Genomic DNA, 65,567 nt, shown 5'->3' on the forward strand with positions numbered 1-65,567 from the left:
GTTAAGGCCAGAACTTTGAGGGATCATTTATTGGGACAAACACACAAGCTACAAATTATTTTGAAATCTCTGGCTATGGCCAAATTGTACATTTGGACCTTTTTCCTGTTAAAATTGAAAACCATCATCACTCAAAACTGAATATGCAATCTTTTGTTTTCTGTGAACAGTTGATTCAACTTGTTGGGGACAACTTTTAGACTATTTGGAAAACTTTATATTGTGTGTGAGTGCTCAGTCATGTCTCGCTGTAACCCCGTGGACGTTGGCCCATCAGGCTCCTCTGTCCATTCAAGTCTCCAGGCGAAAACACTGGAGCAGGTTGCGATTTCCTATTCCCGGGGATCTTCCCAAACCAGGAACTGACTGGCAGGCAGATTCTTTACCATTGCGCCATCTGGGAAGGCCTATATTCTTCGGTGGCTAACAAATTTATGTATATTTCCATAACAAAAAACTGGACTTCCTCAACTAAAAATGTCATATATGCTTTCATGCTTGAAAATTCTAAATTGTTGAAGCCATCTAAGATCACTTCTAAACCCTCTCTTCTTTAAAAGAATGACAGTACTTGAGTTAGAATAATAATGGGTAAGCATCACTGTCAGAAAAAAATCCTCACATATAATATTTAGGCAACTACAACAGCATACTTGAGGGGAAGTTTGGCAGCATGTCCTTGTAAAAGGTTTCTAAAGACAAATAGAATCTGTGAAATTGGATCACGTACACAAAGGTTCAACAACATTCTAATTGGGCCTCTATTGAGGCAGATCTCACCCTGAAGTGATGTACGACTACTTAACTCACAACATCAAGATGTTCCTACACCAGTTTTATTTAAAACACAAATAAGTATTTATCTTTCTGTAATGGCAAACTGTTCAAATAATGGTAAACATGAATCACTAACACAAGGCTTTAAATATGAAACAAAATTGTTTTTTTAAAAAGCAAAAGAATAAAGGTTATATACAAAAGGGACATGGAATCTACAAGCCGATTCCAAAAATGAAATGAGTAGAAAATCTGTGGTGAAACCAGAACATTCCATCCCTGCTTTGGAGAAGGGCTATCAGACAACATTCAGTCAGCTGAAGATGGACTGGCAGATAGGTATCTATACATAAATGTCAAGTCATTTTTGCTTGTGTAGAATCATCCAGATCTTCCCAAGACTGAATTGGGCAGTCCTGTGGCTTTCTTCCTTTTCATATTCCCAACAAGGCTACATGAAGTTCAACTCTTGATGAGCCGCTTACAACAGCAGTTCCTTAGGAGCCAACATGACAGGTGGGTCAGATTTCCCTATGAGAAACAAAACTGGCCACCTACAGCGAAGTATCAAAATGGGCAGGTCCTTTCCTCTTCCTTTTGATTATGTACAATGTCTCCTTTCAAGACTATTATCCCCATCATACTTGTTCCTTCACAAGTCTAAACCTTGACGTGATATGAAGGAGATCAACATCAAGAAAAGAAAATTCAATTCAAAAATGAAGAAAACTGGAAGGCATACAATACACCCCCAGAGCATCTCGATAACTCCTGCTACAGTACAATTCCAGGTACTGCTGTAGTCCATGGATAAATAATGGCAGCTTGAATGAGCTCATTCTTCCCCCTCAGGTGGTTAAAGGGCACCAAATAAATACTGGGCAAGAGGAGTTTGCAAAGAGAATTAGAAATTAAAAAAATTAACCAATTTTTATCCCTGTGATAATACAACACTAGTAAGGAAGCAAGTACTGAAGAAGAGAAGGGACAACTTTCTTGCTAAAAAATAAATTCCTGTAATCATTATGTCACCATCTCTTTTTAAGAATCCAGGGAATCCCAGAAATAGAAAATTAGTTTCAGAGGACCCCTGAGGCACTTTAAAGCCTTAAAAAATTACAGTAATAATAAATTAGCTATTGCCCTTCAGAGGCTTACGGAGCAGAAGCATGAAAATCAGGTCCAAAAAGTTATGTCCAGATTACAGGTTTCCTGAGCCGCTCAGCTGTTTTGAAAAGCTTAGTTGAATTCTCCAAATACCTTTAAAAAGACATAAAATTTAACACAGACTGAGTGGATTTTTTTTTTTAGTGGCGGCATGAAATTTGGTCCTTAATGGTAGCAGCTGTCTTCACCCTTTTCGAACTCAGGTTAACAATAGGTACATTAAGACAATACATAAAAGAAATTATACAATAAAGGGAAAAAAGGTAAAAACTGACAAACACCTCAAGGAGTCACTAAATTTTCTTGTACCCTTTCACTTAGGTCTCCCGCTCAGTCTTTTTGTGGAGACAGGGGTAAGACAGAACTTTTTTCTCAAAGATGCTGAACAATGGCATCAAATGGGCAAAATGATTACCAAGGGATTTAAAAATCTGACCCCAAGGAATCCAGAACACATGTGGATAATTCAGAGGTACACTTCTGATTTGGGGCAAATTCTAGACTAAAGAAATCATTTTGGATAAATGTTGTAATAGATGAAACTAAGTCCAGTTTTTTGGTGAGTTTTTTTGTTTGTTTTGCTTTAAATGTTCTACTACCACCTTCAGCTATCAATCATTTCTGATAGCTCAAGCAGAAGGTCATCTTCATCCTTCCCAGGATCCAGGTCAATCTCAGCTTCTAATTTGCCTCCTGAAATCTCCCATATTAGTTTCTCAAAATCATCCTCCATAGAAAGTGGGGGCTTTCCTGTTGAGGCAGAGCTGAGTCGGCGAGTTTTTGTGGCCATCTGGGATGAGGAAGGACCAGATACTTCTGAGGGGGGAGGCTCTGAAGAGGACTGGGCTGGAGGCAGTACCAAACTGTAAGGGAAAAAACCCAAAAGGTTATTAGGTAACCCCTTTGTCAATGGCTGGCAGGTCGGATCACCTAGTCCCAGGTACACAAAGAATTTTAGTGAAGAATTGTTTTTGAGAAAACACATAACTGTTTTACTGGTCTGGGATAACCCAGTTTCATCCTTTACAGGAGAATTCAGATAGATGTTTAATTAAACATTTTTTTAATAATACACGCAAAATAAAACAATAGCATCAAAAGAGAACAGCAACCCTGAATATCAGGTTTTCTTGTAGTTAATTTGAAGTTTAACAGATTTAATTAGATGTAGCTAAATTGCAAATATTTCAAATTATCTAGCAGTGTTATTCTCTAGAAAGCAAAAACGGTATTAGTGGTCTAAAATTTGGTTAAAAAGAATTGCAAGGTATTACCTGTCTCTAGGTTTTTCTGTCTCAGGCACAGTGACTGATTCGTCCTCAGAGAGAAGTGGGACAACAGCCTACAAAAGTGAGAGTAAAGTAACTCAGTGGGAAGGTCAGACTTTTAAATTTGAGCAAATTCATTTTCTTTGCTGCCTTCTTAGAGTCATGGGGTTGCAAAGTGTCGGACACGACAGAGCGACTTTCAGTTTTTTTCACTAGAATCATGGCTACCATTCTTTAAGACTAGGAATCCAAGAATCAATAATCCAAAGATAGAATGTACAAATAAGCAAAATATTGTAATCAGGCTTAAAAAAAAAACAACCTTGCCTAAGCTATAAATATAAAATATAGTAACTACCTGAACAACTAAAAAACACACTTAGGAAGTGACAGAAAATATTACACATAATATATAGAGCTAAAAAAGACTCTTCCTTGCTTTCCTATCACACAGACTAAGGCGCCCCTGAGTCGATCTACTTCTTACCACAGCTGCTTTTTTGGCTGGGCTTTCCTGCAGGACACTGCTGGAGCTGAGTGGCTTCACAGCTGCAATGACAGCAGGGTGGACCTCCACCGCCTTACGTTTTGGGGCCAATTTGGGTGAGACAACTTTAACCACAGATGGCTTCACATTCACTTTAGGTTTAGCTACAAGACAGAAAATATTTGTTTATAAGCTAAAATAACTCCCCTTTTACATGGAGAATAAAATTTGGAATATCAAAATTCCTTCTCAGCAACAGTAATATCACAAATAATTTAAAAGCCAACCAAACAAGAAAACCAGATTAAAGATGACCCATCATTAAATATGACGCATACATATTTGTGTGTGTGTGTGTGTGTGTATATGTATATATACACACTCAAAACAATTCATTTCCGTGGCTTTTGAATTTGCTATTGCTCTTCATTTCCCCAGTGTTTCTCTCCTTCAAAACCAGAGGAAAAAAAATGCACCACAGAAAGTTTTAGATAAAGCTTTATAAAGATCAATTTTAAATTGTGAGAAAGGAACTCATCTAGTCTTTTTGTCTTTTAAAAACAGAATTATCAGAAATATCACTATCCACCTGTGTGAGCAGTAAACAAAGGCAAATGAAATTCAACCCAATTACTGCCAGGCGGCCACTGAAACTCGGTAATGTTGAAATTCTAAAGAAAGAGGCACTGGTAAAAATACTCACATTTACTTCGTTTTTCCAAGGGCTGTGTTGCACATTTCACATTCAATATTGAGTCTCCAATCCCTGAGGTTTCTACCTTTGCCTTCTGGGATGACTTTGAAGGAAGCCGTTTAGTCAGGTGCCGTGTGATGCCTAGCATGGTGGTAAGCACTGGTTTCTCTGCTAACTCGGTACTGTAAGAGAGTAAATCTCCCCGAAGGGTTGTCAAAATTGATTTTTCCTTCTGTGAGGATCCCTTCTCTGGCAGTTTCGGCACATACTTTTCTCTCATTGTCTTACATCTCTTGACTTGAATTTTAGTGATGCCAACTGTTGTGGTCTCATCTGAAGCCTATGGATAAATTTAAATGACAATTAAAAATCTAGTACCTCTAACAATCTGTATGATAATTATTATTTATAAGTTAACAGGCTAACATCTAAGTCAAGTAGTTTCTAGATATGATCCAGAATACAAGAGCTTTTGCTTTTTATTTTATATTAAACAGAAGTGAAAGTGAAAGTGCTAGCTGCTCAGTCACATCCCACTCTTTGCGACCCCATGGACCGTACTGTCCATGGAACTCTCCAGGCAAGAATACTGGAGTGGATAGTCATTTCCTTCTCTAGGGGATCTTCCTGACCCAGGGACTGCACCCAGGTCTCCCACACTGCAGGCAGATTTTTTACTGTCTGAGCCACCAGGGAAGCCCCCTATTAAACAGAATACTCAAGATAAAAGATCGAAGATATGTGGAACAATAAAAACCCAAATTCTATAGGTAGACAATCCTGACCATAGGTCTAATACAAAATGTTTCCTAATCAGACACTTGCACAAAGACTTCTGTACAAAGATGTTCACTGTCTTCATTGTGTAAAACAAACTCTAGTTCAGAAACAGACTATATTTGTGTAACAGGACACTAAACGACCAGTAAAAGCAATCATCTTAAAGAATTAATATGGTAGAGTTAAAGTAGGCTGCAGAATGGTACATTGTAGAGTTCTCAATTATGTTCTAAATATGAGTTAAACATTAAACACATTCACATACATAAATATCTAAAAAAAAGGCTTGAGGGACTTCCCTGGTTGTCCAATGGTTAAGAAGAATCTGCCTTCCAATGTGGGGGACGTGGGTTCATTCCCTGGTTGGGGAAGGAGTCCACATGTGGGGGTGGGGGGGCGCATTAAGCCCGAGCACCACAACTGCTGAAACCACTGAGCCCTGGTGCCCATGCGCCACAACCGAAAAGAAGCCCACTCACCACAGTGCAAAGCCTGCATGCCGAAACGAAGACCTCGCATGCCACAACTAACACCAGAGGCAGCACACAGATAAATATTTTTTTTAATAAAGGAAAAGCCTTGAAAGAAATGCATAAAAACACTGTGGTAACTAACATCTGGATTGTAGAATTATAGGGGTTATTCATTTTTTTAAAAAAATTCCCAAGTTTTACAAATGAGTAGCATTACTCTGAAAGGCAAGGAAAAAAACTTCCTTTAAAAAATATTAATGGCCAATTAAAAACAGTTTCCAGTATTCTTGCCTGGAAAATCCCATGGATGGGGGAGCCTGGTGGGCTACAGTCCATGGGGTTGCAGAGTGGGACATGACTGAGCAACTAACACTTTTCAAAAACAACTTAAAAGGGCATTAAATACTGATACACATAAAAGTATAGAAAACTCTGAAGGAAAATTAAAAGCACAGTGAAAGACTGTTTACCTGATATATCAGCGAAGTGTTAAATAGAAACTTGAACATTTACCATTCATCTAACCTTTACCTGCCATGGACAAACCTATAAAATCAATCTAAATAAACCCACCTTTTTAGCTTCTGTTCTAGAAACACTGCTCTGAGAAGCAACATCACTTTCTTCTTGAAGTTTCTTCTCTTCTTTTATACCTAGATTCACATTAAACACACCATTAATAATTTCATTCATGTTGCAACTTAATAACAGATGAAGTTAAATAAAACTTTTCAAAAAAGTAACGAGGGCTTCCCTGGTGTCCTCTTAAGGAGGCGGTTAAGAATTCACCTGCCAATGCAGGAGACATGGGTTCAATCCCTGATCTGGGGAAGATCCCACGTGCCTCGGAGCAACTAAGCTCTTGTGACAACTACTGAGCCTGAATGCCACAACTACTAAGCCTGAGTGCTGCAACTACTGAAGTCCGAGCGCCCTAGAGCCTGTGCTCTGCAACAAGAGAAGCCACCACAAGCAGCAGCCTGCACACCACAACTAGCGTAGCCCCTGCTAACCACAACTAAAGAAAGCCTGCATGCAGCAGTGAAGACCCAGCATAGCTAAAAATAAAAATCAATCAATAAAAAAAATTTTTTTTAAAGAATAAAGATAGGGTGCTAGGGGCTGGTGCACCAGGATGACCCAGAGGGATGGGATGGGGAGGGAGGTGGAAGGGGGGTTCTGGAAGGGGAAAACATGTACACCCATGGTGGATTCATGTCAATGTATGGCAAAACAAATACAATATTGTAAAGTTAAAAAATAGAAAATAAACTAATTTAAAAAAAGAAAGAATAAAGATAGGCCACCGGACTTCCCCAGTGGCTCAGAGAGTAAAGAATCTGCCTGCAGTGCAGGAGACCTCGGTTCAATTCCTTGGTCAGGAAGATCCCCTGGAGAAGGAAATGGCAACCCACTCCAGTATTCTTGCCTGAAAAATCCCATGGTCGGAGGAGCCTGGAGGGCTATAGTCCATGAGGTCACAAAGAGTCAGACATGACTGAGTGACTAACACATACAAAGATAAGCCAAATAAAATTGTAGACAAAATTTGTTCAGTCCTCATACAGATTCAAAATGCACATTAAGATATCAAAGCTCTATATAACACTGCTATAGAGAAACAGCTTCACTTTTTTGGGGGTGCTATGTGGCTTGCAGGATCTTACTTCCCCAACCAGGGATGGAACCCATGTCTCCTTACAGTGGAAGTACAGAGCCCTAACCACTGGACCAGTATAATTTCTTTTAATCCAGTAGTTTTCAAAGTTATCCAAGTAAAGAAAAAGTTCTCACAGAATTGCTATGGATATCATGTGGAACACTGCCATTTGAAATATTATCTGGGGAAGTGGTACTACAGATCAAGTTCTTTTGTTACCTGTTTTCTTAGTGATCCGGAGAAGCTGTTTTGCCACTGGTGTGGCCTCAGGCTGAGGCTGGGAGCTGGTGCTGCTCTCAGAGCTCTGCTGCACCCGGAGAGCCTTCTCCAGTTTAATTTCTTCCAACGTCTTGATATGCACTTCCTGCATAGACTTTGCTCTACCTGCAGGTTCCTCTGATTGTCCTCTGCTGGCTACAGTGGGTGGTAAAATCACTGTTTTTTTAATTTCATTGTCAGTCTTTAGCTTGACACAGCTCAAGTCCTTTTTGCCCTTTTGTCTCTCTGCTTCCTGCTGCCGATGCTTCTTTTCAGCCAAGACCTCGGAGAATGTTTTGATTCGGATGGTGGAGGAGGTTCTTGCTCCTGATGTAGAATCATCAACTTTTGAAGGTCCTTCTGTCTTGAGTTTAGTTTGCAATTCTCCACGTTTCTGATTGGCTCTTTCAAGAAGAATTTCTTCTAATGTCTTCACATGGATCTCACCAACTTTAGTAACTTTCTCTGTTTTCATGGGGGAAAAACAAATCACTGTATTTGGAGTTCATGTCTTAACGACTTATCTCGCTATTCTTGGAAAAGGACAGAGTCCAATAGAGTCGTATCATTTAGGCAAGAAATTAAAATGAACAAAAGCACATTAGTTTCAACCTCAATTTTTGATAGTGGTCCTCAAGGAAAACATGTAGGAGGCAAAAATGACTGATCTGGATTTCTATTCAGAAGTTTATTCTTGAGGATCCTGAAAGCCTTTTACTAGTTGGAGAAGGTTGTCATTATAAATCTTACTAAAAGGAATAAATTAGTTCTTCCATTCATGGATAAATACAAACATCCACCAGATACTATGCTAGAAATATAATGGTAAGCAAAACGCAAACTACCCACACATGTAGTCTGCAGTCTAACAAACCAATAATTAAGCAACAACAAAGTGTGCTATAATAACAGCTTTGATAAAAGAAGTACAGTTGACCCTTGAACAATGCAGGGATTGGGGTGGGATTATCTGGGCACCGAATCCTGTGCAGTCGAAAACCCCCAGGTAAAACTTTACAAGTGGGCTCTGCATCCATGGTTCTGCATCTGTGGATTCAACCAACCATCACAGATTGGGTAGTACTGTAGTAAGTACTTACTGGAAAAAAAAAAAACAACAAAACTGCATATAAGAGGACCCACACAGTTCAAACCCACGTTGTTGAAGGCAACTGTAGAAGTATACAGCAAGAACATCCAGAAAATGGTTAAGGGAAGCTTTTCAGAGTAAGTTAATATTTAAGTGATATTTAAAGAATGAAAAGGAGGTAAAACAGGTTAAGACAGAAGAAAAATGAAAAAGGCCCAGAGACTGGCATGCCACTGAAGAGTTATTTTTCACAATATATTAACCATTCTTTATGTGTTTAAACTAAAGAGCAAATTTCATATTTGGCAGGGGTTATAGAAACAAATAATGAAGTAATGTGAGAAAAATAAGAATATGGAAATTATACACACACACATATTTAATCATTAAATAACACCTTTTAATGAAACACCAAAAACAAAAAATATCTTTTACAACCTTAAACATACCACATTCTGTCTCGTCTTTTGAATCTTTGAAAATGCTGTCCCTTCTACATGGCACAGTCCCTAATGGTCACACTTCTCCTGCTACCTAGTTAAAGTGAGCTCAGCTTAGAGCCTGACATCCTCCAGTCTAGTTTGTTTCTCTGATCACAGTACTGATCACACAGTACATTAACTGCTTATATTTCCACTTCATGAAAACAGTGACCATATTTATTTTACTATAGAACCTATTACAGAGGAAGCACTCACTCACTGATATTTCTAAAGTGAAAGTGAAAGTGAAGTCGCTCAGTCATGTCTGACTCTTTGGGACCCCATGGACTGTAGCCCACCAGGCTTCTCTGTTCATGGGATTTTCCAGGTAAGAATATTGGAGTGGGTTGCCATTTCCTTCTCCAGGAGATCTTCCCGACCCAGGGATTCTTCCATTTCAAGATGGTAGTCTGATCTCAAAATTATCATTTTTAAAAAGTACATGAATGGTGACACAGAGACCCCATTTCCCTATACTGTAAAATTTCTTCAAAACAACAGAGAAGACATTAAAAGAAAAAACCCACAATAGCGATGGAAAACAAGGATGCATGCCAGTGGCAGAACATAAATCTTGAGAAATTTGAGACAGAAAGATGTCTGAAATTACAGAAACGGAAGAATAGATAAAAGTGTAGGAGTCTTTTTTCTCAAAGAGACAAAAAAAATCTGCCAAACTAGTATGAAAACTAACAGTGGTAGAAATAAAGGATGATTTACAGAGCAGTTGCGTCAGTGAAGACCTTCTCCTAAGAACTGCTCCCTAAAAAGAGAAGACTCTGTAGTGAAAGGAAGCACATTATAACGATATTGGGCAGAAGAGAAGTAAAACATGGAAATTTCAGGCTTTCCCAAATGCCAAGCAAAAAAAAGGAGAGATGAGGGAGAAAAGGAAAAAGCAAAGCTAGAAAACAGTTAGTTGCACTCTGAAAGTAAACAAAGGCTTTTTTACTGTAGCAATTACATGAGCCCTCAGCCTTCTAGCCTATAACTAACATATGACACCACTTGGTGTACCCTCTCTCACTTAGACAGATAGGTCTCCCAGCCAGGAAAAAGGACTACTAGAATCACAGAAGAATCACAGAAGAAACCTGGACCTAAACTATGAAAAAGCAACATTAAAAATGAACCAAAATGAAGACAAGCAATGAAGAAGACAAAATAACACATATACCCATTAAAAGAAAAGAGCAAAATTAGAAGCCCCAATCAATAAAACACGATAGCTCAGAAATAACTCCACATACCTATAGTCAACTAATCTTTGACAATGGAGGTAAGAATACACAACAGAGAAAATACAGTCTCTTCAGCAAGTGGTGCTGGGAAAGTTGGACAGCTGCTCGCAAATCAATGAAGTCAGAACACACTCACATACCACATACAAAGAAAAACTAAAAAAAAAAAAGAAAAACTCAAAATGGCTTAAAAACTTATTAATATAAGACATGACACCATAAAACGCTTAGAAAAGAACATTGGCAAAACATTCTCTGACATATAAATGGTACCAGTTTTCCTAGGTTGGTCTCCCAAAACAAAAGAAATAAAAGCAAACAAAAACAAGACAACCAAATGGGACCTAATCAAACTTACAAGCATTTGCATAGCAAAGGAAACCATAAGCAAAAAGACAACCTACAGCCTGAGAGAAAATATGTGCAAATGATGCAATCAGCAAGGGCTTAATTTCCAAAATATACAAACAGCTCGTACAACTCAACGCTAAAAAACAAACAACCCAATAGAAAAATGGTCAGAAGACTTAAATAGACATTTCTCCAAAGAAGATATACAGATAGCCGGCCAACAGGCACATGACAAGATGCTCAACATCAATAATTATCAGAGAAATGCAAATCAAAACTATGGTAAGGCACTGCACCTCACACTGGTCAGAATGGCCATCATCAAAAAGTCTACAAAAAAAAAAAAAGTCTACAAATAACAAACACTGGAGAGGGTGTGGAGAAAAGGGAACCCTCCTAACACTGTTGGTGGGAATGTAAACTAGTACAGCCACTACGGAAAACAGTATGGAGCTTCCTCAAAAAACTAAAAACAGAGTTGTCACATGATCCTGCAATCTCACTCCTGGGCATATATATGAAGAAAACTGAATTCAAAAACATTAAGGCAACTCAATATTCATTGCAGCACTACTTACAATAGCCAAGACATGGAAGCAACTTAAATGTCCACTGACAGAAGAATGGATAAATATGTGATACACAGCTACAATGACTACTACTCAGTCATCAAAACAGTCTTGTGGCTCTGCCAGGCCGGCGGGGGGAGTTGGGGGGGGGGCACGCAGGCGTGGGTAGAAGAGGCACGGATTGGGAGTTTGGGATTAGGAGATGCAAACTATTACACATAGAATGGATAAATAACAAAGTGCTTCCTACCATGTAGCACAGGGAACTATATTCAATATGCTGTGATAAACCACAATGGAAAAGAATATGAAAAAGGATATGTATATATGTGTAACTAAATCACTTTGCTGTATAGCAGAAATTAATGCATCATTGTAAATCGAGTATACTTCAACAAATTAAAAAAAGAAACACCTCAGAACTGCGAGATATCAAGCTATGGGAAAGGACAAATCAGAGAACTAAGAAAAGTTCTTGAAAAATAAAAATACAAGTGATGAAATAAATCTAACCAAAAAAAAAAAAAAGCCAGGCCAGTAGAAAATCAGCCATCTAGAATAGGGTCAGCAAACAAATCTGGTCATGATCTATATTTCATAAATAAAGCTTTACTGGAACACAGCCACACTCATTTATTTATATACTGCAAACGGCTGTTTTCACACTAGTGGAAGAGTAGTTGCAGCAAGAGACTGTGGACTTCAAGCCTAAAATATTTACCATCCACTCCTTCATAGAAAAAGTATGTCAATTCTTAATCCAGAAAATAGCCAAGCAAAAATAACAGAAAGTGAGGCAAAAAGCAAAGGAACGGAAAGCATGAAGGCAAGGTTAAGACGTGGAGTATATGTCTGAAAGTTCCCACATCTAGTAAGAATTTCATAAAGAGAAAACAAAAAGAAGGGTGGGGAGGACATACTCAGAGAGGATAGAGGAATATTTTCTACAATTAAGAAAATTAAGTCCTTAAAGATTCAAAACTCCCACTGAACACTAAGCATAATGAACAAAATGATCCATGTTTAGATCTATCATACCGAAGTCCCAGCATAACAGGAAGAAACAGAAAACCCTTAAAGGAGGACGAATCACAAGCTAGAATCAAGACTGCTGGGAGAAATATCAACAGCCTCAGATATGCAGATGATACCACTCTAATAGCAGACAGTGACAAGGAACTAAAGATGAGTGTGAAAGAGGAGAATGAAAAAGTTGGCTTAAAACTCAACATTCAAAAAACTAAGGTCATGACATCCAGTCCCATGACTTCATTGCAAATATAAGAGGAAAAACTGGAAATAGTGACATTTTATTTTCTTGGGCTCCAAAATCACTGTGGATGGTGACTGCAGCCATGAAATTAAAGATGACGCTTGCTCATTGGAAGGAAACCTATTACAAACCTAGACAATGTATTAGAAAGCAGAGACATCACTTGGCTGACAATGATCTGTATAGTCCAAGCTATGGTTTTTCCAGCAGTCATGTATGGATGTGAGAAATGGACCATAAAGAAGGCTGAGAGCCAAGGAATTGGTGTTTTAGAACTGTGGTGCTGGAGAACACTCTTTTGACAGTCCCTTGGACTGCAAGGAAATTAAATCAATTAAACCTAAAGGAAATCAACTCTGAATGTTCACTGGAAGGACTGATGCTGAAGCTGAAGCTCCAATACTTTGGCCAACTGATGCGAAGAGTTGACTCAACAGAAAAGATCCTGATGCTGGGAAAAACTGAAGGCAAAAGGAGACTGCGGCAGAGGTTGAGACAGTTAGATAGCATCACTGACTCAATGGACAGGAATTTGAGCAAACCCTAGGAGATAGTGAAGGACTGGGAATCCTGGTGTGCTGCAGTCCGTGGGATCACAAAGAGTTGGACATGACTTAGCAACTGAACAACAACAAAAATTAGAGAACAGGAGGAAATTAAATGAAGAAAAGTAAAATTACTTAAATCAAAAATTAAAAAATTAAAATTACTTTAAGTAATTTTTTATCAACACCCAGATAAAAACCAATGTTAACACTTTGGTGTATTTTTCTTTCTAGGCATTTAGTTTTATTTTTATAAAACTAGAAATCATCTCATACATAAGGACATTTTCTGAGGAATACGTTTCTATAATAAGAAAATAAACTTTATTACCCACCTCTCACCAAAAAAGTTTATGTTGCTCTAAGTCAAAAGACTATGTGTTCTTTCATAACCTTTCTTCATTCAAAACAAGGGGCTAAGTTTCCCATATCATTATTGTTCAGAATATGACTTTTCATGACAGCAACTATTGTAACACATAACTATCTTTAATTCCTTTTTGTTGAATAGATTATTTCTAGTTTCCAGTTACTGCTGCTATCATAAAAAAATCATGTTGCCATCTTTAACCACAAAAAGAGAATTCATACCAGTGAGAAAAATATTACTTAAAAAACAAGCAGATCCACACACACACACAAAAAAACCATAACCTTCAACCTAACTCAAAAGGTAAACTGGAGAAAAAGATTCTTTAAGGAAAAATGATCAGGAGCTGGCGTTAGAGTTTACCTACCTGCTGCTTCCTCACTGTTTGGACCAGTCGACATGCCTAATCGCTCCTTCAGAGACTTGGAAACTTGGACTGTTTAAAAAAAGAAAACGATTAAAAAAAGAAGTTAGACTTCTCACAATCAAAAATCTTTTTCAAAGGTTACAAATTAGACTTATTATACTTGTTTTCTAAGGAAAATGCTTTTTACATCTGAAAAGCAAAAACTACTCAATTTCGGGGAGTAGTTTTGCTATTGTACAACGTTTTGAAATCTTATTGGCATCAAAAACTACCCTGCGTTTTGAAATATGCTCTTTAGCTATGAGTCTTCAATGTAATTAACAGGCAACGGGGAAGGAAATTTGATTGCAAAGGAAAAAAAGCAACTTCTGTTTACAGGTCAGAATATAAGAAAGAATATAGACCAAACAAGAAGGTCTATTTATTAAAGCCTCTTGGGCTAGGGAAGACGTGGAAAGAAGTTTCTTATCTTCAGGAGAAGTTAAAACTAAATACAAGAAGGAAAAAACACCTTACTTATTTATTTAGTAATTTACACCACTGTTTCAACTGCAAGTCAGTCATATAAGGGGAAAAAATAAAAATCCAACCACTTACTTCTTTCTATACATAAAACTTCAACTATAAAATCATTCTAACTCCCAAATATCTCTCAAATTAGTCCACACCTCTTCACACCAACTTCTAGAACACTAAATCTATGCCACTACCTCCTCTTGCCTGTATTACTTTGACAGCCTGCTAACTCCTTCTTGGAAAGCACTCTTAACCCTCTTCTCCATATTTTAGACAGGGTGGTGGTTCCAAAATGCCAACCTGGGCACCCTGATCCATTGTTTGCTACTATCTTAGGATAAGCCCAAACTCTCTAATATTTTAAGCCATATTAGGCTTAAAAGACTCTGTATGACCAGTCAGTCCCTTCATCCTCTCCCATTACCATGCTCTTCTTTCCAATTCTGATTCAGCCATAAGTAAGTCCCTTGAGCTCTGTGCCTTGTACGTATTATACTCTCAGCCTCTAATCCTTCAACTTTACCTGGCTAAATCATCTTTCAGGTCTAAGTGTCAACATCATTTCCTCTAGGAACCTTTCCCTGATAGATGTGAGATTAGGTGCCCTTCCTATGTGCTCCCATAACACTGTGTACTTTCTCTGTCAACAGAATTTATCACAATATATGTAAGTATTCCTATCTACCATGATTCTACAAGCTCCTGAAGACTGTGATGGTGTTTTTTACCCAACGGTGACCAAGGAACCAGCAGAATAAACCTTCAAATGTTTGCTGAATGAAAAACAGACATGAGAAGATAATAATCTAATCTACTTGAGCAAAAAGAATGACAAACCATACCTGTTAACATTATAACCGACAAGCATCAGGATTACACACATAAAGTGTATTAGAACACAGGTACCTTTCTTTGGTGTTTTGTCAGTCTCTGGAGCTTCAATTTTCTTCCCTAGCCTTTGTGCAAGGCTACGCTTTAATGGAGGATCACTGTCACCACCTACAAACAGAGGAACTTAGCTTAAGATTTCAAGTCAGCTTTAAGCCAGGTCAAGAAATACAATATAGAATAATTCTGCAAGTTTTCTGCATGTATATGATGTGTTCACTTTCTAGCTTCCTTACGACTCAATGTTAGAAAAGGAATAACAATGTACCAGAAAAAAGAGAAGGAAGACAAAAAATTAGAAAGCACTAATTAACATTTACCAAATAACTAAAACTAAAAATGGAGAATTATAAACCCTGATTCAAGCTGAAATTCAAGATTTAGGAATATATGAAAAAAAAAATCCTCATGCACAAAAAACTCTTTAACTGGCCAACTGCTGAAATCTAGGTAGATTCTGTGATTAAATGCAACTGGGATGATTAGGAGTATAGCAAAAGAACCGTAAAATTTAAAAATTTCCTGTGACATCAAGACTCCAAAGGCCAAAACCCCACTTTCTTCAATTTCAGATAAGAAAGGTAAGATTATGAAAGATGCTGTATCTTACCCCCAAGTTACCAGTTAGTGACAGAGCCAGGACTAAACCAAGATTCCTAATTCCTGGTTTATTACATTACACTGGTCAATACAAGCTATTTAAATGTCACAAGTTTTTAAAAACTATTCTTTGGATCACTTAACTGACGATAAACCTTAGCAGGAGTCTGTAAAAACTTTAAAGACCCTACACAGAGTATACTTTTCTGTCTCCTCTTATTTATACTTTAAATATACAACCAAAAAATCACAAAGTTAACACATATGCTGATATTGAAATTATTTCCATAATTTTTTACCTAAAATTTCTCAGGCAGCAAGAATAGTACAAAACAAAACACAAAACAGGTAAGATTTCATATGCGTAAGCACATTTTAAAAGAGTATGAAAGAAGCTCTGATGTCAGTTAAGATTTTCAAAATAACTCTTGAGACAGACACACTAGGGTCACTACACAATAATTTAGTTACATGGTAAAATACTTCTCCTAAGTATAAAACAGCACTAATAGATTCAAGAACTGAATTTTAAATTTGTATGACTTTGCACATGTTAAAAACATAAAAAGATTTTATACAAGCTTTCAGCCAGAAATACAAGGGAGTCAATATCAACATTGACTAGGCATTGTATAAAGAGAATTTTAGAGGAGATATCAAGTAATGCACAAGCAAGCAGAAAACAAAGAATATGCATAAAACTTATCTCACCTACTGAAAATTTTCGTTTCCCCAGTCTCTCGGTTAGACTCAATCTTACCAAAGGTTCGTCCCCTAAAATGGCAAAAACAGAATTTCTCTATCATTATCCAATTTTTCCTGTATTCAGTAACTACTAATGGATAAAAAGTATGCTCTGATATTAAGAAAATCTCTGGGAAATCATACCTCAGTCTTGAGAAATAAAGACTACTGACATTTAAAGGGAAAAAATAAAATCAACCTATTGAGTAATAATTCAAATAACCAAATGAACAGTCCAAAGGAAGCAATAACACAGTCCTAATCATTAACAGTAACCAAGAACACAAAGACAAGCTGTATCTAACCAACTGGTCACAAAACCCAAGCTGTATTTTTGCCTGTGCGCTTCCATATGTTAAATAAAGTCATACTTTACTTCACTGCTAATCCTCCTATATAACCTTCCTTGATCCAGCAAGAAGTGAGCTCTTTTCTTAATTTTTTGTTGTCTGAATGACACATTTAAATGTATCTGCATACTATAATTACTTCTGTCATATTCCTTATTAGACTTAAAACTACTAAAGGAAAAGACTTTACATTTCTCTCTAAATGAAAGGGTTTATTATAGTTCTTTACCTACAATGGGCAGTCAATAAATTCATAGGATAAAATAAACAATGTAAAACTTAAATATATAAATATGAAAGCTGCATGATTAAGAATTTCAACCTTTTAAACAGTAGAGTCAAATACACTAATTCTCATCCTTCTATCCAATCAACATACTCAAAATCTCCCTGCAAATCCACCAATACACCAAACCCAAGGATTCTGCTCTCCCACTTAAAAGTAGTAACTTACAACTCTTCAGATCTACCTATACCTCACCTTGTTTGTTGGACAGAGTTACTGTCCTCACCACAGTCCGGACATTCTCTTTTTCAGGACCGGGCATGGGCTGTGATTGGAGTAAAAGACTAGAGACTCCCGAAGAACCTTCTAAATAAAGAAAGTCAAAGAACAGTAAATAATTTATGAAAAATAAAGCTATCATAAATCAAGACCAGGTAAGCCCAATACAGACCACTGGACTACAAGCCAAGCAATCTTTCTGTTCCTATTTGCCTATGGTGAAATGGGAGTAGGAAAGGGAGATAATCTTATTTCTTATCTGCCTTTGGCACAATGTGAAAATAAAATATAAAACTGTTCTGAGTTACTGAGGCACTCAATCTACTTTTATTAACTTACTAGTAAGGCTAACATTATACTAAAGTTAACCTCAGAAGCACATCAGCTATGAGGTGTGTCAATTCAATTTTTTCCTTGCAAGCCATGCAATGTGGCCAAAAAAAGTTTATATGCTATTCTTTAGAGTTATATTTCTCAAAATAAACAAGTTCTTTCAGGTTTTTTATTGTACGTGCCTAGCTCTGAATAGTTAGGGACTGAAACACAGCTGTAAAGTTTAAAAAAGCAACTATGATTTAAATAAGACTATGTTTTAATTCAAACAAGCGACAAAAATCAAAATCTGTTTGCTCATTTTGGTTGGTGCCAAGTGTCCTTTTTAGTCTTCTCTAGCAACATTCAATCCTCCATGTCAAACCTCCTGAAAACTCACCACCTTGCTTCTTTGATTTTTCCTTCATTTTCTTTGATTTAATTTCTTCAAGAGTTTTTATTCCAAAATTCAAACTTTCACCTAGGAACACAAATAGCAACCATGTGAGGAACTAGCACCATTTTACCCTTGCATTTTATTTGTACATACATAGCTGGCATTCAAATGTTTTCTAAATGAATAAGAGAAAGTATATGTAAGTGTGTGTGTGAATGAGTGTAATGGACACAAGGAAGAGGGAGGTGCTGGTAATCATGAACTAAATTTCAAAGGTATTTAAATAGTCTGGACATATGCAATAGTACTGTAAGACTTATGAGCAGAAACTAGCCTAAAAATAGCCCCTCCTTACCTTGTTTTAAATTGACCCCAGGTTTCCGGGCAGAAGTCATTCGTAATCCATTATGAACTTCAAGAGTTGGTTGCAGGGTAGGTGTTTTGGTTTCATCACCTTCCTCAGAAAACTGATCTATATTGTCAACATTTAAGGCAAATTTCCAATTAAAAAACAGATGTAGAGTTTCAAGTCTGATGCTAACTCACTAAGTTACCCTGATCGTTTACTTGTCCTAAAGAAAGAGCTAAAGCTCACCGTCATCGTCTTCATCATCGTCTGCAGCATTGATCACCACTGGTGGGTGTGTAGGGCTGGGAACGTTTTCTGAACTTTCTACTTTCATAACACTTCGCAGCTGAGGAGAGGGATTAGACTGGACAGATAATTTGTTCTGCTGAACTGTGAGCTGGCTAGCTTTCACTTCCTCTTCTGGTGACTCAGGCACAGTGGGCAACACAGCTAGACATAAAAAATTAGTTGTAAATGTAAAAAAAAATAATCCCAATTCATCAAAAAATCTCCAACCATCTATAATAAGTTTGGTGATTCTGAACATTGTCTTTTTAAATTTATGTCTTTTGATTAAAATTTTAATTTAATTTTTAATTTCCCCATTTTCCCAATTAGGTTCTAAACTTCCAAGAGGGAAGATGTGACTTCTAGCTAAAAACTATTCACTCCATGTAAACACAAAGTGGGCACTCAGAGAAATAGCTAGATGCATAGTAATTATTTACACATTCTAGACATTAAATTTTAATACTGAAACTCTAGGCTTTATGATCAAGAAGCAGCATTTTAAAGAGATAGTGGGTAACACTTTTGAATCAAATCAGAAAGGAGTGAGGCTTTTTTCCCCTTAAAGAAGATAAAAATATACAGCCATCAGATTTTAATCACACAGCAGATGTGGTTTTTAAGTGGCTGATCACTACACTAGGAAATTACTTTAAAAGGAAATAAATACTAGCTTTTGACAGAGTGTAAATTTTATTTTAGATTATACCCTAGAGCAGGATAAGCAAATTTTTTTTAATATAAAGAAGTATACAGTAAATATTTTAAGCCTTGTAGATCTGTGCTTCAACTACTCAATTCTGCAGCAGCAGCACAACATCTGGCCACAGAAAATATGTAAACAAATGGGCAGGGCTTCATTTCAATCAAATTCTACTTGGTAATACAGGTGAGAGACCAGGACTGCCAACCCCTGGCCTTTTAAAATCTCTATAAGCGTGATAAGAAAATGGGAAATGAAGTAAGCTAAAGTAACCTAAACTGTCATGCCAAGAAACATGTGTGAAGCAGCACAGCTTCTGTCAACAAAGTTTTAATCATGACTGCTACTTTATTGGCTTATGATTGTGCACAGGTCACTTAACCTTAATAAAGTTCAGTTTCCTCATCTGAAGTGAAAATAAGACTGCTTTCTCACAAGACTACAGAGATGGCAATATTTATAGTACTCTATAAAGTATGCATGTAGGTGTTCATTATATAGCAACTAGCCTTTTAAAATTAAAAACAAAACTCACTTTTGCTTGGAGGTAGAAAAAGGCCATCAACATAACGTCCTCTGTTGTGATGGAAAGCACAGTTTAGTTTCTGACATCCCATTGGCTGATTTTCCCAATAACAAGGAATCTCACTGCGTTTTTTCTGTAAGAGGGAAAAGACATCAGTGTGACCTGTATTAATTTGGTCATGTTTTCTGGACAAAGTTCACACAAGGTTAAAAAATCTGAGGCATGTGAAATGATTTTGGGTATGAGGAAGAGGGGTTGCTGAAAGTGACATATTCTAGCATGATAGAGAATGAAAGAGCAGGGAAGACTTTGCTATTCTTTCCTCCTTGCCCTCATCCTAAGTGTCCATACTTCATTTAGAAAAGCAGGGTAATACAGTACATAAGATTATGGAGTCCAAGATAATAGTGTTTGATTTTCTATCGTATTACTTACTGACCATGTAATGTCAGACAAGTAATACCTCTTAGTCTCACTTTCCTCAGCTATAAAATGGGAGTACAGTAGCTATCTAATCAGTTTCTTATGAGAAATAAATGAAATAATGTACATGAAGCACTTAGCGATAGAAGAGTCAATAAGTTGCACTTGTTATCTGAAGCTGAGAGTTCAAGACTTGAATAAAAAAATTCTCCCCATTCGTGACTTCTCAAAGGCTCATGTAACACACTAGAAAGGTTTCCTTCCCAAGCTACCTCGCTTTTATAAAAGGGAACAAGAAAAACAAGAATAGAATGCTTTGCTGGATATATGTGCAAGAGAAATACATATTAGCTCTAACATAGACATTGCATCAGATGTATATAAAGAATTTCAAAGCAACACTATTAAAAAGAGCTCCAAAATGGAAACAAACCAAATGTACAGTAACACTAGAATGGATACATTCCAGGATACACATTCTGGAATACTTTGCAGTATATTCATAAAATACAACGCTATCCAGTAATGAGAGGGAATAAACAATACCATGGGTGCAAAACAAAAGAGCACATATTATATCATGCTATTTACAGAAAAACCAAACTGGCAAAACTTTACTATGGTAGAATGGTCAAGATGGTGATTAGTTTTGGGCTTGTGGTGAATGACAATGAGGAGATAAGGGGGAAGACAGGTCTGGAAATGTTCTATTTCATGATCTGGGTGCTGGTCTATTAGGTATACTCACTTCATGAAAATTCGACATGTAAGATAATCATTTGTGCACATTTCTACATAACTCAGTTAAAAAAAAAAAGTCCTGATTAGCACTTCTGAAAAGTAATTAATGTCTGATTAATAACCTGCATTATGTTAGATCTCTCATAACAAACAGTGTAAGCTTTAAATTTCAAGGAGAGAACAGCAGCACTATTCAAAAACTTCCATTTTTCAATATGGAAGAAACAAATAAGAGAAACAACGCCCAAAACAAACAGAACCTTACAGGTATCAGAAGGGCAATGATCCCAATATCTACTATACTGGGAGACTGATAATTTGATAATACACTGTGTTGGAAGGAATGTGGAAGAATCATGAGTCCCACATACCGATAACAGAAACATAAACTAGCTCAACATCTCTGAAAGGAGATTTGGTAAAAATTATGTCACCCTGCTTATTTAACTTATATGCAGGGTACATCATGCGAAATGCCAGGCTGGATGAAGCACAAGCTGGAATCAAGATTGCCGGGAGAAAAATCAACAACCTTAGAAATGCAGATGACACTACTCTAATCAGAAAGTGAAGAGGAACTAAACAGTCTCTTGACCAAAGTCAAAGAGGAGAGTGAAAAAGCTGGCTTAAAATTCAACATTCAAAAAAAGTAGTAAGATCATGGCATCTGGTCTCATCACTTCATGGCAAATAGATGGGGAAACAATGGAAACAGTGACAGACTTTACTTTCTTGAGCTCCAAAATCACTGCTGATGGTGACTGCAGTCATGAAATTAAAAGATGTCTGCTCCTTGGAAGAAAAGCTATGACAAACCTAGACAGTGTATTAACAAGCAGAGACATCACTTTGCCGACAAAGGTTCATATAGTCAAACCTATTATTTTTCCAGCTGTCATGTGAGAGTTGGACCATAAAGAAGGCTGAACACTGAAGGATGGATTCTTTAGAACTATGGTGCTGGAGAAGACTGTTTAGAGTCCCTTGGACAGCGAGGAGATCAGCCAGTCAAATCCTAAAGGAAATCAACTCTGAATATTCACTGGAGGGACTGATGCTGAAACTCCAATACTTTGGTCACCTGATGCAAAGAGCCAACTCATTGGAAAAGATCCTGATGCTGGGAAAGACTGAGGGCATGAAGAGAAGGGGACAACAGAGGATGAGATGATTGGATGGCATCACTGACTCAATGGACATGAGTTTGATCCCTAGTCTGAGAAGATTCCACGTGCTGTGCAGCAAACTAAGCCCATGGGCCATGACTACGAGTCCACGCTCTAGAGGCCTTGAGCTGCGACCATTGAGCCCATGTGCTGCCAAGTACTGAAGTCTGTGCTCTGCAACAAGAGAAGCTACCGCACGAGAGGCCCGTGTATGCGATGAAAAGTAGCCTCGCTCACTGGAATTAGAGAAAGCCCATGAGGAGCAACAAAGACCCCAAGCAACCAAATGAAGAGTGAAGTGAAAGTCGCTCAGTCCTGTCCAACTCTTTGGGATCCCATGGACTATACACAGTCCATGGAATTCTCCAGGCCACAATACTGTAGTGACTAGCCATTCCCTTCTCCAGGGGATCTTCCCAACCCAGGGATCGAACCCAGGTCTCCCGCATTGGAGGCAGATTCAAGACTGAATCTGTAACCAGCTGAGTTACCAGGGAAACCCATGAAGCTACCAGGTGCTACCACTGTTATCACCAGGGAAGTGCAACCAAATAAGTACATAAATACATACACACATTAATAAATGTTTTAAAAAAAAAAGCTACCATTGCTTTTTAAAATAACAAGTATCCAATTACTTTTTGAGGTAGCACCTAATGCCAATCTTCCCTGCTCTTGGATCTGTCTTTGCTTCTTTCCTAAAAGCAAACTTCAAATTACTGGATGATTACCATGATAGCATTATCTTTAAACTCAAGTCAAGTCACAGTTTAATTTAATTTAAATTAAATTTAATTTATTTGACATGTTTAATACCATTACTGAATTTTATTTCAAAATAAAAAGTAATACACAAACAATAAAGATGACTTGGAAAATAAAATTAATACCTATTATACTATTACACAGTGAGTCACTTATTTTGTTATAGAATCCTTAAAAAAAAAACAAACTGTAAAATGTATTGATTCACATTTAAAAGAGAGGTTTTCCATATAATTCTGTACATTTTCACTTAGCAACACATCCTTATAGTAACATTCTCCTACATGATTATTTCTTTAGCTTTAAAAAAAGCCATATATATAACACATGGTTCAAAGATATATAGCTGGTCCAAAGATATACAGTGAATGCTCATCATCTGCAGTAGTTTATGAACTATAACATTACCATAAGTATTTAATTAACAAATATGGAACCATTCTGTTCCTTAAGGACCCAGGGACTGAACCTAAGTCTCCTGCATTGCAGGCAGATTCTTTACCCACTAAGCCACCGGGGAAGCCCCACATAATGGGCTTCCCAGAGCAAAAACATGCACACGAACTGTTGCATTTTCACTGCTGGGGGAAGTGTGTGCTCTTTGTGACCCCTCATGCAGAGATCATAAAAGAAACGCATACATGAATTCCTCCAGACTATGACTGTCTTTTTCTTTTATCCTTACTCTATCACTGTAATAAATCAGAATTCACATGAAATGCAGGAAATGTGGGAGATATATGCTCAATCCCTAGGTCGGGAAGATCCCCTGGAGGAGGAAATGGCAACTCACTCCCGTATTTTTGCTTGGAAAATCCCGCGGACAGAGGACCCTGGCAGACTACAGTTAATGGGGTCATAAGAGGTCAGACACGACTGGGCACACACGCATGCATGCATCAATGCATGCATAAGCCATATGCTAAGTCCCATGAGTTTTCTAGAGAATTCCAAATGTATTGGGTTGATGCAAAATTGCAGTTTTCCCATTGTTGAAAGTTGGTGTTTCATACTGGAATATATTCTTAAATAAATGTGATTATGTTATAAATAATTTTAATGTGCATTTCTCACTTTATGTCTTTCTCCTAATGACTTATTACATGCTGTTTATTTTACATTTATTTTAGTCTAGGGAAATGATGTTAGACAAAAAGCAAATTCAAGTGATTTTCTTATTCAAGTTCAAAATGGGTCACAAAGCAGTGGAGACAACTCACATCAACAATGCATTTGGTCCACAAACTGCTAACAAACATACAGTGCAGTGGTGGTTCACGAAATTTTGTAAAGGAGACAAAACCCTTGAAGATGAGGATCAGAGTGGCTGGCTCAGAAGTTGACAATGACCAACAGAGAGTAATCATTGAAGTTGATCCTCTTACAACTACATGAGAAGTTCACAAAGAACTCAAAGGTGATCATTCTGTGGTTGTCCAGCATTTGAAGCAAATTGGAAAGGTGAAAAGGCTTGAAGAGTGGGAGCCTCGTGATCCGACCAAAAATCAAAGTATCATTGTTCTGAAGTGTTGTTTTCTCTCATACTATGCAACAATGAACCATTTCTCGATCACATTGGGACGAGCGACAAAAGGTGGATTTTATACAACTGACGATGACCAGCTCAGCGACAGAGGAGAAGCTCCAAAGTACTTCCCAAAAGCCAAACTTGCACCAAAAAAAGGTCATGGACACTGGTGGTCTGCTGCCAGTCTGACCCACTACAGCTTTCTGAATCCCGGTAAGACCATTACATCTGAGAAGTATGCTCAGCAAATCAACAGATGCACAAAAAACTCCAACATCTGCAGCCAGCACCGGTCAACAGAAAGGGCTAAATTCTTCTCCACAACAACACCTGACCGTTGCACAAGCAACGCTTCAAAAATTGAACAAATTGGGCTATGAAGTTTTGCCTTATTCACCATATTCACCTGACCTCTAGCCAACCATCACTTCCTTCAAGCATCTTGACAACTTTTTGCATGAAGAATGCTTCCACAACCAGCAGGATGCAGAAAATGTTTTCCAAGAATTCATCAAATCCCGAAGCAATTTATTTCTCATTGGCAAAATGTGTTGACTTAATTAATCCCATTTTGATTAGTAAAGATGTGTTTCAGGCCAGTTGTAATGATTTAAAATTCATGGTCTGAAACAGCTATTACGTTTGCACCAATATATGTTCTTAGAGACTGGCACAGCTTTCCTAAGAGTTGTGCCCGTTTACTCTGCTTGCAATGTTACAGCATGATTTTTCAAAAGTTGCAAGAGCATTTCTTTTCCTGGACATACTTAGTGAATTTGCTATTTGGAAGGCAGCATAGAATGTTGTTGTTTATTTACTAACTTATGACCAACTCTTTGCAACCCCATGGACTGCAGTCCACCAGACTCCTTTGTCCGTGGGATTGCTCAGGCAAGAATACTAGAGTGGGTTGCCATTTCCTTCTCCAGGGATCTTCCTGACCCAGGGATCGAACCCACGTCTTTTGCACAGGCAGGCAGATTCTTTTTTTTTTTTTTAATTAGTTTATTTTCTATTTTTTAACTTTACAATATTGTATTTGTTTTGCCATACATTGACATGAATCCACCAAGGGTGTACATGTTTTCCCCTTCCAGAACCCCTCTTCCACCTCCCCCCCCATCCCATCCCTCCGGGTCATCCCAGTACATATACAAAATGGAATATTACTCAGGCGGATTCTTTACCACTGAGCCACCAGGTACTCAGCTGAAACCAGAATGGAGTGGTTACATAACTCCAGACCTACAAACTGCATATTTAGGCTCTTTCTTCTTTCACCACCCCTTCTCAAACAATTCAAAAAGTCATTATGTGAGGCTGAGAGAGGTAGGCATACATGCTGGGAGGGGACGGGCAAGTGGCCCAGAGTAGAGTGGTGGAGGCTGACTGAGATGAGGAAGGTATCCACGAGACTAAGTGGAATTGGCACAAGTTGTCAGGGTTAGCAAAGCAATTGTGTAGGAGGATAGCCAGCACAATGCTGGAGCCTGAGAAGGGTGGGAAGGCTTTTGTGCAGAAGCAATCTCATTATAGGGTGAGGAGGATGTACTCATGGAGGTCAGCCTAAAAGGGGCATCCAAGACTAAGCAGGGTGAGGAAGGCAAGATCTTCCTGAGTGGGGGTCTAGTGTAGCCAGAGGACGAGAAGGTTGGGAAACAAGTAGAGCACGTGGGAAGGCTACCCAGCACAGAGTATCAGAGCCCAGGAATGTGAAAAAGGTACCCGTGGTGGGGAAGAGAGGTCCAAGTCAGGGAGAGGAAGGAGTCTTCAAGGTGGAGCAAGGTGGGAGGCCTGTTCAGAATGCTGAAAATGAAACAAGGTGAGAAAGAGATCCTGTGGAGGAGCAGCCTCAGGTGACATCAGAGCCTAAGAGGAAGGAAAAGGCTGTGACACAGTATCAGTTTATATAACCAGGGAACTGATCAAACAAGATTAAGGACAATGGGAATCAGGTTTTGGAGAAGAGAGTTACAAGTATGAAAAAGGAGAAGCCTAAATGAAACCCTATAGCACTGGTAAATCAGAAGCATCTACGTCAACTCATGATTTTCAATACATAAGGTAATAAACAATAATTATATTCTGCTGTTCTGTCCACTGCAGGCCTGGAAGCAGTGACAATTCAGGAGCAGCTACACTAGAAGGGACCAAGGCTCCTTGAAGAAACGGCTGATTTCACAGCTGGAGAAGGACAAGTACCAGATGAACCTGGATAATCTTGTTAGGCCAGAAAGTGAAGAAGTGTTCAAAGAATGATGGAAACATCAAAAAAATACAAAAATCAGCTTTAAGGGCTCTTATTGGCCTAGCATCAACCTGAGGATAAAAAAATGATAGTAATGGCATATAACACAATGAATAAAACAGGAAATCATTGAGGTCACACATGAAAAGATGAAAAAAAAAACTTCATTCAAAATTTGATATGAAATGGGTTAATTACAAGGTCTCAAAGTACCTTTCCAAAATATACTTAATTACAAAAAAAAAAATTTATAGTGAAGCAATCTGGTGGCTACCACTGTAATCAAGTGATGCAAGGTAACACCACCAGTAATGGAATAATTAAAATTGTACACCACTCAATGGTAAGCAATAAGAAGAATATCGCCTCTGTGGTAAAACATAAGATCTGAATTTAGCAATGAGTAAGTATTAGAGTTGGCTTCAGCAATACGTGAACCGTGAACTTCCCGATGTTCAAGCTGGTTTTAGAAAAGGCAGAGGAACCAGAGATCAAATTGCCAATATCCGCTGGATCATTGAAAAAGCAAGAGAGTTCCAGAAAAACATCTATTTCTGCTTTATTGACTATGCCAAAGCCTTTGACTGTGTGGATCACAATAAACTGTGGAAAATTCTGAAAGAGATGGGAATACCAGACCATCTGACCTGTCTCTTGAGAAACCTGTATGCAGGTCAGGAAGCAACACTTAGAACTGGACATGGAACAACAGACGGGTTCCAAATAGGAAAAGGAGTACGTCAAGGCTGTATATTGTCACCCTGCTTATTTAACTTGTATGCAGAGTACATCATGAGAAACGCTGGGCTGGAAGAAACACAAGCTGGAATCAAGATTGCTGGGAGAAATATCAATAACCTCAGATATGCGGATGACACCACCCTTATGGCAGAAAGTGAAGAAGAACTAAAGAGCCTCTTGATGAAGGTGAAAGAGGAGAGTGAAAAAGTTGGCTTGAAGCTCAACGTTCAGAAAACTAAGATCATGGCATCTGGTCCCATCATTTCATGGGAAATAGATGGGGAAACAGTGGAAACAGTGTCAGACTTTATTTTTTTGGGCTCCAAAATCACTGCTGATCGTGATTGCAGCCATGAAATTAAAAGACGCTTACTCCTTGGAAGGAAGGTTATGGCCAACCTAGATAGCATATTTAAAAGCAGAGACATTACTTTGCCAACAAAAGTCCGTCTAGTCAAGTCTATGATTTTTCCAGTGGTCATGTATGGATGTGAGAGTTGGACGGTGAAGAAAGCTGAGCGCTGAAGAATTGATGCTTTTGAACTGTGGTGTTGGAGAAGACTCTTGAGAGTCCCTTGGACTGCAAGGAGATCCAATCAATCCATCCTAAAAGAGATCAATCCTGGGTGTTCATTGGAAGGTCTGATGTTGAAGCTGAAACTCCAATACCTTGGCCACCTCACACGAAGGGTTGACTCATTGTAAAAGACCCTAATGCTGGGTAGGATTGGGGGCAGGAGGAGAAGGGGACGACAGAGGATGAGATGGTTGGATGGCATCACTGACTCGATGGACATGGGTTTGGGTAGACTCCGGGAGTTGGTGATGGACAGAGAGGCCTGGTGTGCTGCAATTCATGGGGTCGCAAAGAGTCGGACACGACTGAGCGACTGAACTGAACTGAAGTATTAGAGTTGAGCTATTTCAAATCCTGAAAGATGATGTTGCGAAAGTGCTGCAAATTTGGAAAACTCAGCAGTGGCCACAGGACTGGAAAAGGTCAGTTTTCATTCCAATCCCAAAGAAAGGCAATGCTAAAGAATGCTTGAACTACCGCACAATTGCACTCATCTCACACGCTAGTAAAGTAATGCTCAAAATTCTCCAAGCCAGGCCTCAGCAATATGTGAACCATGAAATTCCTGATGTTCAAGCTGGTTTTACAAAAGGCAGAGGAACCAGAGATCAAACTGCCAACATCTGCTAGATCATCGAAAAAGCAAGAGAATCCCAGGAAAACATCTATTTCTGCTTTATTGACTATGCCAAAGCCTTTGACTGTGTGGATCACAATAAACTGTGGAAAATTCTGAAAGAGATGGGAATACCAGACCATCTGACCTGTCTCTTGAGAAACCTGTATGCAGGTCAGGAAGCAACACTTAGAACTGGACATGGAACAACAGACGGGTTCCAAATAGGAAAAGGAGTACGTCAAGGCTGTATATTGCCACCCTGCTTATTTAACTTATATGCAGAGTACATCATGAGAAATGCTGCGCTGGAAGAAACACAAGCTGGAATCAAGATTGCTGGGAGAAATATCAATAACCTCAGATATGCGGATGACAACACCCTTATGGCAGAAAGCGAAGAAGAACTAAAGAGCCTCTTGATGAAAGTGAAAGAGGAGAGTGAAAAAGTTGGCTTAAAGCTAAACATTCAGAAAACTAAGATCATGGCATCTGGTCCCATCACTTCATGGGAAATAGATGGGGAAACAGTGGAAACAGTGTCAGACTTTATTTTTTGGGGTCCAAAATCACTGCTGATGGTGACTGCAGCCATGAAATTAAAAGATGCTTACTCCTTGGAAGGAAAGTTATGACCAACCTAGATAGCATATTTAAAAGCAGAGACATTACTTTGCCAACAAAGGACCGTCTAGTTAAGGCTATAGTTTTTCCAGTAGTCATGTATGGATGTGAGAGTTGGATGGTGAAGAAAGCTGAGCGCCAAAGAATTGATGCTTTTGAACTGTGGTGTTGGAGAAGACTCTTGAGAGTCCCTTGGACTGCAAGAAGATCCAACCAGCCCATCCTAAAGGAGATCAGTCCTGGGTGTCCATTGGAAGGACTGATGTTGAAGCTGAAACTCCAATACTTTGGCCACCTCATGTGAAGAGTTGACTCATTGTTAAAGACCCTAAAAAATGCTGAGAAGGATTGAGGGCAGGAGGAGAAGGGGATGACAGAGGATGAGATGGCTGGATGGCATCACCGACTCAATGGACATGGGTTTGGGTAGACTCCGGGAGTTGGTGACGGACAGGGAGACCTGGCGTGCTGCGATTCACGGGGTTGCAAAGAGTTGGACACAACTGAGCAACTGAACTGAACTGAAGTATTAGATAAACCCAAAGTGAGGAACATTCTACAAAATAACTGTCCTATAGCAACCAAACACATCAAGGTCAATGAAAGGCAAGAAAAGACTGATCAACTGTTCTAGACAGAAGGCCAAATCACTACAACTAGATGCAGCACATGATTCTGGACTCACTCCTATTGCAATAAAGAACATCACCAGTTCAAGGGCAAAACCTGAATGGGATCTGAGGATTCAATGAGAGTAATATATAAATGTTAATATTCTAATTTTGATGGTTTATGACAGTCATGTGAGAGAATATCTTTTGCGTTTGTAGGAAACAGTCATAAAAGTATTTTGAATTGATAGGAAATGTCAGTAATTTAACCCTAAGTGGTTTAGAGGAAAGTTTCATACTATACTTGCAACTTTTCTCTAAGTTCAGACTGTTTTAAAATAAACACAGAAATATAAATACTCCCTAAATATACATATATAATTTTTACACTTTAGACAAGAGTACCAAACTGCCTTTATGAAATATGATACTAATTCATACCATAAAGCATCTTGATATTAAGTGAGCATTTTACTAATGACAGAAATTTCACTAGGTCATTAAAAAAGAATTAACCCACGTTACATAAAATGTTATTTTTTACTGCCATATTTTTTATCGTCCCATCAGGACATAAGGCTACTTGCTGTTGCTGCTGCTGCTAAGTCACTTCAGTCGTGTCCGACTCTGTGCGACCCCACAGACGGCAGCCCACCAGGCTCCCCCATCCCTGGGATTCTCCAGGCAAGAATACTGGAGTGGGTTGCCATTTCCTTCTCCAATGCATGAAAGGGAAAAGTGAAAGTGAAGTCACTCAGTCGTGTCTGACTCTTAGTGACCCCATGGACTGCAGCCTACCAGGCTCCTCCATCCATGGGATTTTCCAGGCAAGAGTACTGGAGTGGGGTGCCATTGCCTTCTCCGCAAGGCTACTTACTACAACACAAACTAAAGACTTACATCAATCTCCATGTGCCGAAACCTGCACACCTGTCGGAAACAGCGCCCTTCTTGCCATAATGTGCACACAGTTTCATTTCCCAGTGCAGCTTCACAGTGACGGAACGGACAGCTGTCACCCTGTGAACAAAAAGAATACAGAAGAGAACTGTGGTTATCAAACCAGTCCCCAGGCAAAATGTTCACTGTAAGTTTCTTGGTATCTAGACAAACACAAAAGAGTAAGGAGAGACAGGCAAGGTAGAAAACAACTGAAATGGGATGATAAGAACAATCTGAGGTCAAGAAATTTTTAATTTCCTAAAACCTATTTCTTGACAGTATCCTTTATCTGATCTGACAACATGAATGACACAAGCTGAGAGATGGGGTTCAAAAATACAAGTGGGAGTATTAGGTACCCTTAAAAAATATGTTTTAATCTTCAAAACCATTTCATATATCCTGACTTGTGTAACTAGCTTTAAATGGAAAATTAGAAAGTAAATAGATTAGAATTTAAGTATAATTCCATGTTTCACTATAAATTTCATACAATGCTACTATTTGAAACAAAATGCTACTGTTGTGCAACTTGTTACATAAATTCAAAGCTTTGGGCAAAACTAACAATTTTAAATACAGCACCAAAATGATTTAAGAAAAATATTTGGGGGAAAAAAAACACATGTATAGAATTAGTCATAAAGGAATAACAGAAAATAATGGGTAAATCTAAATGGAGCTGCAGAAGAAAACAAGCTGAAAAACAGGAAGCTCCAACAAAGAAAAAAGCTTTAATAAACCTGCAAAACCATATTGAGAAAAGTGGCTTTAGGATTCAGCAGGAAATCTGAAGAGAGAAGTCAAATTCAATCCATGACAACTCTATAAATACAATACAATCCACCCATTCATTTACTACAAAGTAAATTTACTATACAAAGATCAAAGTTAGCAAGCCACAGTCAAGTGTTCCTAATTCCTTAAAAGCACTCTGAACAGATTAATTATAGCTATAAGAACACTGAATGATGACTAAATGCTATGGATCTTTTTACTTCTGGAGAGTATGGAGAACATAAAATGAACAGGAAAAAAACGATGAGTAATGAATTCCCTTAGGAATGCTATCCTTTACTAAAAAATTGACAGCAGATAATAAACAGTTGAGCAAAACATAAAAGACAACTTGGTATATACTGGGAAAATTTTATTCAATTGTATTAGGGAAATCATAGAAAGAACTGATTTAGAGATGCCAATTCTTACTTTAGTACAAGTAGAATAGAAAAAAAAATAGCAGTCTTCTCCTTGATTAGGCATGCTGAGTAGATCCTTAGATGAGAAGTGGCTTTTTGAAAACAAGCCACTGCTTCCTCTAGGTGAGGACCAGCTCCAAGTCCTCTTGATATTGGTTTAATCTTCCAAAAGACAAGTCAATCACAGAAATCGTCTTTTAAATGTTAATCCTAAAATGAGAAGACAATGAATGAAAATATTTCAGGTAAATTCTTTCAACATTTTTCTCCAAATCACCTTGACCAATGAGCAGAGCCTTATGAAAATTCTGATTCATATTTTAATCTGTGAATGTTGTACATTCTCATCTACAATGTAAAATTTTTGTTAAACAGCCATGCTTCTTTGCATTCTCTATGGTGCTTCAGCATAAATTATGTAAGCATTACACACTCAACAAACGATCTGCAGTTTAGATTATTAACTTGGACTGCTGTACACAAGATAATTTGCTAAATCTGTATTTCTGACAAACTAGACTTTTTTCATCTAACAAACGTTCCAATATTTTCACAAGCATTTTTGTTATTTCAAAAGTATATAATTCTAAGTATGTGGAAATAACTATCTTGCTGAAATAGCTGGTGAACTACTACCCCTGAACAATCTGTGGAGTGAGCTAATACAATGAAGATGACTGAAGCGCTGAACACCAATTACACACGAGGAGCAAAAGAAGTTCTCAGGCTTATCCCTAAAACAGTGCTTATGCAGAATGACCAACATTTCCTCTCCCCCTTAGTCTTTGCCATACCCGAGTGCTCCCACTAAAGGGTTCAAGAAAGCAAGCTTCTACAGAAGTAAAAATACATGACAAGAGCACATGTTAGAATTCAGAAGGGGTTTCTACAAACTCCTACATCAGAGGATGAAGTTTCAGAAACACGGATCTACGGACTTCCCTTCTGGTCCAGTGGTTAAGACTCGCAATCCCACCACCCGGGGTGTGGAGTTGGTCCCTGGTTGGGGAAGTTCTGAATACCAAGAGGTTTTGGCCAAAACAAAACAAAAAGATCCTAAAAAGAGAAACACTGATCTACAACTTGAAATTAGACGAATCAAATTCATTCACATTTTCCACTAATGATTCCTAATCCAAGAATAATAGGCCATGGTAAAACCAGCCTTTAACTCAGCAACCTAGGTTAGAAGAGTTACGTTACTAAACACACACGAAACCTTCAAAATTTAAATATCCTATGACTTTCAATTCCATTTCCAGAATTTATCCCGAGATTAATATTCAACAGTGGAAACAGTGACCAACTTTATTTTTGGGGCTCCAAAATCACTGCAGATGATGACTGCAGCCATGAAATTAAGACACTTGCTCCTTGGAAGAAAAGTTATGATCAACCTAGACAGTATACTAAAAAGCAGAGACATTACTTTGCCAACAAAGGTCCGTCTAGTCAAAGCTATGGTTTTTCCAGTAGTCATGTATGGATGTGTGAGTTGGATGGTTAAGAAAGCTGAGCGCCGAAGAATTGATGCTTTTGAACTGTGGTGTTGGAGAAGACTCTTGAGAGTCCCTTGGACTGCAAGGAGATCCAACCAGTCAATGCTAAGGAAATCAGTGCTGAAAATTCATTGGAAGGACTGATGTTGAAGCTGAAACTCCAATACTTTGGCACCTGATGCGAAGAACGGACTCATTTGAAAAGACTCTGATGCTGGGAAAGGTTGAAGGTAGGAGGAGAAGGGGACAACAAAGGATGAGATGTTTGGACGGTATCACTGACTCAATGGACATGAATTTGAGTAAGCTCCAGGAGTTGGTGATGGACAGGGAGGCCTGGTGTGCTGCAGTCCATGGGGTCACAAAGAGTCGGACACGACTGAGCGACTGAACTGAACTAATATTCAACAAATATGCAAAAGAATAGAAGAATAGTGCATAAGAAAGTTCATCACCATCTTCTAACAACGAAAAAACACCTAGAAACCTAAATGTTAAAAAACTGATGCTTCTATAAGCCAAGGAATGACAAGGATTGCCAGCAAACACCAGAAGCTAGAAGAAGCAAGGAAGGATCATTCCCTACAGGTTTCAAAAAGAGCATGACTCTGTCAACACCTTTTCAGACTTCTAACCTTCAAAACTGTGAATAATAAACTTCTGTTGCTTTAAGACACCCAAGTTTGTGGTACTTTGTTATGGAAGCCCTGGGAAACTAATATACATTACAAATAGAGTCAATTGATCTTTGCCAAAGAAGCAAGGCAATTTCAATGGAGAAAGACAGTCTTTTCAATATACAACGCTGGAAGAAGATACCTGCATGCAAAAAAATATATCTAGACAGAGACCTTAAACCTTTCACAAAAATTAAAATGGATCACAAATGTGAAATTATAAAACTCCTGGAGAATAAAACAGGAGAAAATCCAGGTGATTCTGGGTGTGGTGATAGCTTTTTAGACTTAACACCAAATGTACCGTCCATTAAAGAAACCGTTGATAAGTTGGAGTTAATTAAAATTAAAAACTTACACTTCTCAAAAGCGCTATTAAGAGAATGAAAAGCCAAGTTACAGACTGGGAGAAAATTTCTGCAAAACACATAACTGATAAAGGACTGGTATATAAAATATACAAAGAACCCTTAAAATGCAACAATAAGAAAGCAAACCAGGGACTTCCCTGGTGGTCCAGTGGGTAGGACTCCCTGCTTCCAATGCAGGGAGCATGGGTTTGATCCCTGGTGGGAAACCAAGATCCTACATGCCATGGGGCACGGCCAAAAAAATAATTAAGTTAAAGAAAAACTAATTTAAAAATGGGCAAAAGATCTAAACAGACACCTCACCAAAGAAAATATACAGATGACAAACAAGCATATGAAAAGACACTCAGAATCACTGGGAGTTGTAAATTCCTTTTAGAATGGCTGACAAAAATCCAGAAACTGACACCACCAAGTGCTGGTGAGGATGTGGTAGCAGGAAGAAGTCTAGAAAAACGTAGATCAAATGTTTGCAGTAGTTACAGTCATGGTAGTAGGATTACAGGTGGCTATTTATTATTTTATGTTGAGAATAACACTACATTTTCTAATATGATGAAACACAGATATAACAGAAAATTTAAGTCTACCCGAACTGACCTGACCATTGTTGATATACTACAGAATAGAACAAGGATTAGGTCTTTAGTACCACTTCAGCAGTCCACTGCCAACATTCCTCTGACCAGAGAGAGAATGCATCCCACCATCTAGGGTACACCAAAAGGTAACTTTAAAAATCAGAGGGAGAGAGGGGATTCCCTGCTGGTTCAGTGACTAGGATTTGGTACTTTCACGGCCTGAGTTCAATCCTTGGTTGGGGAACTGAGATTCCATAAGCAGAATGCACAAAGAAAAGAAAGAAAATTTAGAGGCAGGAAAAATTAGGAGTTTGAGATTAACATATACATACTACTACATATAAAATAAATAATCAACAAAGACCCACTGTATAGCACGGTATATTATAATACTCTGTAATAACCTGTATGGGAAAAGGATCTGAAAAAGAATGGATATGTGTATATGCACAACTGACTCACTCTGCTGTAGACCTGAAAATAATATAGCATTGTAAATCAACTCTACTACCACATAAAATAAAAACCAAAAAACTGCCTCCAATGGGATCAAGTCTCTAGGAATATTCAATTAACTACAATGATACACACAATAAGAAAAAGTATTAGTCAAAAAAGAATGGAAACATTTTACAATAGAAAGGTCTTTTTATAAAGGGGAAAAAGGCTTTGGTGTCCCTTTCATTCCTGAAATCAACACCCCAAAGAACATAAATGAAACTGTTGTTGGGTTCAGTAAGACTGCTACATATTAATCAAACAAAATGAGATTTATGAAATAGCAGAATAGCATGAGTTGTACTTTTCCCCCTGTTTTTTCAAAATCAATTCTGTAAAACACCCTGAGGTAGGCAAGGCAAGGCATGGAGACATTGAATCCTGAATAGATATGCACCACATTACTAATGTTTAAATAGAAGAGTTCTTTCATGTATCCCTTTTACATACTGAACGTCTATAACTTTCACTGGGGGGTGAGGGGAAGGATACAACTGCTATGCAAGAAAATGACCCCTCCCAAATATTTGCAAAATAAAAATGTTTTAATGAGAGAAAAAAAAAAGCAAATGACCCCCAAAAATGTAGAGGTAAAAATTGACTGTAATTATTACTACATAAGACAAAAGTCCAAAACCATGGTGCACATTCCTTTTTTTTAAAAAGAAATAGTACCCAAGATCAAGAAAAATCTGAATAAACACTGATGAAAAAAACAAAACTGAATTATAGGATATCACTATTAGGACATTCCCCAGAATCCAAAAAGATGTCAATGTGAGAGGAAAGATATACAACATAGAAATAATTCCAGAAGATTCAATTTCTGCACAATGAAAATTATACAAGGATGGAATGGAACTGGTAGAAATGATAATAAAATACAAGGATGGAAGGGAACTGGTAGAAATGATAATAAAATAACAATACAAAGAAATTTCCCTAAACTGGATGAACTTAAGTCTTTTAACTAAAGGTTTCATCAAATGCCAGGCAGAAATTTTCTTTAAAGACATCGCTACTTCACTATAGCATATATGTAATGGTGAAATTTTTGAATTCCAATGGTAAAGCAGAATTATACAGACTTCTAGGAAAAAAGCAGACTGATAACAAAGGAAAAAAAATCAGACTTGACATCTGACACATCATTTGAATCTCTAAAATTTGACAAAATATCCAGAATTTAAAGGTGATATTATGACCCTAGATTGAGCTTTTCAAATTACATTTCAAGAAAATCTCAGGACTGGGAAGAAGGTTTTAGAAAGTCTCATAAAGTATATATCATATATGTACTCCATGTATTCTTTTAAAAATTACTAAAGGAAGCAGTCTAACTTCAGGGAAAAAAAACCCAGAAAAAATAAGTAGTAGTAGAAAAAGAACAAAACAATGAAAAGGCATTTATCTCATTATTTTTTTAAAAAGTTTTAAAGCAACTACTTGGGGGTGTCTGATTTATGATACAGCTGATAAATCCTAAATAAAGTGAACCATATAGTATATCAAAAGAGTAACAAAACATGATCAAAAGTTTATTCCAGAAATAAGAATGGTTTAATATTGGCCAATTCATTACTAGAATAAACAGGGGTTAAAAAAGTAAAGTCTGTGGTATCTTAAGATTTCAAAAACAGAAAAATGGTGAAAAAATATTTAAAACTGTAGTTTTTTAGAAGTTAAAATGGCTCTTTAAAAAAAGCTACAAGTAACATCTATTCCCAATAAAAACTCTTTGTAAATTACAAAGAACCTTCTTAGCATAAGTGTACTATTGATTAGAAACTATCATCATATGTGACATGGTAAAACATTACAAGTAAATCACTCAAGCGGAAAAAAAGGCTGTCTGTACTATCACCCAACACTGTTTCAGAGTTCAATGCATGCAATAAGGGAAAAAAGTATAAAGATTAGAAAGGATGAAGCAAAAAATTTAGTATCTGTAGATTTATATGCTTGCAAACTATAAAATCTAACAATCAAAGAAATTTAAAATAATAGCGTATTTTTTAAAATCAGTAAATTTCTTATGTTCCAACAACAATCATTCAGATGATAACAAGAGTCCTAGTCACAATAAAACTAAAACATATAGGAAGAAAATAAAGAAATATAAAAGATCTCATCAAATTAGAAACAAAACCACAACTATTAAACTACTAAGGCACAGAAGACCTGGATAATGGAGAGATAATGGAGTAGAGGCTTAAAGAATTTTACTTTTCCCCTAAATAACGAAAATTGATTGAATGCAATTCAATTCAAAATCTCAATGATATTTTATTATTGGAACCTGACAGGCTGCAAAATTACCTGAGTAATTAAGAAAATCTTAAGAATGAGAGGGCCCCGGGCTTCCTATAATTACCACAGGTGTGAAATGTAACATTCAAATGTAATATTGGCAAATGCATCAGTACAGGATAAACAGAATTCAAGCAATTTCTGGAATAAGTGGCATTTGAAATTAACCAAAAAAAAAATTAGCCATCCATGTGAAAAAAATAAATTCTATATCACACAAAACGTTCCAGGAGAACAAAAGCAAGGATGACCAAGATGCTTTAACTCACTAAAAGCACTATATAAGAAAGATTCTAAATTCATAACTATGCTGAGCTAAAAAGCATTTTTGACAATGCTTGAGGGGAGGAAGAGAGGCAATGTCATGTAACTACAATCCTTAGATTACATTTTAACATAAAATATGTAAACACTTAAGTACTGTGAAGAAATGCATGGTATTTTTTTTAAATAAGCTCAGGATGAAAAAAACCTGTCCTAAACATGATACCAAAGTTACAAACCAAGACAAAACTCATAGATATGACTACCTAAAATGAAAACCATTCATACAGCAAAAGATCAGCAACATGGCCAAGGATTAATACCTTCACTAAAAGGGATGTGTTAAGAACTTGTAAAAATCAAGAAGACTTCACTAATACAGTAAATTGGTATAACCTCCTTAGAGAATTATAACAATTCTACAAATTCACATTTAAGAACTGGTTCAAAGAAACAGCTCACATATATGTGTGTGTAAATATATATATATAGCTGTTTTTAGATAAGGGGCTATTTTTGTTTTCAATGGCAAAAACCCAAATGTCCATATTAAATTACTGAATATCCATTCTTATAAAGCAACAAACATAGTCATTAAAAAGAGGTGAGGCAAAGCTATGAGTATGGACGTGGAACTATGCCGCAATAAACTTGTTAATGGTGGTTTTCTCTGAGGCGGCAGAATTACAGGAAAAATCCACCTTATCTACATTGTTTTTACTTTTATTATAAGTATGTATTATCAAAAAAAAAGAAGGGGTAGTGATATTTCTATCAAAAAACCCCAAAAACTTGTAAACAATTAAAAGAAAAAAATAATGTGTTGACAATTATCTTTTTGATTTCTTACTGGTTCAGGAAAATTATGCCCTAAATTACAAAAATGTTCACCCCTTTAATGATAAAAAAAAAACCAAACACATTTCCACACTTACATTAGCTGGTTGATCTCAACAGGAATGTCTGTGTCTTCACTGAGTTCCAATTTATTACGCCTGTAGGTCGAACCAACACTCAATCCATGAATTAATAATAATGAGGCAGAAAGAATTTTCCTCCTCACATTGCCAAGGAAACCTCTCAGCCACAATTCAAACACAGGATGTGTTTTTAAAATATCTCTCAACTACTGAGAGTTTAAGTCCATTCAAATAACCTTTGTCAAACTGGAGACAGCTAGGGTTAGTTATCTCCTCAAAAACAAAAAAACAACAAAAAAAGAGTTCATATAAAGATGAACTTGAGATTCAAAGGATTATTAAAAAGAAAAAAAGATCAATCTTCCATAGCCGAACAATTAATTTAAAAAGAAAAAAGAAAGAAAAAAAAAAAAAAAAAAAAACACCAAAATTCAATAAGATCCAATTTCTGGTCTTCAAGATTTCTTCACCTATTAAGAAAAAAACAGAAACCTTCCCCCATCTTTATTATCTGTACAATAAAAACATACTTGTATGTAAAAATATAGTGTTTTATGTATAATATACATATACATATATACCAACTGGCTTATAAACACACACACATGTACACAAATGTGTAGAAATAAAACATCTGGGTAAGTTTTCCCTTTTAAAATACACTACAAAAGCCTTTAAATTTGGGACATTATAAAAATAGTGAATTTCCTCTTATCCAAACTATCATGAAGTATTTTAATGTTACACTAAATTTTGCCCAGCCCACAAAATAAAAATGAGGGAAATCCTCACACATATACCAATGTGTATAATATGGATGTATGTATATGGTCACATCATCTTTCTCATCTTCAGGGAGTGTTTAACCAAAAAAGATAGAAATGTATAGTTACAGAGTAACTACAGAGCGGTGCAGCAAGCTGTAGAAGGCAGAGCAGCATTATAGCCATCCTGAACTGGCACTGTCAAAACACAGCAAGTTTCTCTCTAAGGGAAGATTTGTTTCTTCTTTTATAACACCAGTGTCACTGGCATGACAGTCAATGGTGGCCCTGCAAAGGCTTATGCAATCTAGCTCCAAATTCTTTACTAGTGATGGCTACAACTAAAGACTTTGTAATTATCCATTTACTCCAGTTGGTAAAAGGGTAAACTTTTGGAGCTGAAATTTCATTTCACAATGGTACATTTACCATTTAAGAATTTCAAAAAAACAAAAATGAAGAGCGATTTTGATACATAGAAATGAGTTCTAAATTTTGAAACCAGCCCAGTAACAAAGCAATTTTGATTCTCATGTAATAAATACTACATAATTTCTAGGCTAAATCTTGCCAAATACTATCCAAGACAAAACTAAAATCAAAACTTTAAAAAAAGTGGACACCTTTTACTCACACTTAATACTAGTCAATTTTCCAGGAAATTTTTGGGCAGGGAATATCCCCAAATCTAAAATGAAAAAAAGGAAAAATTGGGATCTTACATTAGTTATTCGGTCTGCAACTTTTACTAAAAGTCATCATTTCTGGCCTCCCACTCGATCACAAAAACATACTCTCAGAGTGGAAAGGGACAAGATCAACTGAGATCAATTCTTTCATTTTACCAGTAAGGCAATGATTCCTAACACATGAAAATATTGACTGCTTATTTTAAAGTAAGAATTAAGGCCAAAATAATCTCACAGTTAAGAATACAGTATTATGGATCAGTGTAAGTTTTAAAGACATTTAGGATCACTTAAATTCAGAGAAACATTCTTTGGGAAATGGATACTGGTTTTGTCACAGTATGCTCAGGTGGCTTTCGTTTCAATTCCCATTCAATCTTCTCCAATTCTGTAAATTTTTTGTCATTTACCCATAAATTATATAAAAGTACCTATATAATCTGTTGTTTTTACAATAAAAGTTAAATAGGGCAATTCAAAGACTAAGAGTATTTTTTCCTAATTGTTTTCTAATGTTTCCGTTTTATATAGATCCAATCTTAAATACAAAGGGCAACTCTATCACACTTATTAAGCTGAAATTATAAAATTGACCAGTATGAGGAGGCAATTAGAAATTCCCAAGTATAAAACAATTTTGTGAATTTTTGCTTTTGCCAAGCTCTAAGTATGAATCAGGGTTTTTAAAGAAATAGAAAAATAATGGTGGGGGGGAGGGGAGATATATCAGTTTAGTATGAAAATGAAAGTCGCTCAGCTCTATCTGACTTTGCAAACCCATGGAGTATACACTCTTGCCTTTTCTCTATTTTATTGGTTTCAGAGCAATCAACCTTCCCAAGTTGAGAGAAATTTTAACTTAAAACCAATTACTAGTTCAATCTACCAGCCAGAAATAGCCTAAGGCCTTTCAATGCTGCACTATATTTTTCTAATTAAAAAAATCTCTTTTCCCCCTCTCAGTTGGTACAAACAAAATTTTAGGTGATAGCTATACTGAATTACTACTATGAAATCTTTAAAGTTAATCTTCACTTTGTCGATACTGTATTACCTCTGAGGAATTTTCAGCCCTTTCTGTGTTTTCAGGTTTCCCCAGATAGTGCATAAACAATAATTAGTGTAACTACATATAACAATTATAGCAATTAGGATACACTAACATAGCAATAAGTTGCCCATTTTAAATGGAGAAAGGAAAATTAAATTAAGATAATATTTCTTTTTCATTGCTTTGAATAACTTCATTCTCAGGATCCCAGCTTAGAACCAATGCAGAATAATCATAGTTAACATTTTTTAAGTTCATTTTCAGAAACATCAGCTGTTCTATATTATCAAAGTCCAGGCTCATGATCTGCTTTGGATGAAAGTGGCTATTTGCAGTAAAGATACACTCAGATTGCCAACTACACATGGGACAGCTCAGATACTGAATGGCAACTTGGGTCAAAGCTGGCCATACGTTCACCTTCTTCTGCCAATAAAACAAAGGGTCATCACCCCCTGAGATCTCTGAATACTTCTCTTTGAAGTATTCATCCACTACTGCCATAGCAGAAGGAAACATGAAGTTTTTGCCTCCAATGACATTATCTGCAGCTGAACTATCAACAGATCCTGAAATGGAGGTGCCTTCTCTTATACATGAGGTAAATGAATCAGCTCCTACTATAGCTGAGGGACCAGAAGCTTCTGAAGTTGCAATATGGCAGACCTCTGGCGAAGATTCCATATAGTTACAAACTTCTTCTGCAAGGATCTGCTTATAAGTTTCTAAATCAGCACCTTGAGGAAAAAAGTCTCCCAAACTGTTTTTAAAGCAAGGATCTAACAAAGTAGCCAAGATACAGGGCTTGGATTTGAGCATGGCACTTAGCAGGGTGTCAGTTTCAAGCTTCAGAGATAAACTGTCTACCAGATTGAGGGCCTGAGTAATACCTCTAACTTGAAAATCTTCTCTGAGTTTCTGCAGGGAAAAGAGCAGATGATGGATTAGGGGTAGCACCTGATTCAATCCTATGGTCTTCACACTCACTTTCTGGGTGGCCTCCTCAAATGGTTTAAGAATATCACAAACATATGTCATTAGAGTCCACTGAAGGGAGGTGAGCACAACTCCACTGGCTCTACCAAGACTATGGTGAACTGAGTAGCAATGCTCCAAGAGCCATTTTAACATATAAAAGGTAGAAATCCAATGGCCAGCTTCATCTTGTTTCAAATTTTTCCATGGAAGTTGGTGATCATTTTGGAACTCTTGCAGTATCTGACGGGCCTTGACTGAATGACTAAAATGATGACAGGTTTTCCTGGCAGCCACTAACATGTTCTCAATGCTTTTGTGCTCACAGAAAAAGTCCTGAATGACTATATTTAAACAACGCAGGAAGCATGGCACGTGGGTAAAACCACCATCTTTGACTGCGTGTACTACATTAGAAGAAGTGTCAGAAACAATGAAGCTAGGGATGAGGAAATTAGGAGAAAGCCACAGACCAATCTGGTCATTTAATTCTTGTAAAATGTTGGTTATCAAACAGTTTTTGGCTAAACCTGTTACACAAAGAACTGCCCACCTTCTAAAATTGGGGATCCTGCCATTATTGAAAGAAGGTGTAGTTTCCAAAGAGACCCAGTGTACGGTCACAATGAAATAGTCAGTGGATGGGTCATGGGTCCATATGTCCACAGTCAGGTGGATCTTTTGGCTCTGAACATTCTCCAAAGTTAAGAAAATTTTTTCTCTGACGGAATCATATAATCGAGGTACAGCCTTAGTGAAAAAGTAAGTTTCAGATGGTAACCTATAGTCCGGGGCCACAATCTGCAGGAACCTCTGAAAGGCTGGGGTTGAGAAATAGTTGTAAGGATGCATATCTTCCACAATCATTTGAATAATTGCCTGACTTATTTGACTTGAGGTTGAATTTTCACAGTATGCTGTTTCTTGCTCTTGTGCATGCATTTGAGTGTCTTGCTCTGCAACAGGAGTAGGACTCTCAGATCTTCTATTTTCAACCTCTAATACAGGAGGTTCATCTGAATCAGAGTCACTAAGATGCTCAGCTGCTACATCTTGGCCACCTGCAGACTTCTCTCCATGCAAAGTGTCACTCAAGAGATCATTTCTCTCAGTCTCAGCTTCATCTAATCCATTTCCAGCGGCACCACTGTCTTTGTTGGCAACTGCCCAATGGATGGGATGAGTGGCCTGCAGGTGCCGTTGAAGTGTTGAAGTTCCTAGGTGAGAACCTGGCCTACCCCGGCTCACACTTCGCTTACATATATTACACACAGCTCTTGAGATGTGCTGAGGATCAGTATAGAAAAAATTCCAAACTGCAGATGTCTTGGCTCTTGTTCCAGGAATTAAGGCATGCTTGACAATGTTACTTTTAATGAGAAATCTCCCTCTTTGTGCCCTCAGGGCATCAGATACTGATTTATCACGTTTCTTACCCATTCCATTATCTAATGGATCAGCAGGGATATATTCAAAGCTTCCACTGCTTCCAGCAGAAGAGGGAGATAAGGGTGCATCCAAAGTAAAATCCTCCTCCCCACTTGTAACTCCAAATTTGTTGGCCCTTGTCCAGTGAGGTGAATGCCTTGCCTGCAGATGTCGTTGAAGAGTAGATGTCCCAAGATGGCTACCTGGTTTACCCCTACTAACACTTTTTTCACAGAGGTTACAAATAGCCCTCCAGGTGTACTGTGGGTCCACGTGAAAGAAGTGCCACACAATGGAGGTCTTGGCTCTGGTACTAGGTAAATAGATCTGTTTTTCTATATTGCTTTCAAAAAGACTTTCTTCATCCTGCTCAGGGGCACTAGAAGCTAACAAAGTAGGGGCATCTGCAACTGGCCTCCCAGATACCAAATCCTTACTAAACTTTTTCGCAAGGATCAGTTTCTTTCGTCGCCTTTTCCCCTTAATTCGCAAACCCTTCTTTCTTTTCTTTTTAGTGGGCAATTCTGCCTCTTTATCCATTCCTTCTGCTACCATCTTTCCCTCTACCACATCTTCTTCATCTGTATTAGAAGTAATAGGAACACATCCCAGAATCCCAGCACCGCTAAAAGTGCTACATCTTCTACCAGGAGAAAGTGAGGAAACTGGTACACTTAAGGTACATACACTCATCCTTTTTAAGTCTCCAAAATTCGTACCAGAATCTGTTAGTGAGTTTACTCCTCAAACATATACACAGCTGTTCCTCTCTACTTGCATTACCTTTTCTCCAATTTCTATGGGGAGTCAAATTCCCTTTGGACCAGTGACTTCCAAGCCAGGTTATTTTTGGAGGAAAAATGACAGCAATGGAGAACATTCCCAAACTTTTTCATAGAGGGCTTTAACATCCCTTCCAACTTTCTGAGTTCTGAATTCAAATAGTCCAATTTATTCATGTTTATAGGAAAAGAACTGAGGCCCACTTTCCCAGTGTAATAAAGTTGATGAGTAGCAGCTAGAAACCAGGTCTTTTAAATCTCAGGTCCATGTTCTTTCTCCTTCACCAAAAACTAAACCTGCTTGAAATGTCTTCAGCTGTTAAAGTGTGTATTTTTTAATGCTGCCTCATGATAGCAACATCAATTTCCCCTAATTCTGAATGAAGCTAATTATTTTCTGTAAATTTCATTTAAACAATAACATAGTGCATCATTCAACATTCACCATTTAGGACTGCAATTTGGCAATATAACTCAAAATGTCAATTCTGGAAAGTTAAATCAGACTCCACATACTGGTCATTAACAGCAAAATGCTATTTGAGCCCTTTCAACTCTAAAACAGTAACAGTAACACAGTTCTTTTAAAAATATGGGCAGCAAAAAAAAAAAAAAAAGCTTTGAGAGTAAAACTTTAAAATTTTACTCACAAGCGATTTTTCAATTTACTTTTCGTATCAAGAGTTAATCCATGCTTGGTTTTCAGACATGTTTAGACTGGAAAAGCTGTACAGCCTATAAATGAGTAACTCCTAGATTGGACTCTATATAAGCAGCAAAAAATGAAATACTAGCTTTAAACCATTCTCATGCCTTCTTGGTTGATCCCTCCCCTTCCCCCAGTACCTACACAGATTTACCCTAAAAAACATCGCTATCACTAGTTCAGCCTCCTTCTCAAGGTCCAGAACCAAAGGCTGGAAGATGTCAACAATATGAGCCTTCCCCATAGGAATCCGCACCGATTATGGGAGTTTAGGGGGTGTTCTTCATTACAGTTTCATCAATCCCACAAGGAGAACGGAAGTGTCCCTGTTGTTCTTGATTCCGATGCTGAGGGCTGGGGGTGGGAAGTGTAATTAAGGTACGGAAGGGGTGTAGGATACCGGAATAAGGTCGGTGGCTTTCTGTGTGTGGAGTTTGAGAAAATCTCCCAAGTAGTGGGGCCCTAGAGAGGAATGAGAGTAGGTAAAATCAGCTCCTAGCACTCAATCCGATTTACGCAGCAGGGATCCGCTAAACTAGGGAAACTCTTGCCCCCGAAGAAACCAATTTAGTGTCAGTTCTCCTCTGGATGAAGGGTAACAAGTCGGTTTCCAGGGGCTGCTCCGGGATCCCAGTTTCGCCAACACCGGATGTGGGGGAGGGGAAGAAGGTTGGGAAAGGAGCAGGCGCCGTGGGGGTGGGGGAAGTGAGGCGGGGGCGGGGTGGGGGAAGTGAGGCGGGGGCGGGGTGGGGGTAGGGTGGACGGGAACGGGAAGCGGGAGCCTGGGGCTCCCAGCCCGCCCTGGCGACGGCGGCCGCTGGAAGGTGGAGGAGGGGGGTCGTTACTGCAGGACCTAAGGACCCGCTCTGACTTTCCGGGCTAGGCCGCGACCCAGGGGCGAGGGGAGGCCGCGGCCACTCCCCTCGCCCTCTCCCCCACCTCCCCGGCCCCAAGCCACCCGGGAAGCAAAAAAACGGGTTTAGTTACCAGAGAACAGAAACTTTACCGAACCGTGGACACTATCCCCGACTCCCGCTTGCTGCCACGTCTTTCTTCTTTCTTAGCCGCTGCCGCCCGCCGTCTTCTCAGCAGCAACACCAGCAGAAATCCAAGACTGCCAGAGTCAAAGATGGCGCCCGGCTACAGACTCAGCTCTAAGACCCTGCCAGTAAAAGTGCCAGCACGACGCAATCCGCAAGCATTCTGGGAGATGTAGTTTCCTCTATGAGGCGATGCTTAACATGGCTTCCCCGTTTGGGAGGGTCACGTGAGACGGGAGGCGCTAAGCTGCAGCATCCCGTATCTTTTAGAAGTTTTAGAAAGTTACAGGTTTCTTGAAACTGTCTTTTATTAAAAACAGATTTTTAAAATCAAATTGACATAACAAGCGAGAAAGCCGCGAGAGTTTTCTCTAACCCGACAGTAGGCACTCAGTTTATTCTCACCAGTGTGTTTGCTTAATGAATAAATCAGAATCCTGTGTAAATTTGATTTAGAAATAAACAGTTTTTTCCTTGCGATGTTGAAGAATTTGTACGTTTATTTTTATTTGCAGAAGTGAAATGTGTTTTAAGGGAGTTTATTTTATTTATTAAAACAAGTTTTCGTATCGGAAAAAACAATTCATGCTCATTAGAAAGTTGAAGGTTAAGATGTGAAAAGGAAATACATCAGTTGCTTACCCACTTAATTATTAATATTAGCCTGTATTTTCCCACTGGAATATCTTTACCTTTTTTCTTCGATTATAAAGGTATAATTTATGTGAGTTTTTTAAAAGATAATAAAAGTACAAAGTTTAAATCTCCATTAATCTCATTCCTGAGAAATAATCTCTCATTAATTTATCCTGTATTCTAACTTTTTTGTATGCAAATACACTTGAATATATTACACTAATATAAACCAAGATTCCCCCTAGGGTTATAGGCTCAACAGAACTTGCTTAGGTGATAACATTTTACTGAACTTGGATAAAGGATACAGTCCTGCTACTAAGAAAGGATACCCTTTGATGGTAAAGCAGTTGGGACTCCAGGCACCTTTTATGTCCTCTTGGTCTTGTTCCTTCAGCTACCAGCTTAATGAGAGAGTCCCAGCCAGTCCAGGACTGGGCATGAATCAGGTCAGAAGGGTGTTGAGTCCCTTCACACTTGGACTTTTATATGCTTTCAAAGTGAGAAGCCACAACATTAGAATCCCAGCCCCAATCACTCCCTTACATGACAATCCTCTGATTGCCATGTCAACCAGCCCTACAAGCAGGTTCTTGGTAACCAGTTTCTGTTTGTGCCTCAACACCTAGGGTTTTTCAGTTTAATAGAAGGCTTTCTAAACAGCTGAAGGGTTTTCCAGACTAGGGCTTTCAAGATGCATCCTGGTCTGATTAGTGTGCTATTTACAGTGTTAAAAAAGAAGCAGAAGCCCCCAAATGGGTTCTCTTATGCTAAGCATCACCAAGACCTAATACCTAAGGTAGTTTTGGCCTCTCCCAGGAGAGACATTTTAAACCAATCAGTCTGAAATGTCCTGGTCTGCACTAGTGAGGCAATCTGCCTACTAAGATTCCACCCACCTTTCAAGGAAAAGGTAAACTTCCCCAAATAATCCACTTAAAACTTCCTTGTCCTACCCTCTTTCTGCCTGTAAAAAAGCTTCCATTTCCTCTTAGCAAAACTTCCATTTTGTACAACTCTGTCCTTCTATTTGTCTTCTGATTCATGAATTGTTGAATAAAGTAGATTTCATCTTTAAATTTATTTAGTTCAAGTTTTATTCTTTAACAATTGTTGTATTTCATCAAATCTAAGGTATCATTGATTATGTATTTTATTTTATAGAACTCTAAGAGAAAAAACTGCCAATTAAACTCTGATAGGCCATTGATCAGAGACGTTAAAATTTGATAGGATGTGTGTGTATCTTAGAATGAATGAAATATAGTAATTTTAGGATAAGAACTGGCTACACCTATGCATATTGTTTTGCAACTTGCTTCCCCCACCCTCACCTCCCCCCCCTTACAGTATATCTTGAATATCGTTTAACGGCCATCAGTTCTTAGAGGCCTACCTTATTCTTTTTTAACAGCTCTGATAACACAGTAAGTCTCTTGCAGTAAACTGCCCCAATTCCTTTTTGTTTGAAATAATCATGTTTCTGGCTCCATTAGTCTCTCCCAAAGGGGGAAGGAAAAATAATGGAGTATTAGGGACACTGAAGGGGTCAGAAGTTAAAAGCTAGGGCAGTTAGAAAGAGGGAGAACCAGTCAGGAGATCCTTTGAAGTCCAGGTGAGAACCCCCCACCCAACTCCGTATATACAAACAGAATTCTCAGGGGGTGAATGTGGGCTTGCCTTGGTTTGTTAAAAGGGGTTAAATTAACTAGACCAAAGGCACAATGCCAGATTTTCTCTATTCACACCGCAACCCCCTTGATTCTAAATGAATTTCAATCTTTAGACCTCTTTAGTAAATAAAGACCTCTTTAGTAAATAATTGACGAAACATTTTATGGTGTCCAGTGTCAGAGCAAAGGTTTTGTAGCCTAGCCCTCTGGGCTTCCCTGATAGCTCAGTTGGTAAAGGATCCACCTGGAATGCAGGAGACCAGGGTTCGATCCCTGTGTTGGGAAGATCCCCTGGAGAAGGGATAGGCTACCCACTCCAGTATTCTTGGACTTCCCTTATGGCTCAGCTGGTAAAGAATCTGCCTGCAATGTGGGAGACCTGGGTTTGATCCCTGGGTTGGGAAGATCCCCTGGAGAAGGGAAAGGCTATGCACTCCAGTATTCCAGCCTGGAGAATTCCATGGACAGTCCATGGGATTGCAAAGAGTTGGACACAACTGAGTGACTTTCACTAGAAAAATAATGTAAAGTTATTGAGAGAAAATTAGATTCAAAAGTGATTATTTGGGGCTAAAGAATCTGCCTGCCAATGCAGGAGGCACAGGTTCAATCCCTGATCCAGGAAGATCCACAGACAGCAGAGCAACTAGGCATGTACACCACAACTGTTGAGCCTGTGCTCTACAGCCCAGGAGCCATGGTTACTGAGCCCACGTAGAGCAACTGCTGAAGCCCTCATGCCCTAGAGCCTGTGCTCCACAACAAGAGAAGACACCGCAATGAGAAACCGGCACACAACTAGAGAGTAGCCCCCTAGTCGCCACATCTAGAGAAACGCCCTCACGGCAATGAACACCCAGCACAGCCAAAAAAAGAATAAAATAAAAGTAAACATTTATTTAGACGAGGAACAATAAACTGCATATAAAAATGATCTTAAACCATATACACCACAAACTAAAAGTCATTTTTTTGACCAATAAGCTCTTTAATCTTCTAAATAGATTTTTTTATATGTTTAGCTACATAGTCTTTGATTGTCTTTTCACATGACAATTTTGTAATATTTTCTATAAAGAGTATAAAAGTAGACCAGTTTTCCCTCTGGCGTTTTATTTTATTTCTTTGGCTGGCTGGGTCCTCCTTGCTGCACAGACGCTTTCTCTAGTTGCCACGAGTTGGGGCTACTCTTTGTTGCAGCGCGCGGGCCTCTCCTTGTGGTGGCTTTGCTTGCTGCAGAGCACAGGCTCCAGGCCCTTGGGCTTCGGTGGGAGCAGCACGCAGGCTCAGTAGCTGTGGCTCGTGGGCTCTGGAGCACAGGCTCAGTAATTGTGATGCACGGGCTTAGTTCCTCCACAGCGTGTAGAATCTTCCTGGACCAGAAACCGAACCTGTTCCCTGCATTGGCAGGTGGACTCTCATCTACTGTGCCACCAGGGAGCCCTCACTCTGGCATTTTTAATAAAAATAGTTTTATCTGTGATAGCTTAGAAAAGTCTATTTCACAACTTACCGGTAAAACTGGTGACAATTTTGTTGTCAAATTTAGGGAAACTTCTACTGAGTTTCTTACATATATAAACACTAAAACTTTGTAGAGTTAATATTGAATTACTTAATGTATTCTTGGCCAAAAGAGAACAATCATTTTTGGTAGATATATTAGTTATCTATTGCTATATATGTTATCCCTATATTTACTGACTTAAAACAACAAACACCATGGCTTCTGTGGGTCAGGAATTCAGGAGCAGTTTAGCTAGGTGGTTCTGGCTCCGGTTTTCTCATAAAGTGTTGATCGATTTGTTGGCCATCTCTACAAGTCATCTGAAGACTTGACTGAGGCTAGAGGATCCATTTCAAAATTCTCTCATGTAACTGTTAACAGGGGACCTCAATTTCTTACCATGTGGACCTCTCCACCAGGCAGCTCATCTTATAGGCTTCTGGCTCCTTCCTGAGGGAGAGAGAAAGAAGGTGAGAAAGAGGGAGACTGAGACAGAAGGTATAAGCTGCAATGGGTTTCATGACCTAGCCTTGGAAGTGACATGCTACCACCTCTTCTGTATTCTATTGATCAATACTGACATAATGTGGGAGGGGAGTGGGGTATGAATAACAGGAAACAGAGCTTATTGGGGTCTATCTTGAATGCTTGCTATTGTATCAGGTGTTAGTGGTAACTGAATCCTCCATTAAAAATTTTACACATATGATGATTGGAAGATTTTTCCAGAAATTAACTTCTGATTACATAACTTTCAAACCTGTCTCTCCTCCACAATCTACATGCCACTTATATCAAGATGTAACCTCTGGCCCTACAACTATGGGCCATGATGCCAAAGGAGTCTACATAGCAGGTAACAAGAGATATTCTTGAAAGCCATTTCTACATTTACATGTGTGGCAATGACTCTAAGTGAAAATGACTGTATACCACATAAATATGACTCAAAATATTTGTATCCCAACTCGACTTCCTCTTAGCAGATCCCAGAAATGTCTAACAGGGGGAAAGTACTGGAGAGAGAGTCTGAGTGAAAGGATACAGGGATCTTAATCACTGCTATGAGAATACTTTACTGATGGAATTTTATAATGACCTTATGAGCACATTGCTAAGGCCTTGCCCAGAGCCTTGAAAAGGGGTTGTGCAAGGAAGGGGTCCTGAAGGTTAAAGTTTGTTAACTTCATGGTAAATCCTCCTTTCGTGGTATAGTGGTAGGATGTGTTGACTGTGGAGTCATACCATCAAGATTCAAATCCTGGCCTGTCCCTCCCCTGAAGCTCTAGTCAACTCTATGGGCTCTACAAGTTGGCAATAGCCCTCTGTTTGTATTTCCCACTTAGAGAATAAAGTGGGAGAGGAACTACCACATGAGCAGTTCTAATCACCACTACCCATCATCCTTGCTCTTTTTCTTCCTGCCTTCGAGTCTTAACCGTCTGACATGAGTGAGGAAATAAGAATCAACAGAGTCTCCTAGCCTGAAGCCTTGACAAGAGTCACAAATACTTGCTAACTGCAATGGATAAATTCCAAACCTCTTGCTCTAGCTGCAGACCAGAGCTGGAATCACTGAAATCAACCTTTCTAGGACTGCCTTCCCCTCTTCACAACCAGTGCTTTCTTGTTTCCAGGTACAGAATTTTTTCCTTGGCATTTATTTTTGGAATGGGATAACTGTAGTTTTGTTGGGTGATGGGTTAGTCAGTTAATAAAATGCAGATTAGGATTCCCATTTATCTTATATTAAATATTCTATATTTAGGTTGCTGTGCTAGGCATTGTGGGGAATCCCAAATAGGCATAATAGTTCCATGTGAAACTTTTCCAAGAGACATGATAAATGTAAAGACAAATAATTGCCATGTAGTGTACACCAAGTGTCCAGCTACAGTTTAGACCTGGATTTACAAACTCAAATGCTTACATGAGTCAGGCACAAGTGTGTATGAGAATGATGAGCCAGGTATAAAAATAAAACTTGAGAATGCACACCCTAGCTGAAGGGCCCACTTTACATTCAACTCTAGTCCAGACTTGCAAGGAGAGAAGGCCTGATTTTTCGAAAGAAGCCAGAAATTCAGATTTTTATGTGAAAACTTATGATTATACTACTTGCTGCTGCTGCTGCTGCTAAGTCGCTTCAGTCGCATCCGACTCTGTGCGACCCCACAGACGACAGCCCACCAGGCTCCACCGTCCCTGGGATTCTCCAGGCAAGAATACTGGAGTGGGTTGCCATTTCCTTCTCCAGTGCATGAAAGGGAAAAGTGAAAGTGAAGTCGCTCAGTCGTCCGACTCTTAGCGACCCCATGGACTGTAGCCTACCAGGCTCCTCTGTCCATGGGATTTTCCAGGCACGAGTACTGGAGTGGGGTGCCATTGCCTTCTCCGGATTATACTACTTAAAATGAAACAAACAAAAAAATCACTTCATGGCCTGGCTTGTCACTCTAGTTCTAGGAGAGTTAGGAAGAGGGGGGATCATTGAAAAGTATAGTGTTCCAGGAAATACTTTCTGGAGGTATAAGCTGGCCTTTAAGTAGGACAGAGCAAGAGGTAAGTGAAGACATTGTTAGGGGGATGCCTGAAGGAGCTAGGAGAGAAATTCAGCTGGGGAAGTCTACAGATTATAGGGAAAGACAGCATTGTAAACATAGCAAGATTATGGAGGGCCTTGAATGTTGGGAAGACATTTGAATAATACTCCTTGGACCACAGGAATTCCTTGATAGCTTTGAAACAAGGACAACAAAGTAGAGGATGTGATATTTGCAGACTTATGTTTCATAAAGCCTAAACTAGTGGTAATGTTCAGCAGGAGTAATGGCAGTAAGAGTCAGTGGAAGTATCAAGGAGTGGTCCCTTATTGATTTTACCCATGACCACCTCTTGTCTCTTGTATTTAAAAAAAAAAATTATTAAACTATAGTTGATTTACAATGTTGTTTTCATTTCTAGAGTACAGCAAAGAGTTCACTTATGCGTACACATACATACTCTTTTTCATGTTTTTTTCCCATTACGGTTTGTTACAGGATATCCACTATAGTTCCATGTGCTGTGCAGTAGGACCTTGTTGTTTACCTATTTTATACATAGTAGTCTGTATCTGCTAATCTGAAATTGCTAATTTATCTCTCCTCCACCCTCTCTTCTCTTTGGTAACTGTAAGTTTGTTTTTTATGTCTGTGAGTTTGTTTCTATTTCATAAATAATTTCATTTGTGTCGTATTTTAGAGTCCATATATGAGTGATATATATGGTATTTGTCTTTCTCTTTGTAACTTGTTTCACTTCAGCGTGATAATCTCTAGTTTCATCCATGTTGCTGCAAATGGTATTATTTCATTCTTTTTTTATGGTTGAGTAGTATTCCAACACACACACACACACACACACACACACACACACACACAATCTTTTTGATCCACTCATCTGTCAATGGACATTTAAGATGTTTCCATGTCTTGGCTATTGTAAATAGTGCTGCTATGAACATTGGGGTCCATGTATTTTTTCAAATTATAGTTTTCTCCAGATATATGCCCAGCAGTCGGATCGCTGGATAATATGGCAATTCTATTTTGAGTTTTTTAAGAAACCTGTTTTTCCATAGTGGCTGCAACTTAAATTCCCACCAACAGTGTAGACGAGTTCCCTTTTCTCCACATCTTCACCAGCATTGGTTATTTGTGGACTTTTTAATGATAGCCATTCTGACCAGTGTGATATGGTCTGACTGTAATTTCTGACTCACTGTAATTCTGATTTGCATTTCTCTAATAATTAGAGATGTTAAGTATCTTCTAAAGTGCCTATTGCTTCCCAGGTGGCACTAGTGGTAAAGAACCCACCTGCCAATGCCAGGGACTTAAGAGATGCAGATTCAATCACTGGGTTAGGAAGGTCCCCTGGAGAGGGTGTGGCAACTCACTTGGGTATTCTTTCCTGGAGAATCCCATGGACAGAGGAGCCTGTTGGGCTACAGTCCATGGCGTCGCAACGAGTCTGACACGACTGAAGCGACTCAGCACGTAGTAATGGGCCTATTGGTTGTTTTTATGTCTTCTTTGGGTAAATGTCTGTTTTGGTCTTCTGCACACTTTTCAATTGGATTGTTTGCTTTTTTGTTATTGAGTTGTATGAATTGTTTGTATGTTTTGGGAATTAAGGTGTTATCACTTGCATCATTTGCAAATATTTTCTCCCAGTCTGTATGTTGTCTTTTTGTTTTGTTTATGGTTTCCCTTGCTGTGCAAAAACTTGCAAGTTTGATTAGTTTCCATTTGTTTACTTTTGCTTTTATTTCTTTCCTTGGGAGACTGATCTAAGAAAACAGTGATTTGATTTATGTCAGAATGTTTTGCCTATGCTCTCTTCTAGGAGTTTTATGATATCATGTCTTATATTTTAGTCTTTAAGCCATTTTGGGTTTATTTTTGTGTATGGTGTGAGGGTATGTTCCCACTTCATTGATTCCCATGCAACTGTCCAACTTTGCAAACATCGCTTGCTGAAGAGACTGTCTTCTCTCCACTGTATACCCTTGCCTCCTCTGTAAAAGCTTACTTGACTGTAGGTGTGTGGCTCTGTTTCTGGGCTGTCATCCTTTTCCTTTAATCCGTATGTCTGTTTCTGTGTCAATACCACACTGCTTCGATTACTGTAGCTCTGGAGTGTTGTCTAAAGTCTGTGAGGCTTCTGTCTCCAGTTTTGTTCTTCTTCTTCAGGATTGCTTTGCAACTTCTGGGTGTTTCTTGGTTCCATATAAATTTTAGGATTATTGGTTCTAGTTCTGTGAAAAATGTCAAGGGTAATTTGACAGGGATCTCACTTAATCTGTAGACTGCCTTTGGCAGAATGGCCATTTAACAATATTAATTTTTCCAACCCAAGTTATGTCTTATATTTTTAGTTTGTCCCTCTGTAAGTTGTTCCCCTCCACTACTCTTGCCTGGAAAATCCCATAGATAGAGGAGCTTGGTGGGCTACAGGCAGCCATGGGGTTGCGAAAGAGTTGGCAACTAAACAACAAGAGCAATTTGTCCCCCAAAGCCTAATAATATACACATTCTATTTTCTGAAAAGGCTGGGGTTGGGGTGTAAGCAAACATTATGCTCAATTCCTTGCTTCCCTCTGGCACACCTATTTTATCATTTTATCTTCATTACCGAATTCTTTGACTCCTTTTTCTCCTCTCATATACTCTTCAATATACTTAATTTGGATTTATATCTGCATAGCTTCTCTGAAATTACTGTGATAGGATCATTAGTTTTAAATTGAATGAATTTCTTTATGTTTATTTTACTTCTTATTAGAAATCAGCATTTATTGATAGCTTATTATATGTCAGACACTGTACTAACAGTTTTATTTACATTATCCAATTTAATCACAAAGTTTTGCCAGGAGAACACACTGGTTCAATAACTGTGAACAAAAAGGATAATTCACCCTCTGGGAAAAGAAAAAGTAAAAACACTGAAATATGGCTGGGTAGACTGGAACTTGCAAATATACACACTTAAATAGCCTTAACTTTTAACTTAACACCTGGAGTAACAGGCAAATTTGACCTTGGAGTACAGAATGAAACAGGGCAAAGGCTAATAGAGTTTTGCCAAGAGAATGCACTGGTCATAGCAAACACCCTCTTCCAACAACACAAGAGAAGACTCTACACATGGACATCACCAGACAGCCAACACCGAAATCAGACTGATTATATTCTTTGCAGCCAAAGATGGAGAATCTCTATACAGTCAGCAAAAACAAGACCAGGAGCTGACTGTGGCTCAGATCATGAACTCCTTATTGCCAAATTCAGACTTAAATTGAAGAAAATAGGGAAAACCATTAGGCCATTCAGGTATGACCTAAATCAAATCCCTTCCAATTATACAGTGTAAGTGACAAATATATTCAAGGGATTAGATCTGATAGACAGAGTGCCTGAAGAACTGTGGATGAAGATTCCTAACATTGTACAGGAGGCAGTGATCAAAACCATCCACAAGAAAAAGAATGCAAAAAGAGAAAATGGTTATCTGAGGAGGCCTTACAAATAGCTGAGAAAAGAAGAGAAGTGAAAGGCAAAGGAGAAAAGGAAAGATATACCCATTTGAATGCAGAGTTCCAAAGAATAGCAAGGAGAGATAAGAAAGCCTTCCTAAGTGATCAATGCAAAGAAATAGAGGAAAACAATAGACTGGGAAAGACTAGAGATCTCTTCAAGAAAATTAGAGATACTAAGGGAATTTTCATGCAAAGATGGGCACAATAAAGGACAGAAATGGTATGGACCTAACAGAAGCAGAAGATATTAAGAAGAGATGGCAAGAATACACAGAAGAACTATACAAAAGATATTAATGACTTGGATAACCACAATAGTGGTTGTCCAGAGCCAGACATCCTGGAATGAGAAGTCAAGTGGGCCTTAGGACAAATCACTACAAAGCTAGTGGAGGTGATGGAATTCCAGCTGAGCTATTGGAAATCCTAAAAGATGATACTATTAAAGCAGGCACTCAATATGTCAGCAAATCTGGAAAACTCAACAGTGGCCACAGGACTGGAAAAGGTCAGTTTTCATTCCAATCCCAAAGAAGGGCAATGTCAAAGAATTTCAAACTATCGAACAATTGCACTCATTTCACAAGCTAGCAAATTCATGCTCAAAATACTTCAAGCTAGGCTTTAACAGTATTTGAACTAACAACTTTCAGATGTACAAGCTGGATTTAGAAGAAGCAGAGGATCCAGAGATCAAATTGCCAACATCTGTTTATAGAAAAAGCAAGATTTATATTATAGAAAAGGTAAGATGTGGTTATAGAAAAAGCAAGAGAATTCCAGAAAAACATCTACTTCTATTTCATTGACCAAAGACTTTGACTGTGTGGATCACAACAAACTGGAAAATTCTTAAAGATATGGGAATACCAGACCACCTTACCTGCCTTCTGAGAAACCTGTATGCAGGTCAAGAAGCAACAGTTAGAACAAGACATGGAACAATGGACTGGTTCAAAATTGGAAAAGGAGTACATCAAGGCTGTATATTGTCACCCTGCTTATTTAACTTCTATGCAGAGTACATCATGTGAAATGCCAGGTTGGATGAAGCACAAGCTGGAATCAAGACTGCCGGGAGAAATATCAATAACCTCAGATATGCAGATGACACCTCCCTTATGGCAGAAAGTGAAAAGGAATTAGCCTCTTGATGAAGGTAAAAGAGGAGAGTGAAAAAGCTGGCTTAAAACTCAACATTCAGAAAACTAAGATCATGGCATCCAGTTCCATCACTTCATGGCAAATAGATGGGAAAACAATGGAAACAGTGACAGAGTTTATTTTCTTGGGCTCAAAAATCACTGTGGACAGTGACTGCAGCCATGAAATTAAAAGACACTTGCTCCTTGGAAGAAAAGCTATGACAAACCTAGACAGCATATTAAAAAGCAGAGACATTACTTTGCTGACAAAGATACATATAATCAGTGTTATGGTTTTTCCAGTAGTCATGTATAGATGTGAGAGTTGGACCATGAAGAAGGCTGAGCACTGAAGAATTGATGCTTTCAAACTGTTGTTAGAGAAGACCCTTCAGAGTCCCTTGGACTGTAAGGAGATCAAACCAGTCAATCCTAAAAGAAATCAACCCGGAATATTCATTGGAAGGACTGGTGCTGAAGCTGAAACGCCAACACTTTGGCCACCTGATGGAAAGAACTGACTCATTGGAAAAGACCCTGATGCTGGGAAAGATTGAAGACAGGAGGAGAAGGGAATGACAGAGGATGAGGCGGTTGGATGGAATCACCGACTTAATGAACATGAGTTTGAGCAAACTCCAGGTGGTGGTGAAGGACAGGGAAACCTGGTGTGCTGCAGTCCAAGGAGTCACAGAGTCAGACATGAATAAGCACATGAACAACAAAAACAAATGACTCCATTAAGTAAGTCATATTATTCATCTTTTTTTGCAAATGCTTATAAAGTTTGGTGTGCGTCCAAGGTGTCATTGCTGGTAATTGGCAAAGCTAGTATTTACACCTGGGTCTGTCCAACTCCTAATTATTATGCCTCACTCACCATTTTCTCTTTCTTTAAACTCCTCCTGCCCTGGTTTAAAGGACAAAATCTTATCTCAATTTCCTTCCAAATTTTCTGGCTGCCTGTTTTCTAGTTCCTTTGTAGGTTTCATCTTTATCTCTCGTTTAGTTGTCGATATTCTTTAGAATTCAGTCTTCAACTCCCATCTTTTCTCACTCTGCATTGTCTCCATGGGTTATTTCATTCATTTCCTTGGCTTTGACTATGAATTGATTAGATATGGTGACTCTGAGATCTGTATCTCTGACTCAGATCTCTCTGTAGGAATCTGGCTTTAGGAATCTTTGATTGGATGTTACAGAGGCGCTTTAAATTCCAAACAAAAACTGAAATCATCTTCTTGTCTCCACCATCTATTTTTCTTCCTGAAGTCTTTCTCTTAGTGGATGGTGCCACTCACCATCAATCCAGTTACTGAAGTCAGAAATCTGGAAATCAATGAATACGCTCTTTTCTCACCTCCCATATTCAAATACTTAGGAAATCCTGTCAACGTAACCTCCTAAATCTCTCTCTCTCTTTTTAAAATTTAGCTGTGTTGGCTCTTAATTGCTGGGCACAGGCTCTTTGTTTCCGCGTATGGCCTTCTCTTTAGTTGTGGAACGCAGGCTCAGTAATTGCTTGTGGCATGTGGGATCTTATTTCCCCAGCCAGGGATGGAATCTGCCTCCCCTACATTGGAAGGTGGATTCTTAACCACTGGGCCAACAGAGAAGTTCCCCTTAAATATCTCTTGAGTCTTCCTTTTTCTTTTCCATTCCCATTCCTTCTGCTTAGTTTGGGCCTTTATCACTTACTGCTCATTTTCCAGATTGCTGCCACAGCCTCTTTATTGCTTTTACTACCTCTCCGTCTTTCCTTCTCTTTAGTCTCCCTTCCAAACAGAATCTCTCCTCACCACAGAATTTCTCTTTCTAAACTGCATCTATAATTTCAATAACACACACATACACACTTGCTTATGCACAGAAAATTCTCTGGAGGAATGTATTCATGGTGGTTAATTGAAGAGAAAGGAGCTGGATGTCCTGAGATGGAATGGAGACTTTTTTTTGTATTTTTATGTACTGATTCAAATGTTATTTTACTATACATATATATCACTTTTATTATACAAAAACTGTTTTTAAAACATGACTTCTCTATACTTTGACCCAGAAATTCCACATCTAGTTTATCCTGTACTTACATGTGAGCAAAGGTGACATATGTACATAGATACGACATAACCTGCACATGTGGTCAGTCGCTCAGTCATGTCCGACTGACTGTTGGTGACCCTATGGACTGTAGCCTGCCAGGCTCCTCTGTCCGTGGGACTTTCCAGGCAAGAATACTGGAATACTGGAATACCATTTCCTCTTTCAGGGTATCTTCCCAACCCAGGGATCGAATCCATGTCTTCTGCATCTCCTGCATTGGCAGGTGAATGTTTTACCATTGTGCCACCTGGGAAGCCCCCATGATATAGCTTAATTGCCTATAAATACTATAATCCGTTCAATTCAGTCATTCACTTGTGTCCCACTCTTTGTGACCCCATGGACTGCAGCACCCCAGTCTTCCCTGTCCTTCACCAACTCCCAGAGCTTGTTCAAACTCATGTCCATCAGGTAGGTGATGCCCTTCTCATCCTCTGTCTTCCCCTTTTCCTGTTGCCTTCAATTTTTCCCAGCATCAGGGTCTTTTCCAAAGAGTCAGCTCTTCCCATCAGGTGGCCAAAGTATTGGAGTTTCAGCTTCAGCACCAGTCCTTCCAATGAATATTCAGGGTTGATTTCCTTTTAGGATTGACTGGTTTGATCTCCTTGCTGTCCAAGGGACTCTCAAGGGTCTTCTCCCAACACCACAGTCTCAAAAGCATCCATTCTCCGGCACTCAGTTCTCTTTATGGTCCAACTTTCACATCCATACATAACTACTGAAAAAACCATGGCTTTGACTAGATGAATCTTTGTCAGCAAAGTAATGTCTCTGTTTTTTAATATGCTGTCTAGGTTTTTCATAGCTTTTCTTCCAAGGAGCAAGCGTCTTTTACTTTCATGGCTGCAGTCACCATCTGCAATGATTTGGAGCCCAAGAAAATAAAGTCTCTCATTGTTTCCAAATGGCCACATACAAAAATAGTATAACCATACAATGAAGTTCTATGCTGTCATGAAGAAGAATGATGTGCTTTGTACTCTGTGCTTCTGTGTATTAATGTACACGAACATGCAAAAGATCATTACACCATATTAAAAAGCAGAGATATTACTTGGAAGAAAAGCTATGACCAACGTAGACAGCATATTAAAAAGCAGAGGCATTACTTTGCCGACAAAGGTCCATCTAGTCAAAGCTATGGTTTTTCCAGTAGTCATGTATGGATGTGAGAGTTGTAGTAAAAAGCAAGCTGAGTGCCGAAGAATTGATGCTTTTGAGACTGTGGTGTTGGAGAAGACTCTTGAGAGTCCCTTGAACTGAAAGGAGATCCAACCAGTCCATCCTAAAGGAAATCAACCCTGAATATTCATTGGAAAGACTGATGTTGAAGCTGAAACTCCAATACTTTGGCCACCTGATGGGAAGAGCTGACTCATTTGAAAAGACCCTGATGCTGGGCAAGATTGAAGGTGGGAGGAAAATAGGATGACAGAGGATGAGATGGTTGCATGGCATCACTGACTTGGCAGGCTACAGTCCATAGTGTTGGCAAAGAGTCAGACACAACAGAAGCAACTTAGAAAGCACACGTACTTAAACTTTACTTGCTCCTTTTAGGATAAATTCTAAGCTTCTATTATAAGCTTCTAATAACAATATCTGATATTATTATATTATATCTTACTCCTGCCTGGCTATTCATCTCAAAAACCTATTAGTCCACCCTCCTCCTCCAGTGCTTTGATTTGTCTTGTTGAATAACCAGCAGTAACCTGAATGTGTTCTGCATCTCAAGTCCTTGTACTTTGGCATGTGTAGTTTCTTCTGCCCCAAAATATCCTTTCTGCACCCTCAAACAACCTACTGAACCTCTGAGTTCCAGGAGCTTCTGCTTTGTCCCATGGTTTAGGGACTGGCTTATTGCTCATTTCCTTCTTTCCATATACTGTAAACTCATTGGGAACAGCACCATCTTGCTCATCTTCATAGCCCCAGTTACTGAAGGCATTCAATATGTGTTTGAATGAAATTGGGGGAGTAAATGCTAGGCTGTGTAGGTAGGGGAATAGGGTTTGAAAACCAGAGAGAGGAATTTGGATAATTACAAATAAGAAATCACTGTTTCTTGTGATAAAATGGAATAGGGAAGAGAGACTCTGGAGGAAGAGAGATTAGATAGTTGAATGTTGGGAGCAACACTGGTATAAAGATATGAGTGCTAAGATTCGGGCTGTGGCCCTGGGGTGGGTAGGGAAAGTCCAAGAAGAAGCTGGTTTGGGAAGAAGGCTGAGTTTATAGGCAGAAGCAGGCGATAATAGTATGATAATAGTTAGCCTTTGTTGAACATCTGTCCCATGTACATGCAAGCATTTTACAGGCCTGAGTGGACCTTGAGCTCTTGTTGAGAGTTCAAGGTTCCTGCCCCCAGGGCATCTGTTTGCTTTTGGGGTTTGATCGTTGTGGTTGGTGGATTCTGGTGTAAACACTTGTATCTTTCTGCAGCGAAGAATTTATTTAGAAACTAATCCACACAACAGAGGGAGCAGGAACTCTGAGCCCAGTGAAATTTAAGGTTACAAAAACATGATTGATGAGTGGGGAAGGCCCAACCAAAGTAAGGTTCCAGGAAAAGACAATCAGGTTCCTAAAATCCCTACAATGTAAAATGGACTTGGGGCCAGTGATGTCAATTCAAAGACCAAAAAGGGAGCCTCTTTGACAATGTATTGGGTGGAGGTGACTCTAGAAGAGTTATGTGCATGTGAATTGAAAGAATTTACCTGCTTGGAGGAGCTTCCTAAGTGGCTCAGTAGTGAAGAATCTGCCTGCCAGGCAGGAAATGCAGGTTTGATCCCTGGGTTGGAATGATCCCTTGGAGTAGGAAATGACAACCCACTCTGTATTCTTGCCTGGAAAATCCCATGGCCAGAGGAGCCTCTTGGGCTACAGTTCATGAGGTTGCAAAGAGTCAGACACAAGGGAGTGTGCACACACACAAACCACTTGGAGAGCCAGGCAGCTTCTCCATGGGTTTAGTGGAGATGGAGTGTGTTCTCTCCCATTTCATTAAAGTCGTACTGTTGGGGGAAACCTAGAGAGGTCTAAACTAAGGCCGGTAGCAGTCAGTGGACTAGGGTTTTATTCCTTCTGTATAGCTGGGATTGAAGTCAAGAAAACTGATACCAGTGCAGTTGATGGATTTCTAGCTTTACTGAGTGGTTCCATTATTAGCAGTAGCAGCAGGTGCCTGGCTGCCCACTCTGGAGCACAGGCCAGCAGGCATGAGTAACTTGGTCAAGTTGGTGTCTTTGAGGGGCTGTTAGAGAACCAGAACTTGGGCCCAGCTCAGAGTGTATTTGTGTCTCCTTTTCACCAATGGGCTGAAGTACAAAGCAGTATCAAGGCCTACTCATGGCCATACTAGCATCATGGAGATTATCAAAAGCAGGAGCAGAAAGTGACCCCTGGCAAAGGTTGTAGCTTCTTATTTGTCAGACAGGCAGAGACTCAGCAATACCTGGAGTGTTGTTAGAAATATAATTCTCAGACCTACTGAGTCAGAAAAATTGTATTTTAGTAAATCTTCCAGGTGATTCAACTAAATATTGAAGTTTGAGAATCGTTGATAGAATATCATTGCAAAGTAAAATAATTTATACTGAGAATGACAAATACTGTTTTGACTGAAAAGAATTGCACAACCTAAAAGTATTATGTTTTTTTAAAAATATTTGTAATGGTCTGCTTTTTCACTTCAACACATTTATTTAATTTAATTTATTTTTGGCTGTGCTGGTTCTTCATTGCTGCATGCAGGCTATCTCTAGTTGAGATGAAATAGAGCTACTCTTTGGTTGCAGTACACAGACTTCTTATTGTGGTGGCTTCTCTTGTTGCCGAGCACAGGTACTAGGCACGTGGGCTTCAGCAGTTGCGGCTCATGGGCTCTAGAGCACAGGCTTAGCAGTTGTGGCACGTGGCCTAGTTGCCCCTCGATATGTGGAATCTTCCCCAACGAGGGAATGAACCTGTGTTCCCTGCATTGCAAGGTAGATTCCCAACCACTGGACCACTAGAGAAGTCTGAGAATTATGTTTTATTTGGCAGACTTACTGAGGACTTCAATCTGGGAAGCAGCTCTGAGAGACTGTTCCAAAGAGGAAAGGGAGGAGCCAGGACATACAGGAGTTTTTGCTGGAAAATAAAAAAGCCATGTATTCAAACATCAAAAGATTACAGACAAATAATGATTTTAGCACCTTTCTATTAATGGGACGATGCAAGAATCCTGGCTCATTGGCTATTTCCTTTGCTGTGCATTTAACTCTCTAGGGCCAGCGTCTTGTTTTCCTCTACCCTGAACTCCCCTCCGGTTGCACCCTTGCACGTCAGGGGCTGTTGCAGTAGCTGATGTCTTTATCTCTGCAATAGCCTTTGTTTACTGAAATGTAAATGACATTCTTTGTCCACACTGTGTGATATCATTTATATGTGAAATTCAAAAAATAAAACAAACTTGATTATAACAAAAAGAAACAGACTCATAGATACAGAGAACAAACTAGCAGGGAGATGGAAAGGGGGAGGAGCAAGATAGGGAAAGGGGACTAAGAGGTACAAACCATCATGTATAAAACAAATAAGCTGCAGTAATACATAGTACAACTCACGAAATATAGCCAATACTTTATAATAACTATAAATGGAATATAACCTTTAAAAATTGTAAATCACTGCTATACACCTGAAAATTCTATAGTATTGTACATCAACTATACTTCAATTTTAAAAAAGTAAAATCATTTGAATTCAGGCTAATGACATCTTAGATACAGACTCTCTATAATCTATAATCCTCAAAACAGCCCATTTAACTGACAGAGAAACTCAAGTCACTATGTGCTCTATGTTGGCAAATCCAAAGAACATCTCCGTACCCCTTCTCACTCAACCTCTCAGCATCATTGACTGTGGATGACCATTCCTTCTTGGGAGCATTCTGTTTGCATGACCTCTATAACAACATATTCTCACAGTCTTCCCCTTATAGCATCAGGCACTTCAGTCTCTTTCCCTGGCTCTTTCCTCCAACTTTCCAAGGATAGAGCTCCAGGATTGCGGCTTGCCTCTCCTTCTTTCCTCTATCCTGATCCTCTCCCTCAGGGACCACTTCCCCTTCCATGGCTTTAAATCCTACTTATGGACTTGTGACACCCTCGACTCCAAACTTTCATCTGATTACCTACCTCACATCTCTACTCGGCTGTCTATATCAAATGTAATATATCCAAAACAGAGCTCTTAATTCCCCACTCCCAAACTTGTTTCTCCATAGTCTTCCCTACCCCAGCAAATGACACTACTCATCATCTACTTGCTTAGGCCCCAAACCAAGGAGTCATCTCTAATACGCCCTAAGGTTAGGACAGCTGTTGAGAATGTAAACTCTGCCAAAGGCAAAGGTTTCATGGAGAACTTTATGTTGAAGATGAACTCCTTTCTCACAATAAAGAGATCAAAGACCTTGGTAAAAAGAATGGTAAAAATTCTCCCTATGTGTTGGTTGTCAAATCTCATACTAGATCAAGCAGATTCTTCAACTGTTGAGTAGCTCAAGGTCACCCCAAACTGGCATTCAGATAAGTCTCTGCCTATGAAACAAGATCGTATTTGTGAAAGTGCCTTCTGCAGTGCTTCAGGAAGTATGAT

At 38.7% G+C, this 65,567-nt stretch overlaps 3 protein-coding genes across 41 annotated transcripts; all 3 read right to left on the reverse strand.

Moving 5' to 3' along the window:
* Positions 1 to 820: 820 nt before the first annotated feature.
* Positions 821 to 46,836, reverse strand: ZC3H11A (zinc finger CCCH-type containing 11A). Of its 39 annotated transcripts, none has more exons than XM_081494969.1 (20): positions 46,738 to 46,836; positions 46,127 to 46,188; positions 40,730 to 40,783; positions 39,347 to 39,801; positions 32,222 to 32,421; positions 30,971 to 31,090; positions 20,040 to 20,163; positions 18,760 to 18,963; positions 18,520 to 18,636; positions 18,168 to 18,248; positions 17,432 to 17,542; positions 16,568 to 16,630; positions 15,275 to 15,367; positions 13,853 to 13,921; positions 7,526 to 8,029; positions 6,220 to 6,299; positions 4,403 to 4,733; positions 3,700 to 3,863; positions 3,219 to 3,286; positions 821 to 2,807 (listed from the first exon to the last, which is right to left on the reverse strand). In XM_081494969.1, the coding sequence occupies exons 5-20, from the start codon at positions 32,273 to 32,275 to the stop codon at positions 2,549 to 2,551; spliced, it is 2,442 nt and encodes an 813-aa protein (XP_081351095.1). In that variant the 5' UTR covers positions 32,276 to 32,421; positions 39,347 to 39,801; positions 40,730 to 40,783; positions 46,127 to 46,188; positions 46,738 to 46,836; the 3' UTR covers positions 821 to 2,548. The 39 variants fall into 39 exon arrangements, with proteins under 39 accessions (XP_081351095.1, XP_081351110.1, XP_081351112.1 ...); XM_081494984.1 differs by having other exon boundaries at positions 39,347 to 39,406; positions 45,983 to 46,188; XM_081494986.1 differs by having other exon boundaries at positions 39,347 to 39,406; positions 45,881 to 46,188.
* On the reverse strand, positions 40,183 to 40,281 carry LOC145507706 (uncharacterized). The gene has a single exon (XM_081495029.1). The coding sequence runs from the start codon at positions 40,279 to 40,281 to the stop codon at positions 40,183 to 40,185; it is 99 nt and encodes a 32-aa protein (XP_081351155.1).
* ZBED6 (zinc finger BED-type containing 6) lies at positions 41,300 to 45,864 on the reverse strand. Its single transcript, XM_081494949.1, has one exon. It carries the CDS (start codon positions 44,929 to 44,931, stop codon positions 41,992 to 41,994), a length of 2,940 nt encoding a protein of 979 aa, XP_081351075.1. The 5' UTR covers positions 44,932 to 45,864; the 3' UTR covers positions 41,300 to 41,991.
* Positions 46,837 to 65,567: the final 18,731 nt, after the last annotated feature.

The sequence above is a fragment of the Giraffa tippelskirchi genome, chromosome 5, assembly GCF_054371585.1.
Source record: "Giraffa tippelskirchi isolate mGirTip1 chromosome 5, T2T-mGirTip1v1.2.pri, whole genome shotgun sequence".
In the NCBI taxonomy this organism is placed as follows: domain Eukaryota; kingdom Metazoa; phylum Chordata; class Mammalia; order Artiodactyla; family Giraffidae; genus Giraffa; species Giraffa tippelskirchi.

Excerpts from the sequence above, each read along its gene's own strand:
- ZC3H11A (XM_081494982.1), bottom strand. The coding sequence starts at position 32,275 with ATGCCTAATCAAGGAGAAGACTGCTATTTTTTTTTCTATTCTACTTGT. Across the intron at positions 17,543-18,167 it reads AAAATCAAAGAAGCAAGGTG|AAGGTTCTTCGGGAGTCTCT; the intron begins GTGAGTTTTCAG and ends TTCTTTATTTAG. Across the intron at positions 13,922-15,274 it reads TGACAAAACACCAAAGAAAG|TCCAAGTTTCCAAGTCTCTG; the intron begins GTACCTGTGTTC and ends TTTTTTAAACAG.
- ZBED6 (XM_081494949.1), bottom strand. The coding sequence starts at position 44,931 with ATGAGTGTATGTACCTTAAGTGTACCAGTTTCCTCACTTTCTCCTGGT.
- LOC145507706 (XM_081495029.1), bottom strand. The coding sequence starts at position 40,281 with ATGGCTATAATGCTGCTCTGCCTTCTACAGCTTGCTGCACCGCTCTGT.